This window comes from Stegastes partitus, unplaced genomic scaffold (genome assembly GCF_000690725.1).
Source record: "Stegastes partitus isolate 25-593 unplaced genomic scaffold, Stegastes_partitus-1.0.2 Scaffold3659, whole genome shotgun sequence".
Lineage (NCBI taxonomy): Eukaryota > Metazoa > Chordata > Actinopteri > Pomacentridae > Stegastes > Stegastes partitus.
The window spans coordinates 1-68,551 of record NW_007581390.1 but is presented as its reverse complement, the minus strand read 5'-3'; the positions used below and the strand labels follow the sequence as shown (position 1 = coordinate 68,551).

Below are 68,551 nucleotides of genomic sequence, written 5' to 3'. Positions count from 1 at the left end.
ACGCTCTCTCAATCGCAACATGTGGCGTTCAGGTGTTCCAGCTGATCTAATAGGTGGATATTTACTTTTTATTAAAGCTTTAAACTCTCTGTATATCTTATTTATTATTGAAATTCTTTGAGCTACTTCACAGTTTCCCCCTGTATCCCTGGCAGCTGCGGAAGCACCCCCTGAGGTTCCAATATCCCTCGATGGCACTGCCCCATTTAATCTTTCACTCTCGGTTTGCGTTTACTGATCAAAGCCGTAGATTTTTTCATTAGCGCTGCACAGTGAGAAAGTGAAAAATATTTATTTTCCACTGCTAATGTCTCCCCGCTGGTTGTGGCATGTGCGTTGGCTCGGTGCCTTCGGTTCCCCTCGGCAGACTGGCTCAGATCACCCAATCTGAATCCCACAGGAGTATTTGAAGTAAACAGGTTCATATTGTACTGTTCCATTCTTCTGTGTAGACTTTGGCAGTTGCACCGCAGAGCTTTCATCCCCACATCTATCATTTCACTCGTCCCTTTTTTTTTGCTCAGTTTCCTCATACCATCCCACCGCCTCTTCCTTTTTCCTCTCCTCCTTTTTATTCCACCTTGTCTGCATCGATCTAATCGAGTGTTTTCCTGATATCTGCTCTATCTTTCTAGTATGTGTGTATCTCTGTGTGTGCTGCTGCTGACAACACTGTAAATTTCTCCACCGTGAGATAAATAAAGGCATATCTTATCTTTATATTCGGTTTCACCTACGTAAACATCGTTATCTTCCTCTATCACCGTTTCTTCTTCTTCACTTCTTTTCTGAAGAGCAAAGAAAAACAAATGTCAGGAGTGATTTAAAGGCTGAACAAGTGTCTCCCTCCCTCGCATTAATTAGATCATCACCTGCAGCGGTTCCCATGTAGTGGTTACATGTCTGATCATGAATGCGGGCTCACCTGTTTCAGCGCTAACAGTAAATCACATAACTGTCATTTCTATCTCGCTCACGTCTTGTCATTCCTCTCCGTCTTATCGAAGCAAAAACACTTGTGCGAAATTCAAGAACAAGAGCACAAACAGATGCAGATAGAGTCGTAAACGTAAAAATCCACAAGGCCAGCAAAAGGCCAGGATACATTCCTTATATGAAATAGTTTAATTCCCTTGGTGGAAGCAGGGGCCAGTGGGGTGAAGTTATTTATTGACAAACTCGCTGAGTGATTTAAATTGTTTTACCCTCTGAACCCTAAAACCTGCAGGGAGGTTTGAAAAGCATGTTTTCTCTTTTTAAAAATCTGAAAAAATGACCACATTTATCAGAGCCTAATCCTGTAAAAACAGACAGCATAAGCAAATCACATGTGAGGTAGTGCCACATCTGGAAATGTAATTCTTACAAATCTAAGCTTGCAATTGAGATATTTCATCCCAATCCCATAATTCTACAGGACACATTTAAAATTGCACAAGAAATAAATTGTTTATACGAGGTCTTGCAAACATAAAATAAAGAATTTATAATAATTTTTAGTGAGAAAAACTGAGGCGTCAGGAGTAATTCAGCTCTGACCAAGAGACAAAACTTCTGTATTTCTTCAGGTAATCTGCAGAGAGGACACGATTATAAAAAAAAGAAATGAAAAAGACCGAAAGGGAAAATAAAACAGGCCTATTACAAATTGTTGAATACATTCACTCGAGTTGAGTGTAAACTTTTTTGCTGAGGTTGTAAAATATGATTACTTAAACATGTATGGTATGTAGAGCCACTGCTTTCCCCCCCAGTCGTGGTAACACTTGTGGGTTGTGGGCTGCAGTTTTTGCAGAACAATTAAAGAGAGAAATTCAACTTTTGCATTTCTTTATTTATAATCTGAGGCATTCAACTGTGTCATACTGCACATAGAGGTGCAGGAGTTTATATGGCAGAGAAAAATTACCCCACAGTGAATAGATTTGGGACAAGAGCACAAAAAAACAAACAGACACTAAATCATCACCATCAGCTCCACTGGCTGTGTTCTACTGATGACCTCTGACCTCTCTGGTGACAGGAAAAGATGTAAGCGCCCCACTGTTAATGTAACACCTCTGACTATATCGTCTTTGTTCACAGGCAGGTGTACGGTTTCAGCAGCCGGTGCCAGAGTTTTCGTTACACCTTGTGAAGCGAAAGTCTTAACATAAACACATTAGCGATAGTAGTGTGGCCCAGACAAGTCTGCCTGCGTGGGATCTGCCTGATATTTTGGCAGCAGTTCAGCAGCATTAGTATCAAACAGCTGCTGCTGCTGCTACTTGTTTTCAAAGCTGGTCAGACTCGAGCCTCGCTGACACACAAAGGTAGTCTCCGAAATGATGCAGTCCATCCTAACAGTGGCTGGTACTTATATGGTCATAAAAATCCTTAGCATGCACATACCTCTCTCATTAAACACTGCTTTATCGGTATCCCCCTCTGCTCCCTCCTCTCAGCTCTTTCAAGTTCAGCTATTTTTTTTTTCCCTGTGCCCGATGCGTCGCGGCACCTGATTGGTCCAAAGTGTGCGGCCGATGAAAGCTCGGCTCCTATTGGTCAGAGGGGGCGGATACGCTGCGGCCCGGGACCCGCCTCATCCTGGACCGCGCCCCGGCTCCGGCGGGCTACGCACCGGGTGAAATTACGCGAACCAGTGAGCTGCCAGTGGAAGAGGGAGGGCAGAAGGAAGCGAAAGAGAGCGAGAGAAAAAAAGAGATAGACAGAGTGAAGCAGAGAAAGAGAGGGAGGAAGCGAGCGCTGTAGTTTAGCCCGAACTCTCTGCGAAGCTGCTGTCGACGGGAAAAGAAGTTTGACTCTCGGCGACGCTGACTGAGCCCCCCGGTTTGTTGTTAGCCACCCTCTGAACGGCGTCCTGCACCCGAAAAGCAGGTAAATATGCGAACTTGAACTCTCCCAGTCTGCCATGCTTTCTCCTCCAGTGGGGAGGGGAGGCTCTTTTTATGAACTCATTCAGTCCGGCCGCCGCTGCAGCAAGTGCAGCCAAACCAGGAAGCTCGGCTCGCTTTGCTAGTTGCAACTTCAGCAACCGCGCGGGGTGGAGCGGCACCTCCTCGGGCTGCTTCATCCCCCGAGGTGGCGGTGGTGGTGGTAGTAGTAGTAGGGGGGTTTATTCTTTAACTTTACACCACTTTAAAACCTTTAAAAATCTAAACTTTAACTCGTGTGTGCCGCCGTTCGTCAAAAAAAGCAGCTTTGCGGCAGCTGCGAGGAGCGAAAAAACCGTAACGGCAGGAAGTGATTCGCTTGAATGAGTTGCAGAAAAAAAAGGCCGGACAGGAGGTAGAGAGGAGCCCAGGCGGGGATGGGACTGGAGAGAGACTGGAGAGAGGGGGACACGACACACCGGCCTCCTTCTTGCTTCTTGGGAATAGAGGGTGATTTTAGTTTTGAACTTTTGCCGGCGTGTAGCGGGAGAACTGGCGATGTGTGTGGCCGGTGGATGTGTCTGGTGGCCGGGCGCATGACGTCACTGGATCACCGGTAGACTTAGAAAAAAAATTTTAAAAAAAGGAAAAACTTTGCTTTTCCAGCACTGAACCGTGTCATCTGCATGTCTCTCTCTGTGCTCCCTTTCTTTTTTACACTCCCTGCTGCCAGCATAGCAGGGCCCTTTGGGAGGCTTTCAGTGCCCTCTGGCAGAATGAGGAATTTGACTGTGATTGAGCTCAACCAGCTCACCAGAACATGTGTAGCTGGGCAGCCTTGATGGAACAAAGTCATGGGTGGAACAAAATCATATGAGCTGGACTTGTATAGAAACGTAATTGCAATGTGATTATTTTTTTTATGATCATGTATTTATAAACTCATGCATTGACTCTCTGGATAACAGAGTTCAAGATAGTACAGAGGTTGATTTGAAAATCAGCCTCCTATCTCTACCTGTAGCCACCATTTTTCTTTTTTTTAAAATCTTTTGTCCTACTTTATTTTTTTGCGAGTGGTTACTATGATGCACATGATCAAATCCCTCATATATGAAAACCTATTTGGCAATGACACAGATTCTGATCCTCTGTGGTCTTGAGCAACATCCCACCCACAGCAATGTCTAACTGGTTAGTCACAAGTGGTCACCAGTAATAGACCATCAGCCCTGAAGGGTTCAATGTGACCACGTTTTCTTTAAAGGAAACATACATGTTAAACACAGACGTTTTGGTAAAGTTTGTGTTTGTTTTTTTCACTGCAAATGAACAAGGGTTTATTCGGTAACGGTTATCTGCCTGATTTTAATTGCCTAATATCTGAGAGGTTGACATTTTAAAGTGGTTGAATTCCTCATAAAATCATCTTGGATGTGGCGTCTGGATGTCTGATATGAAGGAGGTGTTTCTAAATAGAATTACTCCAGGCCCAGGGATGCAGTATAAAAAAATGAAGCTGCAAAATTAGAATTTTGCTGTGCTCAAAGCCTGAAGTTTATCCGATAATGTTTTAAAACCAAAGAAAGCTTTGGTTTTAAACACTTCATTTCTTCGTCTGCACTTTGCTAAATTATTGCACCCCCATTTGTTCCATTTGTGCACCAATTAATAGTGGAAATGTTGTTTATTTCAGGGGTTAATTCGAAATATAATGCACCAAGGCTCTCTGGCATTCTGTACTACTTTATAATTTTTATTCTCTTGTAGATCAGGTTTGATCATTGAATCTTATCCCTGCTGAGACACCACACGTATAGGCATGATTTACTCTTTTGTGCATTTTCAACCTCTTAATCCCATCACTTTAATAGCTCATGTGGGTTTCAGCAAGATTTCCCATGTCCAAAACTTGTTTGACATGCTAAAAAGAAAAAAGAAGTTTGCCCCTGTTGGATTACTTTTTACTTACATAAGTAAACGTTATAGTGTTTTTTCAAAATAAAAGACCTTTATTTGATTCATGTTTTTGATTAAGGGGAATGCACATGTTCTGATATTGAGGGGGGCATATCTCCTGTGTCCCCTTTTTAAAAACTAATGCACATGTCTGCTATACACAGGAATGCCAACTGAAAATGAGCAGGTTTGCCATCTAATTACAGTGTGGTCCACTGTGATGAGCATTAGTCTGGCAACACAAGTTTTCCACGGCTTAAGAGAATTTATTGGATTAATAGTGAGCCAAGTGAAGTACATTTTATTCATGCAACCCATGGCACAAATCACACATTTGCCTCAGAGGGCTTCATGAACTGTATAAGATGCCCTGTAATCGTGGAGCCCTGAAACTTTTGAAGGACATATTGAGTTTTATAAGTTAAGGGCTTCGGGCAAAGCGGGTTTGTTTGAAGTGAAATATGTGACTCAGCAAAGGCTTTGGACAATGTCCAGTTATGAAATTGTCCTCTGATAATGTTCACATGAACTAATGGGGGAAAACAACACACACACATTACAGCAACATACTTGATGGAGTCTGGATTCCTCAAACCTGTACAGTGTCTTGCTCCCATCAGGCCGAGTCATGGCGTGTCATGTTGCGTCGACGTAAGTGTCCTGCTTTGTCTGTGCAGTTCGTGTTTGCTCTGTGAGATGGCACATCATTGTGTTTGCACTCTGGTAAGCAAACACACTCTGGTATGCCTGCACCTTGTCATTTTGAATATGGCAGGCAGTGAGTTTCAGTGTTTAACAGAAAAAAAAAAAAGAAAGCATCAGCTCGAGTCAGACGGGGCATCGCAACACTTCCAACTCTGGCACTTGTCCACCTAAACCTGCTTCTCATTGTACAGAGTGAGAGTGCTTTTACAGCGAGCGAGCGCGGCACCTTTTTACTTTTAAAATGCACTAATCAGAACCATACTCTTCACAAATCGGCTATTTTCTGCCAAGAAACTATTAAACCGCAGTGTGAGCTTACTACATTAGTAATGTTTTGATACTCGGGCACAGAAATGATCCTGTGTGTCATGCTGAATTTGTAATTGCAGAGGCTGAAACATGCTAACTTGCGTGTAGTCTAATTGCTTGTGTGTACACCTTTCATCTCTCGTGGTGATGCAGCTGCACTCTTTAATAGGGCAGAGTGGGACAAGGATTAATCTGTAAATGAAAGGGTCACTTTGGGTGAATATGTTGTATTGCGTTAGTCATTTTGCTGAATTAAATCCTGACAATGTGTTGTGCAACAGCTTCTCTGGAGGCCAGTTCTTCTCACTTATTGCCAGTTTCAGCGCTGTTATGGAGGCTCCCCCCCGCAGAGATCGTTACATTCCATCATCCGTGTGTCAGCAATGTCCACACTCGAGGCCCCTGGGAGAGTTATGAACTGTAGGCTAGACGAAATTAAACGCAGACATCTTAAAATGTGGAACGGGGTGCTGGTGTGGGGAGGCCGCTCAGTCCTCTCGGAACGATGCAGTCGGAGGGAACATGCCTGTGGATGTTTAGATTTCATTGAGGGGTTGTTGTCCCGGCTGGGGCAGATTACTTGCAGGCCCTTTGCTTGGGTTGCAAATGAGAGTGCGCCGTGTAGAGGACAGCGTGACACTGTTTGGCACACTGCAGCCCACAATTGTCTTCTGTTTTGAAGTCTCAGTGTTCTTTTAACAAACGTCAGGTATTTGTAATGTTTTCGTCTGCATGCGAACAAACTGCATTCACTGGTCCAATACTCTCCTCAAGTCAAGACTGAGAAGGGATGCAAACGATAAAGTTTAGAGCTGAATTTAGTTGTTCATACACAAGTCATGGATAATGGATCGATTGTTTGTTGTTTTGTTAAAGACAAGGGGGGAGAAAAAAAATCCCTGTTTCCAGCTGTTCAAATGCAAATATGTGCTGGTTTCCAGAGTCTTTTATGATTAAGCTGGAAACCTTTTAGGAGCTTTGATCAGACAGAACAAGCTATTTGGGGGAGAAAAGTCAGCTGGATTTTGAGGCATTGTGATGGAATGTTTTTCAACATTATAGGCATCAAGAAGATGATTAGACTAATGGAGAAAAGAAAGACTATATGCTCAATAGTGGACAATATGTGAAGATTTCTGAAGAACTAACACTGAAACTCTGTTAAACTGTGTCACTTTTCTTTTCTGAGTACACGCTCGTGACTTTCCTCATAAACCTTGATTCTAACAATAGTTTTTGTCAATGATTTATAGGGCAGTACGGTCAAATGTCATGTGTAGGCTAGTCTCCCAGTCAGCTGAGATTCATTCATGCAAACAACATTCCTGCCTGAGCGGAGATTGCTAAGTTTCTTCATTAACCGTGGCAGAGTTTCTCAGTACCGTTGCTCACAGTCAACGCTAGACACAATTCATTCGTACGTTCAGGAATAGACGTTATCCTTGTTTTCATGTCAGACAGTATAAAACCCGACACACATAAAGCGACACTCAGACTGTGTGCTGCTGCATTGTTCTATATATCACTAATGGTGGCCTTTAATTCAAGCCATTCAAACGGTTACTTTTTCCTGAATGTCTCTTCTATTTTGGTTCTGCCCAAACATATTTCTTCTGCTTGACATGAACGGCATAATTAAGTCGGCCCAGCCGGAGTGGTTGTGCTGACTGGGCTCAGGAATACATTTGCAGCAGCGCTGTCTGCTTTGGGATTCCTTCTTCTTTGCACGGCTCTTTCATTGCTTACATTTGCTTGTTTTCTCTGATTTCTTATCAGACCTTTTTCAGCAACTTCTGTTCCCCGTCTGTGTTCTCCTTCATTTTCCTGCCCCTGCCTGTTTTCCTCTGCTTGTGTGTTTTGCCACCACCCCATCCTTTCCTCCGTCCTCCCCCTCACAGCACACACCTGTAAGCATTCAATAGAGCCAAACAATACCAGGAAATGACTGCACTCTGTCTTGGACTACATAAAGAAAGGACTCGTAGAGATTTCTGATCTCCAAGGATGGACCTTGACCATTCCACTTGTGATTATTGCTTGATAGTACTGCTTTCCGTTTCGGGCCAGTAATTATGAGGTAGTGCTCGATTAGAGATTACTGACCTACAGTCTGGCGCGCCAGTTTAACGATCCAGCTTTATGTCAAGACTAAGAGAAAGGCAGCACCTGGCTGTCCACCTCATTAAATAGCTATCTTGTTGAAAAGAGTTGGCGGTCTTAATACAATGCATTTGCCCCATTAGTGTAAATACAAGCTGTTTAATGTAAAGTAGTGTTTGTGTGGAAACCGGGAAATGACATAAATACCCTCACCAGAAAAGACATCTAATCAGTGGTGGTAAAGCCCAGTTGCATTTCTGTACATGGCATAAAATAGACTTTGTCCGTGGTTGGGTGTGTGTGTGAGCTGCACACCTGGTGTGCGTGTGACTGGACAGCGATGTGGAAGATTGCGAAACACATTCGCCACCAACGCTTTCACCTCACTTTTGCACCGTGAACTTTGAAACACGCCGTATAATTTGGCTGTTTTCAATTTGTTAATCCAAGTTGTACTGCATGCCAGATGCCCAGACTGACATGTGGTTATTTGAAGTCTGAGGACACATTGTTTGATGAGATGATTGTTAAAACTTGGCAGCTTTCTGTTGTCTGTGTGACTTCAAGGGAGTGGCCCAGGCAGAGATAACAAGTGATAAGTCTAAAGAACCACATGTTCGTCTACAAAGGTGATGTGGGGGAGGCTGTCTGGAGGTAGAACGAATAGCATGGAAACATAAGATGGATCTTATGATAACATAGGAGTAAAAGTGAAGCAGTAGCAGCAGCAGCACATTTTCTACTTTGAGTCTGTCTTAGCAGCGCTAGTTCAGCATTCCTCTAAAGAGAAATGACTGCTGACAAACAGAAATGTGTATCTTAACTCCCCTCTGCATTCTTTCGCTCTCTGGTAAAAGCCTTACATAACCCTCTGCCTACTATCGCACGGTCAATACTGTTGGAGTGTTTTAAAAGGGCAAACTGGTGCTGTGCAGAATCCGCTTGGTTTTGTCCAATAACCAGTCGGCTGCGGATCCGGCGGTGCGGCGAGACGGCTGTTTGAATGTTATACATGGAATTTGTTGTATGAGCATGAAAATGATGTGGTTGTCGGACCAACGCCCTATTGCAAATTATCTTATCCTCTTTGTTGTTTGTTCGTTCGTGCTGCTGATTGACGAGGAGGGAAAACAGACGTGCATTTAAAGGTGCAATATACACGTTTATGAGTATAAATATAGCAAAAAAACTATTAACTGTGTACATATGGAGTCCATAGGAGAGAAACTTTGGTTGCCAGTCTGACTATGCGTGCATGTTAGTTCCTCCTGTTGAAATTGTTGACCCTTTGTAACAAGAGTGACCTCTAAGATGACTTCATAATAGCTAAAAAGTACCATCCAGGTGCTCTAAAAACCAATTTATGTGCACTTGTTTCACGTTAGTTTAGCGTCTCTCCTGCTGCTCTCTACCTTCATGTGGGTCTGTGTGTCTCTGTTACCATAAACAAATTGATAGCGATTTGTTATGGCCATTTATTGCGTCTTACAACACTTGTGTGGGCTCGTAATTGCAGCTGGATTATTATTTGTTGACACAGCCTTTCTGGTTGTAAATGAAATGTTAAGGTAGAGGGGTGGAGCTGCGGTCGGCACACCTGTGTTTTATTTTTATTTTTTGGGGGCAGAGCTACCTGTGTTCTAGTAACATCTAGACTTAGACCGACTTTATTAATCCCAGAGGGAAATTCTGTTCTACTACAGCATCTAAACACGTTAAAGATTGTTAAGAGAATGCTTGACTTGAGGGCGGACATGGAAAGACTGAGATTGCACAGCGAATTTGGTAAATTGAGGGGGTAGAAACATGTAACCCCCAGCTTAATGCCACCTGTTGTAATTAGGAGTGTGTGAAAACTACTTTAAAAATGATGTTAACGGCTAATCACAGATAAAACTGATAAATGGTTGAAACCTTCTGCTTCTGCCACTAGAAGTAGCATCAATGGTACGAATGCAAACTTAACCAAAACAGCTTAAACTGTTCAGTCATTTAACAAATATTGTAACAGCCCCTAATTTAGGGTTAAATAGCATCCAGTTCAAATGAACAGGTTTGTAACTCGGCTGGTTGTTGATGAATCGGTGTTGAAGTTCATCTGACAGGACTGAGGGGGTCAGACAAAACATTCTGGGAACCTCTGGCTGTAGGTGATGAAGGCTTAGCAAGACCTAGTATGGGCCTCCTCGCCGTAAGTGGTGGATGGCAGTGGCCTGCTACCAGTGCAGTGAAATTGGATCCTGGTTGGGGCAGGAATGTGAAAAGTAATGTGGAAAGTGATGTAGATCTGTCATGCAGCGCGGTTATTTTCCAGCAGGCTTGATTTACGTCTCAGTCCTCAGAACCGTTCAGCATGTGCTCAGGAGAATGCCACCTTTCCTCCTCCTTGAAAGACTCGCATACACCGAGTTCCACAAATGGCAAAATAGTTTTCTCAGTTTGTCATTTCCTTTCCTTCCCCTCTTGTTCCTCCTGCCCCACCCTCCCACTTTCAGAGGAGGAGGGTGAACTGGAGCGAAGAAGTCGACCGGTGAGCCCGTAATGAATTTTGACTGACTCAGTAGCTTAAAATCCATCTAGTATTTGTTTCTATTCATCTTAAGTCGAGAAATTAAATCAGAAGAAATTATTTATGTAGTTTTTCATAATGGCTTGTTTTTGCTCTTTGGATTATTTTTTTCTTGAGTCAAAAATAAAATGAAAAAATGGGCCACAGACACAGATGGACTTTGATATTCAATCTGTCTGATTGTATATTGCATTTTACGATGTTTTAACTTCGGCATCAAATCGAAAGTGGACAAGATAAACACTTATTTCTTTTTATATGAGTGTTGGAATCATAAATGAATAACACAATCAATCATTGTCCAAGTTTGCATTCTCGGTTGAAAAATAGGAATGATGCTCTCATTCCTTACTGTCTGGCACCTACCGTCTTCCATGCAGTCACAGTCAGTAGATCATCCGACTGTGAGGGGGATGAAAGTGGTAATGCCGAGACACGGGAGGGACTGATGCAGTAGAAATAGACTGGAGTATTTGTTGGAATGGGTAAGATAAACGGCTGAAGTCAAACAGTCAAGGGTGCAAAAACAACGTCCACCGCCCGAGGAAGACAGCTGAGGACGAGCAGCTTTGGCTCATCCTGTGCTGGTGGGATGTTCTGATGGGATGAAGTTGGTGGGAGCACAGCGCTATTGACTTTGGCTGTTGTTCTATTAATAATCCTGCCAATGGGCCAGTGAGCACAGCACAGCTGGTTTATGGGTTCCCTTCAGCTGGAGCAGGAGGATTTGACTGTACATGGTCAAGCTGTGGTGGAGGTTGTCACGACCGCTGGTTTTTACAGTAACTCGGGGAGAATCGGCGAGGTGGAAAGGAATGAAAGGGAGTCTGCCTGATGGATGGATGGCCTCTGTTTTATAAAGACTAAGCTTGACCTGCTTTCTAAACGGGACAAACGGGACCGAGCAGGACGCCCTGTAGCTCTTCCCTTTTCCTTTCGTCTCCTCGTTCCTCCTCCACGTCTTCCTCAAAGTCCTGGCTCCCGCATTACTTCCTCTGTTTGCGACCACATTCTGGTCTCTGTGATCCAGTTTTAGAAACCGGCCCTCGGTTCTCTTCCTTGTGTTATTTGTGTTGGTGGTTCCTCTTCCTCTTTCAGGTCGGCTATCCCTCTGAAAGGATAGCACTAACTCTGTTTTCATTTGGGGATTTTTTTTCTAGAATATAATCCTTTTAATGGTATCTCAGTCAGAGTCTATAAAACTCAAAGATTTTTTATTTTTTTTGCGAGGGTTGGTTTCAGGATGACCTACTGCCATGCCTTCAGCTAATAAGTAATCCTTGTTATGATTATCTAGACCGGCTTATCTCATTGTAAATGGGTTTCAACAGAATAGATGGTGGTTTCACAGCCGAACGATCCTCCGAAGCGACAGGAAATCAGGGAAACCTTGATTCTTACAGGATTATGGCTGGTTTTTGGCAGGAAGGCAGCGACAAACCTGAACCTCGACTAAGGGTTGTGTGGGGAGTGTTAACGCGCTCTGTTTAACGTCAATGTCAAGTCAACATCCACTGAAACTGTGTATCTCCAAAAGGAAAGGCCAAGATCTAAAATTGGCTGCTGGGAGTTCTTTATCCCTCCCTCTTCTCTCCACTTTCTATATAGAACAGCGCTCGTCAAACTAGAATAGCTGTTGGAGTAATTTTAGTCCTCGTTTCGCTCTCTGGAGACGCAGTTTGAAGTGTGTCACGGAGTTATCTGTGTCAAGCATGTAAGTCGGACTGTGGCAGACATCAACAATCTGGACTTGTGTCTTATTTCTCGATGGTTCAGCTGATTTATTTTGTCAGTTTGAGGTGGTGGTAAACTAAATGTGCATGTGCTTTGGCCTGTTGATGGGAGGAAATCACATTGGATGGGACTATTCTGAGGAAAGAAAATAATCAACAGATAGTTAAATTGTTTGCTTAGCTGCTGTACTTTCCCAAACAATAAATATCAGAGCTGAAACCTCTTAAAAGCTTCGGTTTACAATTATTAGTATAAACGACCTTGCAATCAGTACATGCTGAAGCCAATCAGGTGCAGCAGTAGATGGTGTCTGTGTAGAAGTGTTCAAGATGTGGCCTACATGTGTCCCCACAGCTTTAAAACATAATCCAAACCAATACCAGAGCACTGACTGTGTTCAGCATGTCCTGTTTCACTTCTTGTTTTAGCAGTGACGATCATCAGTCATGCTCTTATGCAGCCCCGGATGAGCCCAACTGTTTGAAATGTAGCTTAGCAAGTAATGGTCAAGTGAATTGTCAAGGATCCTGAGAACAATGGGACGATCTAATCGACCATGATGCCGGCCGGTGTCTTCCTGAGCGAAACGTCTGAAGAACGCTTGACATGTTAATGTGTTGGGAATAAGGGGGAGCTCAAAAACAGGAAAAAGCAGCAGAAAATAGGTCTGAGAAAGATGTAAGGGTGAGGAGGGAGGGGGGAGGCATAGAGGATAGAAATTTGTGGAATGCCTTTGCTCACTGTCTCTCCCTGATAAAGGGTGAGAATGGGAGGAATGCGACCCTGAAAAGACTGGATAAACAGAAAGGGAGGTGGTGGGGGGCTGCTGTTAGGATTCTGGACCGGGAGACGAGGGTGACTGAAGGCAAAGGAGGAAGCCTGGAGCCAGCTGAGAGTCATAGCGGGACTAATTTGCCCCTCATTCGGGTGCTTGTAAAGGTTGAAGTCGGAGGACCAGAGATGAGGCGGGGTGAGCAGTGATGGACGTCAGCTGTAGCGGCGTGTTGATGGAGGATGGAGAGAGGCAGGGGTCATGAGAAGAATGGCTCTGCCTTTGCTAGCTTTCTCACAGATTAGAGGTTAATGTGCCGGAAAAGACACAACCCTGTTAAATGCCACAACCTCGACTTCAGTCTCCTTTTGAAAGCGTCTCGAGAGCCTGTTGCGTTTTCAGTTCACGCCTGCTTCGGTGTTTTGTCAGCAACGCTACTCTTGTTGATGAGATTCTGCATTGTTTTTGATGGCAACGGGGCTTAGGGGGATTTTGAGAGACATGTGAGCCACGAAGTTACGTCATACTTGACCTACTGTTAAATGAAAATCAATAAAGTCTATCATTAGTCGAGGAAAATGTGGTGCTTGTAAGATCAGCGTGTCTCTGCACTGCTGTGTACAAGCATTGTTTTATAACGTCGAGCATAAGAACTTGGCAGCAGAACCTCGTCCCACTGGACCACATTGCAATGCGAAGTGACTCTCATGGCCATGAAACACTTCCAGCTAAAATAATAACGCAGACATGATAAGTGTACAAGTCGAGACTGATCTCAGCTGCGGTTTCCTTGGTGTTTGCGTACGACGGCGTACGTTGCAAATCTTTGCAAACAACTGTGTTTAGGAAAACTCTCGGTTCCTCCTTTGAACGCTGAGAAAGGCTAACGATCCCTGTGCCGTTGGGAAAACCGTGTCGTGCTCCTGCCGAGTCGGAATGATAATTGAGATAGTGAAGTCTGGGGCACCGGTGTCAGAGAAAGCACACTGTGTTCGGTTAATTGCCCAAAGTGTCAGTGCGCTTTCTGCTGCTGGGTGGTTTGGCTCAGGCACGCTTCTTTCCTTTTAATTCTTAATACTGGTTATACTTGTCTAGTCGCTTTCTATAAGGGTTACTGCAGCACTCCCTGTCAACAAGGTGTTATATACGAGCTTTCACAGGTGTATTAGGGCAGTGGCGTGTTGCAAGATATTGTTCGTGCTGGGTAGTGTGCTTGTGTTTGATATGAAAACTCTGCATGCGGCATTTATGTTTAGCATTTGTTTTCTGTCTGTGAGGAGAAAAAAAAAAAAGTCCAGGAAAGGTTTCATGAAGTTCATAAATTCCCCTCACGCCTCGTTGTTTTTGCAAGACAACACTGACGGTGTGGTTGCCTGTATACAAAACCTTCAGCTTAAAGATCCAAATGACAAATCTCTGATTTTGTTCTCAAAGTTTTGAACAGAAGTAGTGATTCGTATGTCTGCTGCTTTAAAATGTACTTGCACTTCCAAGATGCCTGGTGTGTTCGATGGGTGTCACTGTAGTTGTCACAGCTAATCACGCTTTTGCTTTAGGATTAGGAGAGTTGGGACTGCGCTGTTATTTATTTAATGATGCAGTCTTTTGCGAGTTTGCTAGCTCGTCCTACTTTGGTTTGCAAAAGAAACGGACCACCGCTGTCCCCTTTTTCTGCATTTCGTTTGATCTGAACTTTCACCAGAGAAATGAGAAACTTAACCTGTGTTGTTGCACCTCCTAAAAAGTCACCGTGGTGATACCTCGAGTGTGTGAGGCGCAGATTGTTGTACTGAAAGTCACCACAAACCTCCACTGAACACTCACTGATTGGTATTAATATTATGACGCATGCTTGGTCTGAAAAAAAGGAAGATGTGGTCGGACGGATACCGAGACAAAACATGAAAACTTCCTTCATTTATTGCTTCAGCGTGATTATGTACTTAAAAAATCTCAAACCCTCAGCTGTTCGCTTTTTCAGGCAGACTGGATATGGAAAATTACAAGGAAGAACATGACTCTGTGGTGTTGTTTACCAAAAAAAAAAAACCTGTATCTCAGCCAAGCATGCATTGAGAAAAAATATTTTCATTCTTTATCTTTATAGTTCATGTGAATCATAAAAACACAAACAGGGATGAACAAACGGGACTTTTGTTGCCTGATTTCGCTACAGTGATTTAGTTCCTGGTACTACCTGGTTGATAAGAGCTATTATTCATTAAGAGGTTTACGCTACGCTCCCCCACCGGTCGGCTCCCATCCCACTTCCAAACAGGCACCGTGGCCGGCCAGTAGGAATGTCAACAAACAGATGCTCCCTCGCTTGTGACAGTTGTGTGTTACTGGAGCCCTCGAACCAAACTGGAGGCGTCTCTGCTGAGAGGCGATCCTAAATCTCTCTCCCTCTGATCCTGGTTGCATGTTTCTCCTCGGTCTCCCTGAAGGTCCGGCAGCTGGAAATTTGATTAAGTCTTCCCAGCAGTCAGCCGTGGAGTATCGCAGACTCCGGTTTGACATGGTTGTGTTTTATGTCGACCCAGCCTAACTTGAGCAGATTCTTTCTGTTGTGCATCCCATCAGCGGTGACCTTTGCATTCCTCAGAGATTAAATGTGAAGATGGAAGGATAGCAAAGGTCTGTTTCTGTTAAAAAAAAAAGAAAAGTTTTTATTATGTAACACAGCTTTTTTTTCCTGCCAGACTTCACTGGAGACGTGTAGCAACACACAAATATAATTTTACTTCAACGTGATGATGGATAACGTTTAACGGATACTCTTCTTGTGGTATTCCTGATCTTTCTGTACTAACCACAAACACTGTTTCTCTCTCTCTCTCCGAATCAGCAACCATGACGGACGCAGACAAGTTTCTGTACGTGGACCGCAATCTGGTCAACAACCCGCTGGCACAGGCCGACTGGGCCACCAAGAAGCTGGTATGGGTGCCGTCGGAGCGCCTCGGGTTCGAAGCCGGCTCTGTGAAGGAGGAGCGCGGCGACGAGTGCGTGGTGGAGCTGGCAGACTCTGGCAAGAAGATCAGGGTGAACAAGGATGACATCCAGAAGATGAACCCGCCCAAATTCAGCAAGGTCGAGGACATGGCCGAGCTCACCTGCCTGAACGAGGCCTCTGTGCTGCACAACCTGAAGGAGAGATATTACTCTGGTCTCATATACGTGAGTATGCAGCGGTCTTTTTGACATAAAGTGCACCAAACACAGCAGCTCTTCACATATTCTAAAGCACGCTTTCTGAAATGTGATGTGACAGTGATGCATTGGGGTTGATTTAAAGTTTCTGTTGCTCCAAAATCCCCACTGGCTCATCGAAAATAGTCTGCTAATGGCTAATCTCCAGCCCAGTCCGTCTCTCCCTCCAGCCTCCTAATTATCTCATTAAGCCCCATTGTTTAAGGCGACCCATTGTGTGCATGTTGTCAGTGCAAGGAAAGTGTGCAATCTGTTAACATTCTCATGGTATGGAGTTCTTTTCCTTCACCCTCTCTGTCTTTGTCTTCGGTCTATTCCCTCTAGCACTGTCTTGTTTGCTCTCTTCGTCTTCTCTCCCTCTGTGTTTGGAGATATCTTGTAAACAGGAAGCTGCAGGGAACAATGCCGTCCAGAGCATGAGAGATGTGAAAAACCAGTTAGGGAAGGAGGGGCTTCAGGGTCCACTTTTTTTTTTTTTCGCAAAGATGGACATGGAATGTAAATCGTGTCGTAACTGCCGTTACAGCTCCCATAATTAATGTTATTTACCGCCATTTTCTGGGCTGGGAGTGATTTAGTCTCTTTGACTCTGGTGGTGTGACCCGGTCATATCAACACAGCCTGCTGTCCCCTCCCTCGCTCCCTCCAGAGATCCAGGCTACGGTCGGCTTGAGTGGCTCCAGGCTCTGTAGTCTTGAAAATTGACCGTCTCTCAGGGGAGAGTGGGTGTACAACAGAGGGAGAGACGCCTGGTACAGAGATGTTGGGAGGGCAGCACAGGAATGCAGAACATAGAAGAAAAAAAAAAAGGCTCAGAAGTTATGTCAGGAAGGAGATATGAGTCCACAGCAGAAAAGATTTAATGGACATTATAGAAAGGAATGGAGGCGGTTTTTAAAGTTCTATTGGAGAAAAGATAACTCCAACATGCAGATTTGAGATACGACTTGGCTAACCTGTTAAGTAGCTGTGCTTTTACAATAGCAAGGTCACTCATCAGTTTAAACTTGCAGCAGGGTGGGGTTGATATTACATAATATAGGAGGATAACAAATCAGAGTTCATGAGAAACTTCTAGCACAGCACTGATGGGGGATGGGAGGACTTTTTTTTATTGAATCAGGGCAGAGTGCAGCTTCTCTGTTTTACCAAGAGGCAGATTTTAGGGGAAGCCCTGCATCCCAGTTCATGATCTTTACCATGCATTGCACATTAATGATCCTATATTGGGCCCCTTTTCAGCAAAATAATCTCCTGCAAATAATGCAAAGATGGTTGATTTCACCTTGACTCCTGGTTTTAGGGCTGTTCTAAATGTTTTGTTCTGCTGCTCCCGCCCCCTTCTGGCTGTCAATCACAGTCGGCATTTAGGCTGTATGACGATTGGTTAGTTCGATGTTTCACAGTACCTGCGTCAAGTTCTTACTGGCTCGTAAAGCTGGGAGTCTTAACTTTTTGTAGGGGACTTGAGGAATGACGGAGGTAAATGAGTTCACATCTTACCAGCTTCTATTTTACACCTCCAAGTTTATAACAACCACAAAAAGCAATATATTAGACGTTTATGTGCAAATTTCCTTTATTGCATTCCACATATCCAGTCTCTAGGATTTTGTGTTTATCCATTTTGACACCACAACACTCCTCCTCCACTGATACCTTCATATGCATTGCTTATTATCTAAATCGCCACCATCATCTGTCCTGCAGACGTACTCCGGTCTCTTCTGTGTCGTCATAAACCCCTACAAGAACCTGCCCATCTACTCAGAGGAGATTGTGGAAATGTACAAGGGCAAGAAGAGGCACGAAATGCCGCCTCACATCTACGCCATCACCGACACATCCTACAGAAGCATGATGCAGGGTAAGCCGCCGTCGTCCCCGCCGTCCGAGAATCAGACATTAGAAGTGGAGTTTGTCTGCAGCCGTACGTGATGTAATGTTTGCCAGAATTATTTTAGGATCTCCAAACTTGTAAAATATTTCTTTTTGTAAAGACGCTATTGTGTGCAGAGCGATACCACACAGAGCTGTAAACTTTAAGACTCTTAAGAGAATCGTTTTTTTTGCCTGGATTCTGTAACACTGGCAGGACATTTGTATCATTAACTTCTCTTAAAACTGAAATGCAGCGAGAGAGGTGGTGCATATCGAGTTAGGAGTTTGAAATAGAAGACACTGGAGACCAATGGCTGCAGACTTTTGGAGTGAGTGGAAGATATTCCATATGATTTATTTGCCCCACTGGCGTCGGCAAACACCAGATGCTCTCAACTCAAGCTGAGGAAGGTTATGTTTGACTTATGAGGTGCGTCTCCTTACACCTACTTAGCTGCTTTGGGAGGGAGGATATACAGAGAATGTACTCGATCAGATTTTTGTTTAGCTAACAACATTTCCTTTTTGTTTTTGACACTGCCACAGCTCAACTTTGATGTTTAAGGCCACACAGGAGTTCACAGCGATTATGTTGAGCAGATATCCTGCCTGAACGTTGCTAACACATTTCCTGTGTTTGGCATGTTTTTCAGGCTTTTTTTTTTTGCCACATTACATCATTTTTTTCCCCCCAGTGTTTAGTGAAGTAACACCATGAGTCCCTGCTTGGCGTTTCCTGCAGGGCTATTGTGTCGTAATGTGTTTGTCTTGTCCACCTCTTGCATGGACTCTGTTAGCTTAGCATTACAGCCTTTGTATGTCTGTTTACCTGATGTGCTGAGCGCCAAAGCTGCACCCTCCGTCCCATCGGTGCTCTTTTTTTTTTCTTTTTCTGCACGTTAGGCTCCGGCAAAATGTTCGGACCGCATTTGGAAGCAGCGCCGGGGTAATTAGCCTGTTAGCTAGAACCCCGGCAGCACGTCTTTACGGTCACAGGAAACAGGATATTGATTTCCTGCCTGTGGTCTATGTACCTCCTGTTGTACAGACAAAGGCGCTTTGCACTGTGGCGATAACGTACGCTCATTTACAATGAGACATAAAGATGACATAATCCACATTTGCACGTCTTTTCCTTTTTGCAGATCGTGAAGACCAGTCCATCCTTTGCACGTGAGTTACAAACACACACAGATATCAGCAGTCCTTCTGGTATGAACACAATTTTTATCCACTAGTTCGCTTGACTGTGAGTAATTTGTATTTTCTCTGTGTTGTACAGAGGCGAGTCTGGTGCTGGTAAGACAGAGAACACCAAGAAGGTCATCCAGTATCTGGCTCATGTGGCCTCCTCTCATAAGACAAAGAAAGATCAGGTTAGTCCGACCTCTCGTTCAGTCCTAGCTCTGAGCTCATGTCCTCATCTCACCCCTACTCCCTGCTGTGACGTTTTATTTGATTCATTTTCTAGCGAGACACTAATTGCTTTTTATTTTTACAGGGGTATAATTTTCCGTTTCCTCTCTGTACCCTTGATTAACCACTTTTTTTTTTTAGACATGTTTACCAGGGGTTTGTATGTGCACACATTAGCTGACTGTCAATCCGTCATCACATTCTTGTATTCAAGCGACGTGTTCCCTGCAGTAGGAAAACTCCTCTGTGGTACAGAAAAAAAAAAAGAAAAAGAACCGCCATCAAAAGAATGGATGCGTGGCAATCAAGATAATGGCCCTGCAGGCACAGTAAAACAGTAGTGTAGATTTAAAGGCTCCTGGCACTCTGACAGCTTACAAAGACCAGAGACCTTTCTTTATCAGAGAAGTGTTTGGTTTTGCTGATTTTTACTACGTCTTCTCATCAGAAATAAAAAGTCAGCTCGCCATTAAGCAGGCATACATTACATCAGGCCTGCGCTGGAAAACCCTGCACTGCTTTTATCTGACCTGTCAGCGCTGTGATAGATGCTGCTGAAAGCGACCCAGTGGGGTTTTTAATAAAAACCACATCTATCATCCCTTTTTGAGGTTGTTGTATTTCTCTCTTCCCATCAACAGAACAGCTCGATCCTGTCACATGTGAGTTAACTCTCCCCCTTCATTCACTCTTCCTCCCCACCTGCTTCTGTCATCACCTTCCCTCTCCGCCCTCACCCCCTCCTCCGAATCCACCCCACCCTCCGTCTTCTTCCCCCCCTACCTCGCTGGAGCGCACTGTTGTGGGAGTCACTTTGTACAAAGGGCAGAGGTGACGTGTCTTGCCAGCCAATAGGAAGTAGGGAGGAAGTTTGTTTGCAGCTCCGTGGCAGCCGTATGTGTTCCTGTGAAAAATTCAGCCAGACAATAGTAGGATAAGAGGGGAGGGGTCTTTGCTGGATAAAAAAAAAATGACAGCAGTTTTTTGCTCTGACACATGTATTTATATTTGTCTGGTTTAATTTTTCACACATTTTTTTTTCTCGCTACTTTCGTGCGTGCACCTGAGTCCAAAATTGCTTTTCTCTTTTTGCTTGTGCAGTGTGTGTGTTCATACAGTAGTTTTCAGTACTCTTATGAACAGACACACTGACGTCCCATGGAGCGTACATGTTGTGTAACGGCCTGTTTTTTATTTATCAAGAGATTTCAAGTCATGTTGGGGGGCAAACAATACAGCCTTATTGTATTGGATGTACTGTGTCCGCAAGGATTGTTTAGAAGGTAGAAAGTAGTGTGCAAGAGTTTTGTGTTAACTCTCTGAACCCCAAAACCTGCAAGCATGTTTGAAAAGATAACACCAGAATTAGATCGTTTAACAGGAAGAACTGTCAGATTTTCAACTTTCTTTCCTTTAATTAATAATGTGCAACATGCAGTTTTGTTAGGGGAATTAAGCAATTGAATCGGCAACCAGATTCTGTTGAAAAACACTCAATTCTGTGCTGCTCTGAGCCGTGACTGACTCAGCTGCAACCAGCAGTCATTAGACAAAAATTTAGGGATTTTCAAATGAACAGAGAGGAGACGAGCATGGAAACAAATAAGGAAGATTGAGAGGAAAATAAAACATATTTTGGCAATACAATTAATATAAAATGGCTCAATCACAGTATACAGAGGAACAGGTTGTCAAAAGGTACAGTCTAAAATATATATATGTAGAGTTAATGTATGGAATAATGTGAAAAATGATTGTAGAGGAAAGTTAAACATCTGTATTATGTAAGACAACATTTTCCAGTATTGGTGACACTGAGGGACACTGGGGAAAATGTTGATTCTATTTTTTAAAAATTTTTGTGGAATTTAACTTTTGGTTTTAGAAAAAAAAGAGAGAGAGAAAAGATTTATGGCTGTGTCATTCTGCACAGAAGACATTTGTGAGTTCCCTCTGCTTCTAGTTTCCACTGAGGCGCAGGACTTTATACTGCAGTAAAACATGAGCGCAGAGTTAGAAAGAATAAAATGGGAGCAAGTTTAGAGGGTTAGACACACTAAATAGGAACTTTACTTAAAGCCTAAAGGAAGGAAGGAAACTTTAGAATACTGAGGCTGAAAGAACAGTTTATTTCGTGCTTGGGGTTCACCGAACTCTTCTGCTCTGGGCAACGGGTGACGGCTTATCAATGACAGTATCAGGGTTTGTGGGTGTTTGCTGATTTGGGCACTAACATGACGTCATGTGTTGGGATTAAATGCTTGGGTTGTGACGTGTGTTTGTTTGTTTGTGTGTGTTGCTGGTGTGTGTATCTGGTATCCCTCCTCTTTTTTTTTTTTTAAAACTTTTTGTTTGATTGTTTTGTTGTTCCCTCTCAAATGTAAGTACATCGTGGGTAAATTAACAAACACAACTGTGTCAGCATGGTTATTTATAATGAAGCAGGCTAATCAGTTTTTGTTTTTATGTTGAAGTCCTTTCCAAGTAAATTAATGTCAGATTGTCAGATCAGGTTTTCACAACACATCAGTTGTTAGATCTGAAGCCATGGCTGAGTAATATTCAGATGGATTCCTCATGCACAAGCGAAGAGTTTATTTTATATTTCGCTTTGCTTTGCTGTTTATTTCCACCAGGGGGAGCTGGAGAAGCAGCTGCTGCAGGCTAACCCCATCTTGGAAGCCTTTGGAAACGCCAAGACGGTCAAAAACGACAACTCCTCCAGATTCGTAAGGCCCACTGCTACTTCTTGTGTTTTTGCAGTTTCTGATAAATTTTCTTACCAGCCTGTTCACCTTGTCTTTTGTAAATGTTTTTTGTTGTTCTTCTCTCCAGGGAAAGTTCATCAGGATCAACTTTGATGTCAACGGTTACATCGTTGGTGCCAATATTGAAACTTGTATCCTTAATACTGTCACGTCTTTGCTTCTGTGTTGGCAATTTTTAGGGTCAGGATTACTTAAGGAATTAAGAAATATCTCACTAGTTGGAAAGTGTAGTGAGCTGAGCTACCGGTTACTACATTATTGATGCTTTACTGCACTGAAAGAGAACTCTGCCATCTTTTTCTAGTGTCTTTCTTTCTCTTTTTATGTTTAATGATCAGAAAACAGAGCTATTGCAATGCTGCTGCCCAACACGGTGCGTCGACTTGTTCAGAAGGCTTTTTCATGCTAGTATCGGAGCACTTGTCCTTGACAGATCAACCTCTAGACCTGTTGGAGAAATCTCGTGCCATCCGCCAGGCCAAAGATGAGAGGACCTTCCACATCTTCTACTACTTGCTCACAGGAGCTGGAGACAAACTGCGTGGTAAGCAGCACAGTATGAGTCTGTTCAAAGACCCCGAGGAGCTCTCAAGGATCTGCAGCAATCGTTGAGCCTCACTGAAGCCCTTACTGTAAAGATTAACTCCTCCTTTTGCCGTTTATCTCAGCTGATCTCCTCCTGGAAAATTACAACAACTACCGCTTCCTTTCCAACGGGAACGTTACGATTCCTGGGCAGCAAGACAAGGATCTGTTTACAGAGACCTTGGAGGCCATGAGGATCATGAGCATTCCAGAGGACGAGCAGATAGGTACAGCGACAACTGTTCTGGTTTCTTTTTTTAGCTGCACTTTGCCTCTGTGTGTCTGTGTACACATGTTGTCATCTCAACATTAAGCTGTCGCCATATTTATGCTCCTGTTTGTTCTTTGTGTGCAGGCATGTTGAAGGTGGTGGCCTCTGTTCTGCAGCTTGGAAACATGAACTTCAAGAAGGAGCGCCACACAGACCAGGCGTCCATGCCTGACAACACAGGTGAGTCACACCTTTACCCTCCGCACCGTTCAGTTGCATCTTAAATGTCATCGTCGTCGCCATTTTCCCTGTGAGACTCAGTGTCCTCCTCTCGTTGTCTCTGCAACAGCTGCCCAGAAGGTGTGCCACCTCATGGGCATGAACGTCACAGACTTCACCAGGGCCATTCTGTCGCCCAGGATCAAGGTGGGCCGAGACTACGTCCAGAAGGCTCAGACCCAGGAGCAGGCCGAGTTTGCGGTGGAAGCCCTGGCCAAGGCTACGTATGAAAGGATGTTCCGCTGGCTCGTCATGAGGATCAACAAAGCCCTCGACAAGACCAAGAGACAGGGAGCCTCCTTCATCGGCATCCTGGACATCGCCGGCTTTGAGATCTTTGAGGTAAACTTCAAATGATTTCACCATCAAGCAAGAACATGCATAAACAAATACATACACTAAGACTCATTTGTGCTGCTGAACAGTGTTCTCAAACATTTCTTCTTTTGTGTCCCTGCAGCTGAACTCCTTTGAGCAGCTGTGCATCAACTACACCAACGAGAAGCTGCAGCAGCTCTTCAACCACACCATGTTCATCCTGGAGCAGGAGGAGTACCAGAGGGAGGGCATCGAGTGGAGCTTCATCGACTTCGGCCTCGACCTGCAGCCCTGCATCGACCTCATCGAGAAACCCGTCAGTTTGAATTCTGATCTGACAGTGCTGTTATAGTGTAGAGATATTTTTCTTCTTCCTGTCGTATTATTTCCAGTATCAACTTGTGCTCTCTCTCTTGTGTGTCCAGGCCAGTCCCCCTGGCATCCTCGCTCTGCTGGATGAGGAGTGCTGGTTTCCCAAAGCCACAGACAAGAGCTTTGTGGAGAAGGTGCTCCAGGAGCAGGGCACTCACCCCAAGTTCCACAAGCCCAAGAAACTGAAGGACGAAGCAGATTTCTGCATCATGCATTATGCCGGCAAGGTAAAGTTTATTAAGATGCATTTGTTGGGCCTATTTTGTCATAAAGTTTCACCTGTTCTATACTTGAGCACGTGTCCAGTTTTCATACCAATGTGATCCAAGTCAAAAACCACATCTTGTGCCCATTGTGACTCCTCAGGTGGACTACAAGGCCGACGAGTGGCTGATGAAGAACATGGACCCCTTGAACGACAACGTGGCGTCACTGCTCAACCAGTCCACCGACAAGTTTGTGTCTGAGCTCTGGAAGGACGGTGAGTTGATGGTTGTGTTAATCCAGGAATCACTTGATGTGGGATAATATTTTCTTGTTGACTTCTTGCTTTCTTTCTCTTTTACTGTCTGGTGTGTGCACCTTTGTTTTTACCTTTTTTTTTTCCAAATCCCGTTGGTTGTTTTTCATCCATTCGCTCCTTCGTACGATCCCGTTTTGTCTGTCGTCTTTTCTTTTACCGGGTCTTAGAGGTACAGAATTGTCAAAGAGCCTATTTTTATCAGCGTTTTCCTATTCTGCACTCAGATTCAGGTGAAAAGTATCTTTTCTTTCATTTATTTTGTATTTCGTTCCTTCTTTTTCCTGCAGTTTGTCACACGTTTAACCATGCTTACTTGAATCCTCTGCCGTCCGTTGTGTCTTCATCCTTTGCTCCTAACTTTATCTTTCCAAAGTGAATTTTGTGAGTTGTTTCTGTCTTAAACCAGCTCTGTGTGTCATAGAAAAAAACAAAAAACTTCTGGTTGTCTTACCACTTGTTCTGTCATTGAACTCTCCTTTTCTCCCTTCTGTGTAATAGCATTGTTTGGTGACTCCTGGTGTTGGTCATGGGTACTGCAGCAATGGGTATATACTGCATGGGTTTGGTTTGTTTTTGTCACCACAAGAATACATGCCCACTGCAACCGCCAAAGTTTGTCACCTTCCTGATGCAAATACATATTTAAGTTAATAATCACATATAGTTTCCACTCAGAGAGCAACAAACTGGCCGTGTTAAGAATTGACAAAATCCTTCCCACTCACTGCACTGGTGGATTTTTTTATTTGTTTTTGTCATTATGGTGTGTTATCTTTCCACACTTCACTGGCTTGTAGTGACTCTCCTATCATCCTGAATTCTGTTTCCCTCCACGTTCACCTGTTGTTTGTGTGGTGTGTCACTGGTCCTGGTTTTACGAGGCTACGTCCACACGAATTCTCCCGTTATCTCCATCCAGACACCATTTCAGATACAACCTCCATACATGCCTGATTGTTCTTGCATGTGCCTGGTGTCAACAAGTAGATGGCAAAGGGTTGGTTGCTTAATTGTAGAAAATGCTCTTTAGGAAGAACGGCAAAACTAGAACGAGAAGTTTCCTTTAAAGGCACAACAGCTGCAAGAAGGTAACCAACGCCTGTGATTTGTGATCCATGATGAATTATCCACGCTAGTCTTTGTTTTCCTCTGCAAAAGGGTCATGTGAAAGAAGTGCAACGAATCGAGACCCAAGCGAACGTGGGTTTCGTCGTTCCCGACCGTCTCAGTTTCGGCCTGTCCAAACCGAAATGCAGAGCTTTCCAACTGAAAGCGTTTTCAGAAGCCTCTGTTTTAGGGATCCCAAAACACAGAAGTGGTGTGGACACCAGTAGCGTAGCAGAAGTCATGCATCCCGAAACAAAGCCGTATCAGTGTGGACGTAGCCCAAACCACCTCTTCTCTCTTCTGGTGTGTGTTTACCAGGAGGAAGTGGAGAGACAATGGTCATATTCATTCTTCCTTGTGACATGCATTTGGTTTGAATTTGCCTGGTTAAATATTCATATTACTAAAGGAGACCACACTGACTTCGTTCATAATGAGTCTTTTCTTCCCGTCTTCCTTTTCTCTCCTCTTTCAGTGGACCGCATTGTGGGTCTGGACAAGGTGTCCATGTCCGAGATGCCCGGTGCCTTCAAAACCCGCAAAGGCATGTTCCGCACAGTGGGCCAGCTGTACAAGGAGCAGCTGTCCAAGCTCATGGCCACGCTGAGGAACACAAACCCCAACTTTGTCCGTTGCATCATCCCCAACCACGAGAAAAAGGTATCAGAGAAATACGGGATGCAGGAACCTTTTGAAATACTAAGGAAGTAAAGCAGTGTTCCACTCAGACAAACCAGGGACTACGTTTAGGTTCTGTGGGGTGGTTTCGTATTTTAAAAGGTCTCTACGGCAGGGATTGTACTCTCAAAAAGGTCAAGAATTTTAGGACAGGATTGGAGTGCTGCCTTGTCGCACAGAACCAGTGATGACTATAAATGTTTTACTACTTTGGTCACTGAACAATAAAGTTCTAGGGAGAGACAGAATGCAAACAAGCTTAAAGAGAGTGAGGGAGAGTGATTTGAGTATGATAGAGAGAGGATGAGTGTAGAATTACTAAAACAAGTGAATGAGAGAAATAAAACATATTTTTTATGGCCTCATTTGCTTAAATTTGAAAGCAAAATAAAATCTGCTTTTTATGAGTACGATGATAGTAAAAGCAGAATCTTGGTTTTTTTCTGATCTGTTAAAATTGTGTCAGATCCTGTCATCACTTTAAATCTGTCACTAAGTTTCATTGATATTTAGATTTGATGCCAGTTATAATAGAAATGTACAAAATAGGTATTTTATTCATTTAGTTCCTGAGTTTAGTTCCACTAGTGCAGTAGTTTCTGTCATTAGTTATAGTGTTTTAGTTGGAAAAGTGCAGATTAGCGGTGCGTCTGTGTTTGCCACAGTGCTGATCAGTAAACGTTCCTCATCCTCAGGCCGGCAAACTGGACCCCCACCTGGTTCTGGACCAGCTGAGGTGTAACGGTGTGCTGGAGGGGATCCGTATCTGCAGACAGGGCTTCCCCAACCGCATCGTCTTCCAGGAGTTCAGACAGAGGTAACGGACGGTAACATACGATATACCCGCACGGCATCTTTTTCTTAAGCGGCTTGTGTGTTGAATAAAATCCCGTCACCTGCCTTTTTCTCAGGTATGAGATCCTCACTCCCAACGCCATCCCCAAGGGCTTCATGGATGGAAAGCAGGCCTGCGTGCTCATGGTAAGGGGGCCGTCAAATTCTAGTCCATCATTCCTCCTCCCTCTGCAGTGTGACTGATCATCCTCTCTTTCCAATTCAGATCAAGGGTCTGGAGCTGGATCCCAACCTGTACCGCATCGGCCAGAGCAAAGTTTTCTTCAGAGCGGGAGTCCTGGCCCAGCTGGAGGAGGAGAGGGACATGAAGATCACAGACATCATCATCAGTTTCCAGGCCTGGTGCAGAGGCTACGTGGCCCGCAAGTAAGAAGAGCTAACCACCGCTTATTCTACAACTCCACTGTTATCAAGATGCTGTTTCGTAGCTGCCGACAAAATATTTTTTATTGTCATTGGAGCATTTGAGTGACGACATTTACACTCGACACTCTTGGATTTAAATTGGACTTTAGCTGCATTTCAGCCTTTTATTTTGCTCAGTGTCAGAAGGAACTGATGCTGGTGGATTCTTTTTTTTGTCAGCTTGGAAAAATATCACATTAATCAAAGGAAATTAGTTGCTCATATGCACAGCCTTTAAGTGTGCAATACTAAGCATGTGTGGTTGTCTGATTCTGCGTCTGATATTTCTCTTTAGGGCTTTTGCCAAGAGACAACAGCAGCTGACTGCAATGAAGGTGATCCAGAGGAACTGTGCTGCTTATCTTAAACTCAGGAACTGGCAGTGGTGGAGGCTCTTCACCAAGGTGAACCTCAGACTCCTACGACATCTCAGCCAACATCTAGGACTTCTCATAACCTTGCCTTCCCGGCCTTTTGTCTTTTCTAACTCCGTGTTTGTACAACTTTATCTTCAGGTGAAGCCTCTGCTTCAAGTCAGCAGGCAGGAAGAGGAGATGCAAGCTAAGGATGAAGAGCTGGTTAAAGTGAAGGAGAAGCATCTTTATGCTGAGCAGCAGCTCCGGGACATGGAAGAGAAACAGCAGCAGGTAGACTTTTAGAAACCAAAAAACCCTCTGCCGTTCAATTCATTGAAGAAGGAGGATGTTTTGTTTGAATACGATAAGTGCCGTTTATTCATTGATTTAACGATTTCTTTTGCTTTGCTGATAGCTGAGTGCTGAGAAGATGGCCCTGCAGGAGCAGCTTCAGGCCGAAACAGAACTCTGTGCTGAGGCTGAGGAAATGAGAGCCCGTCTATCTGCCAGGAAGCAAGAGCTGGAGGACATCCTGCACGACCTGGAGGCCCGTGTGGAGGAGGAGGAAGAGCGCGCCTCTCACCTGACTTCAGAGAAGAAGAAGATGCAGCAAAATATCACTGTAAAAAAAACTTAAGCACGCAATAGTTTAAATATGCATGTAGAATTAATACTCTGACTTTCTGTTTTTGCGTTGCTAAACCTCCTGTCATTTATCTGCATGCAGGACTTGGAGCAGCAGCTGGATGAGGAGGAGGCAGCCAGACAGAAACTCCAGCTGGAGAAGGTCACACTGGAGGCCAAGATGAAGAAGGTTGAAGACGATGTTATGGTTTTAGATGACCAGAACAACAAGCTAGTGAAGGTGAGGATGAAAGAATTATAAAGTGGTGATAGATATGGTGGTGGGTTAATTAGACATGTTCTTTTTGCTGTAAGACTAAACTAAAAGGGAACAAGAGACATTACTTTGCTCTGAAAGTGCACCAAAGTGTGACTTGCTGTTTGTGTTTTTTTAATGAATTCAGGAGAAAAAGTTGATGGAGGAGAGGATCGCTGAGTTCACCACCAACCTGGCAGAAGAGGAAGAGAAATCCAAGAGCTTGCAGAAACTCAAGACCAAACACGAGGCCATGATCACAGATCTGGAGGGTAAGAAGGGAAACACCTCAGTGGCTTACATGGCAGCTCCTATAGATCACACTGGGCTGAAATGGATCAAGGTTTTTGTTTGTTTTCTTGTTTTCATCCCAGCAATTTAACATTTGCTTTCTTTCTCTGTCAGACCGCCTACGCAGGGAGGAGAAGGGCCGTCAGGAGCTGGAGAAGAACCGTCGTAAGCTGGAGGGCGACTTCACTGAGATACACGATCAGATTGCCGAGCTGCAGGCCCAGATCGCTGAGCTCCGTGCCCAGCTGGCGAAGAAGGAGGAAGAGCTCCAGGCTGCTCTGGCCAGGTCTGTGTAAACTCCAACAATCATAGTTTAAAGGTTAAAAAAATAGTGATCAGACCAGTATGTATGTACATGTACTCAGTTCATCAGTTAGTAGTTGTATTGTTTGTCATTTAAAGCAAATAAATGAAGTTACTTATCCAACTTCTCCTCCCTGAAGGATGGAAGAGGAGGCTGCACAGAAGAACATGGCCCAGAAAAAGATCCGTGAGTTGGAGGCTCAGCTCTCTGAACTGCAGGAGGATTTGGAGCTAGAGAGGCAGGCCCGCACCAAGGCAGAGAAACATCGCAGGGACCTTGGAGAGGAACTGGAGGCCCTCAAGACCGAGCTAGAGGACACTCTGGACTCCACCGCCGCTCAGCAGGAACTCAGGTAGAGATATTGGTGTAGGGAACGGGACAACAGCTAAACCTCTGCGCGTCATGTTGCAAGGCGTTTGGGTCCATTGTTCATTTTCACAGCTGGATTAATGTCTGCTCTTCCTGTGTAGGACCAAACGTGAGACGGAGGTGGCACACCTTAAAAAGACCCTCGACGATGAGGCCAAAGTCCACGAACAGCAGATGGTTGAGATGAGGCAGAAGCATGGTCAGGCCTTCGATGAGCTCAATGAGCAGTTGGAGCAGGCTAAGAGGGTAAATTGAGCATTTTTATCCAGTTGTTTTTTTGGGTGTGTGTGTCATTTATTGTTAATAAACGTTACTGACTGATTGCGTCGTTCGCTGCAGAACAAAGTGTCGATGGAGAAGGCCAAGCAGGCCCTGGAGTCGGAGAGGAACGAGCTGTCCATTGAGATGCAGACGCTGATGCAGGGCAAAACGGATTCAGAGCATCGCAGGAAGAAGGCCGAATCTCAGGTCCAGGAGCTGCAGCTCAAACACTCAGAGAGCGAGCGCCAGAGGATGGAGCTGGCTGAGAAACTCGCAAAAGTGCAGGTACAAGTCTTTGAAAGAATGTTTGTGTTGTAACTTAGCAGGATTCTGGTTCTTTGTCGGCGCTGTTGTATTTCCAACGATTACATTTATGCTTTCTGGTTGTGTTTCTGGTCAGTTTAATTAGCTTTTCTTTGCAAATGCATCCATCTACACAAATTGAACACTGTCCTTTTGTCCACAGGCTGAACTGGAAAATGTTACCGGCGTGCTCAATGAGGTGGAGGGCAAGTCCATTAAGGCAACCAAAGACTGCTCCGCTGTAGAATCCCAACTGCAGGACGTTCAGGTACGCTGCCGCAGAGCCAAGCCATGAACACTGTTTATACTCTGCTGTGAGTTCAGAGCTAACACTTGGCATATACAGGGCACGTCCGTCTGAACCAGATGTGTCACAGATTATTCAGTCATGGTTCTGTGATTTGTATCAGTCAAAGTTTTTATGTCATTATCTCTGGTTTTACCCGTCCAATAAATTCCCTCTGTGTACTCACCGTTTGGTACTTTGAGAGCGGGACAGTGAGCCTCAGCCGCCAGGAATAGCTTTTGATTTCATACCCTGATCCATCAAATCGTTTCCAAAATCTCTTCATCAAATCACATTTGGTCTAATTTTCATTGAGCCCTTTGTGGCACAGCGACAGGCAGAGGGTTCATATTAGTTCATGCCAGAGTGTTTAATCAGTTGTTTAGTCTTTTCAGGTGTCCGGCCTCAGCAGAGAACTGTGAAAAGAGCTTTTTAGTTTCAAAATCTGCATCATTCAGCACAGAGAGGCTCAAACATCCAAGTTCAAAAACGTAAGCTGTTGTCCTGTTTGCTCCTTGTAACTCTACGTGTCCGTCTTCACAACAGGAAGTGCTCCAGGAGGAGACCCGCCAGAAATTGTCACTTGGCACACGTCTGCGCCAGCTTGAAGATGAACAGAACAACCTGAGGGAACAGCTGGAGGAAGAAGAAGAAGCCAAGAGGAATGTAGAGAAGCAGCTTCAAACAGTGCAGGCTCAGGTAAGACACATGAACCGTCTCCAAGGCGTTTTATGAACCACACCATCCACCTCTCAACATTAAACGTCCGGCCGGATTTCGTTTTTTTCCCGCACAGCTTGCTGAAATGAAGAAGAGGGTAGAGCAGGACGCTGGGTGTCTGGAAACAGCTGAGGAGGGAAAGAAGAAGCTCCAAAGGGACCTGGAGTCATCAAGCCAGCGTCTGGAGGAGAAATGTGCCGCCTTCGAGAAGTTGGACAAAACAAAGACCCGTCTCCAGCAAGAGTTGGACGACATGGTGTTGGACCAGGACCACCTCCGGCAGACCGTCGCCAACCTGGAGAAGAAGCAGAAGAAGTTCGACCAGGTTGGCCAATGAGTCCCTACAGATGTTTTAGTTCATTAGAGTTTCAGGGAGTTTGTGTCATCTCTTAATTTCATCTTCACAAACGTTGTTTCTCTGACTTTCTGTAGATGCTGGCCGAGGAGAAGAACATCTCTGCCCGCTATGCTGAGGAGCGTGACCGAGCCGAAGCTGAGGCCCGTGAGAAGGAGACCCGGGCTTTGGCTCTGACCCGGGAGCTGGAATCTCTGATGGACATCAAGGAAGAACTGGACCGCAACAACAAGCTGCTCCGTGCTGAAATGGAAGACCTGGTATCCTCTAAAGATGATGCCGGCAAGAACGTAAGTCGAGGAACATGCGTTTTCAGAAGCATGTTTGCCCCTTTGCTGTCCACACACTGTTCTCATCCTCTTCCTTCGTCTGCAGGTCCACGAGTTGGAGAAGGCTAAACGTTCCATGGAGCAGCAGCTGGAGGAGATGAAGACTCAGCTGGAGGAGCTGGAGGACGAGCTGCAGGCCACAGAGGATGCCAAGCTGCGCCTGGAGGTCAACATGCAGGCCATGAAGGCTCAGTACGAGAGAGACCTGGCAGGACGCGATGAGATGGGCGAGGAGAAGAAGAGGGCTCTGGTTAAACAGGTACAAACATAAACTGATCCCAGTCTTACTTTGACTAAATTTTTTTTCAGGTGCAGTTTTGGATATGAAAGTAATGCATGTGCGTCCTTAAGGTGCGGGAGATGGAGCTCGAGCTGGAGGACGAAAGGAAGCAGCGTTCTGCCGCCGTGGCCTCGCGCAAGAAGCTGGAGCTGGACCTGAAGGAGCTGGAGGCGGGCATCGACATGGCCAACAAGAACCGTGACGAGGCTCTGAAACAGCTCAAGAAAGTCCAAGTGAGTACAACAACAAGTGATCGAATACTAAATGCTGAGTTTGCCCGCAGTTTCCTCATGTTTCCCATTTTTTTGTCCGCAGGCCCAGATGAAGGATCTTATCCGGGAGCTGGAAGACACCCGCATGTCCCGAGAAGAGATCCTCGCCCAGAGCAAGGAGACCGAGAAGAAGCTGAAGAGCATGGAGGCCGAAATGATCCAGATGCAGGAGGTTGGCATGAGCACCACTTCTGTTGTTACCGTTCTATTCTGTCGCCCTACTTCTGTCACTCGCCTACAAACATTCGTCTTTTCTCGTTCTTCGCTGTGCAGGAGCTGGCAGCTGCCGAGCGAGTAAAGAGACAGGCCCAGCAGGAGCGAGACGAACTGCAGGATGAGATAAACAACCAGGCTGCCAAGAAGTAAGACGGCTCTCGGCTTCCAGTACAATGACCAAACCGTCAGTTGTGTGCGTCATGGGTTTGTGGTCGACATCCTTCCCTGCATCCTTTAATCTCTGCCCTCCCTCCCACCTTCCCTCTGTTCTCAGCGCTCAGGTTGCCGAGGAGAGGAGACGGCTGGAGGCTCGCATCGCTCAGCTGGAGGAAGAGCTGGAGGAGGAGCAGTGCAACACTGAGCTGACCAATGACAGGCTGAAGAAAGCAATGCTGCAGGTTTGTCAACGGTTTCTAAATGATTGAAGGCTTTCCTCATCACCCAGCGGAGGAATGACAAAAACACAAAGCTTTCTAATATTCTCAACTAATCCTTCCGTGTTACACTTTTGCTCAGAGCGACCAGATGAACGTGGAGCTGACTGCAGAGCGCAGCACCTGCCAGCGCGTCGAGGGCGCTCGCTCTCAGCTGGAGCGTCAGAACAAGGAGCTGAAACTGAAGCTGCAGGAGCTCGAGGGAACGATCAAGTCCAAGTACAAGGCCAACATGGCCGCCCTGGAGGCAAAGATCGCTCAGCTGGAGGAGCAGGTGGACATGGAGACCAGGTAAAAAAACAACAACATGAAAATGAGAGATGTCTTATTTACTGCGCTTTGTATTCACTTCAGAGGTGTTGTTTATTATTTGTTATTGAATGCATGGAAGTGTTGCATCTATATCAGTTCTTCAAATGTACAAATCTGCTTTAATAACTTTCCTAAAGCTATCACCTAAACTCTCGTGGTGCACACGTTAGCAAGAGCAGAAATGCTCCACTTTATACTCCTGTACTACATTTCCGTTCAAAATGTTTTTAATTGCACTACTTGTCCGTTTTTGTCACTCGTTAACTTCCAGGTGAACCTTTTATCAAACACAATGAGCGATTATATAATTCTGTAAATGATGGACACAGAACCATGTTGGTAGTAGCTGAAACCGGCTTCACCTGGAAGGCTGCAGCAGCTACTCGCTCTTTAAAGCCCTTCCACATAAAATATGATTCACCAAATCGTTTTGTAGCCAACTGTTGGTTGCATAAAATGTTTTTTTGACAGTGTAGCGTCCTGGGTGACGTACAAAACCATAACGCCCACCGTGGACAGTTCTGTACATTACATATACTTTAACTTTCAGTATGTATTTTAGGTACATTTTCTAATGGCACTTTAACTTGGATGATATTTTATTTGCGCTATTGCTGCTTTCGATGGGTTTTTTTAACGAGTTATTTCTGTGACTCAGGGAGAGGCAGGCCGCCACCAAGCTGGTGAGACGCACCGAGAAGAAGCTGAAGGAGTTCATCCTGCAGGTGGATGACGAGAGGCGCAACACGGAGCAGTACAAGGACCAGGTCAGGAGCTTTCCTTCTCCGTTGTTTATCTCATATCTGTCTCTCTTTATTTTGGTTTCCCTGTTCTGGCTTTCCTCTGTGTTACCAGTGTGATATTCATGAGCTTTCTAGAACTAATCATACAGTATAAGTAAAATATAAATATCACAAAGCCAGAAGAAGATGGGGATTTCTAAACAACATGAGTTAATATCAGGTGGTTTCTCAGCAGTACGTCATACGACGGCGTATTAGGGCCACGTTAAGAAAAATGTTTTTCCACAGACTTTGAGGATAAAGTCGTAATATTTGAACCAGTTGTTTTAGGAGAGGAAAGTTGTTGAAATGAGGGCCGTGGAGAATTTCGTGAAGATGCACTTGAGCATTGGTTTCACAAACCAGGAGATACTTCATTTTTTTGGCGCATCAGCACCACATTACATTAGTATCAGGACTTTGAAAAGAATCTGCAAGAAAATGAATCTATTCTGAAGCTTCATCGGAATAGATTCATTTTCTTGCAGATTCTTTAATGTAATGACTTCATTCTTGTAAAATTATGACTTTTTTCTCGAAGTCTGTGGAAAAATCTTGTTCTTAATGTGGCCCTAATACTCCGTTGTAACATCATGAAGCTCAGCTTTGCATTACGGCTCGCTACATCTAACTTTATCTCCATTCGTTTGTGTTTTTTCACAGGTGGACAAGTTGAACTCCCGTTTGAAGCAGCTGAAGCGTCAGCTGGAGGAGGCTGAGGAGGAGGCTCAGAGGGCCAACGCCAACCGAAGAAAACTGCAAAGGGAGCTGGAGGACGCCACAGAGTCAGCAGACGTCATGAACCGTGAAGTCACCACCCTCAAGAACAAGCTCAGGTGGGAAACTGTAATGTAACGAAGGCTTTCTATTGTCTAGTTTCATACACGGATGGATGTAGAAGATCACTGGGAAATGCAGGCGATGACCTTAAATTAAACACAAGACTAAATGCAAGACTCTTCATGAAGTGGCATCACATTATTCTAAGAAGAGCACGCTAACTGTTCCTTTCTGTTCCAGGCGTGGCGATTTCCCCTTCACTGTGCGCCGCACTGTCACCCGCACCGGCATCGAGAGCGACGAGGAGAGCGAGCCCAAAACCGAGACCCCCGAGCCGAAGCCCGAGTGAACGGTGCCGCTCGACTCCTTAGAACTGCATCATAAACAGACAGACCCAAATACACATACGAGCACACATTACTGTAACTCCAGCGGAGAGGAACACAAACATGAGGATGTTGTCCAGACTAGAGACAGGGATTCAGCTCTTTCCTCCAAGTTTAGTCCTGCGACAGTCTGATCTCTTGAACAGTGACAATCTATGCATTCTTAACACACTTTCACACACACAGAAGCCAGTAAACTCGGACAATCGTCGTGCTGACAAACACACACACACACACACAATATTTTTTTGGGCCAAATTTTTCTTTTGCTTCATTTTTCATTCTCTGGGAAAAGTTCAGAAAAAAAAAAAAAGAAAGGAAAAAAAAAACGAAAATATTTTTTATAAAGCAACATTCCACTTATAATAGTCCTAATTTAGGATCTATTTTTCTAATTGAAGAAAAAGAAAGAAGTAAACGTAAATGAAGACAGATTACTGGAAGGGGACCAAAGTAATATCTCAATCTATAGACTTGTATTTTATGCAGACGTTTTTATAATGGTTAAGAATGGAAGTGCTTCATGTTTATTATTCTCGCGCTCTCGCCTCAGTTTATAAAGACGGTTTATATGCTGAAATGTATTCTATCACTTTAGCTGCAGTTAGCACTTGTGACTATGCTTTTGGGCTTAAATATTTGTTACACACATTTCATGTGGAAACTAAATCGGAGGCAGATGTCAAGTAACAATTTGGAGACTCATTGACAAACTGAAGGCATTTGATTGTGACTGTGCTGAAATTTCTTAATTTTGCACTGAGATGAAAAAAAAACACTTTAGCCTAGATATTATAAACCACTGCATTTGTGTGTTTTATTAAAACGGTGACAGAACGACGGTGCACGTGCTCCTATAGCAGGTGTACACACACTGCCAACACACGGTAAAGACCTTTAAATGCAGCTGACATCATCTACAGGGCAGGGTTGTTGGCTTTTTTCTGGACATGCATTGATTTTTATGTTTATCACTATCAGTGTTTTTGTTAATGTTCAGGGTTTAAAGTTTAAATGGGGGTGGTGGGGTAGTTTTTTACTCACAGCACACACACTGTATTCTCAAGGCACAGCTTGCTGAGAGGAGAGCAGCTGAGGTTGTCACGAACCGAAGGCGGATTCATCGCCGTCACCTGCGCACACTCGACTCCGAGCGGCCTGTAGGGCTTCGTACATACACACACGAGGAGTTAATGTGCAGCCAGGTTGTGAGTCGATGCGTTAGATCAACAGTTCTATAGAGATACAAGCTGTTTGTGTCTGTGTGGTGTGAACCCCTCGCAGGCTGTGCCCAGGGTCGGCTTTTGGCTCACACTGCTGGAAAGTGAGAGGAATGTGTTGTTACTTAAGAATAACAGCTCACGGTTAAAAGGATCACATCTTTCGCACTTAACAGAGGAAAATCCAAAAACAGAAGAAGAAGAAGAAAAAAAAAACTGCATCTCGATTATTTTGTAATGTTTGTCTGTCTGCACCTCTGGAATGGAAACCATGTTGTGAAATATTGGTATTATTGCAATTAAAGATGCTTTCTAAACTGCTACCCGTCGACCCGCTTGTGTCTTTGTAATGATTCCACACTGATGTTTGTTTGTTAAGCGCTGGAGGACAGGGGTGGGTCCAGTCCGGTTTGAAGGTCAAAATGAGACGCCTCAGAGAGCAAAGTTGTTGTTGATGAACTGGTGTTGAGTCCCCAGCAGAGGGCAGTCAGAGTTCCCCATAGGGACGAGCAAGTTAGAACCGGTTCTACCACGGAGTAAGTTAAAGTAAACAAGGATGGACACACTGGGGTGAGAGCTTTGTTTTTGTAGTAGATCATCTTCTTTTACATTCTTCAACTGGACACTTTAATTCCTGACATTAAGATCAACAACAACCTTAAATAAAAAAGTACTAGATACAGAAATACTGCATTGAATATTTCTATTACTGTGTTTTTTCCATTTAGTGCTACTTTATTTTACTTCATTACAGCACAAATAATGATGTTGTGGTTTTCACTCCACTATGTTTTGCACATGTAGTTTCTAGTTACATTCCATTCATTTTTGTATTATTTCTATAATTTTCTTTTTTTTTTGTTTTGGAAAAAAAAATAGAACAATAACAGATTTTCTACATTAATTACATGTAGTGCTTTTATTTATTGTAGTACAACTCTGCAAGGGCCCTTTTTACATACATATATTGTATATTTTTCTGTACCTTTGGCTACACTAATGCCCCAAATTTTAATTTTGAGTGAATTGTTATTTGACTATTAAGGGTTTTCTGGCTGAAAGTCACATGAACAAGTGACAAAAGACTAAGATGTTAACGTTTTTGATGATGTTAGGGGGTTTTTGTTGTTTATTTACATTTTTCCTGGAACTGCTATGACAGGATGGTCCATACACATTCTCAGTAGTTAATGGCAAACAGTTATTATAACTGCTAACAACGTTTCTACACGCCTCCACTGGGATTTTGTTCCTCTTTGTGATGATGTCCACGTCTTTGAGGTTGAAGGATTTACCGGATTTATCAGGATGGTCTTGGTGGCGATCCTTGGGTTCATCTTGACCTCTCATAGTTTAATTTTTAGCCCTTGATGATGATTCACACTGACTGCTGGATTTGAAAAAGGTTGATTATTGGTGTCTTGTGAGCAACCCCACTGCACAGCTCTCTCTGTGATGGACTAATGCTAAGCTCACCAAGCTGTTTGGTTTTAGTCACGACTTGTTATAGACTGATAACTATCAGCTTCATCAGCTTTTCTAAATTGATGGTGTAGCAAAATGATCTAGAAGACTGTAGAAATGACCAGGATCCGTTAGAAAAGGATGGAAAAAAATTTAAAAATAAGACTAATGTTGGACATGCATTTTATTTAAAAACAATTGTGTAAAAAAATAAAATAAAATTAAAACTACCATTTCTAGCATAATGTCTTATCTTTTGTGTCATTTCCATCCAGGAATAAAAAAAAGCTAAAATAAAAATTCACCGTGTGTCAAAATGAGGCATGGGTATGAATAATTTTGGCCTCAACCGTGAAGGTTGATGCGGACGATTTCCTGGATCAACCTTCTTGAACCAATCACAATCCAGCATCACCCAGTGGGCGGGGCTTATACGCCGTAACGACACGGGTGCGTCGTCAAACAGGAACCGGCCGGTTTTATCTTATCAATGGGAGGCAGTCGGCCGGTTTTATTTCACGGTGCCGAGCTTTTCTGTCGACTCGGGCTCAGCTCTGTCTGTCCTCTGGTTGTTTCAGGCGGTAAGAAGGATTTTTTACTGACGCTTTACTCGGCTGCTGGTGTTTCTCGGCCCTGGACGGACAGAAAACTTGACTGCGGCAAAACAGCAAGGTGCGTCAGAGGAACACTTCAAACCTGCCTCGTTTATACAACTTTTTTTTTTCTTTTTTCTTTTTTCTTTTTTTAATATCACACCAGAGCCTCTCTACATAACTTTTTTCTTCCCTTCACTGTTTCCTTCATGTGTTTTTAATTTTTTTTTTTTATTAAAAAAAAAAAAATCAACAATTAAGCTAGCAGCTAATTACTGGCTTCAAACTTTTTTTTTCAACATTTATATCAATCGCCCCTCAATTTTTAAAGAGGCTATAAGCACAAAAACACAAGTATTTTTATGTTTCTATATAAATTAATACTTTTGGCAGCAAAAGTGTAGATCAAAATCAATTTTTATGTTTATTTTTGTGTAACACTACTTGTGCTGCAAAGACATAAAACAGGATAAAAACTTTTAAAATCAATTTGTTCACCAAATTAAATAACTATAGAGTACTTAAAACTAGACAAAACAACATGACAACTTGTAAAATTAGAATCCAAAATACAATAAATGTAGAATATTGAAATATTAAAACTACTAAGAGCCTCTGAAAACATTCAGATTTTTCTTAAAAGTGCATCTTTCATGAACTTCTAAAGTGAATGCAGAGAAGTTCTGAAATAACTCCAGGTCCTGACCCACGCATGGCTTTAAAAACAAATAAGAAAATCATTTTAATATCTGTCAGATAGGCAGTGCAGGGATGCTCGTATAGCACCAATGCACTCCAGTTTATTGGTACCAGTTAGGAGTTTAGCAACAGATGAGACAGAAAGGACAAATCAATACCAGAGTTACAGTAATCCAGCAATTAGGAGATAAACAGAGTGGTGGCTGTTGTTATGTCATTCAGAAAGAGGATGGATTTTAATCTGGAAATGGTCCACAGTTGATAGTGGCACCCTTTCCCCACACAGCTTATCTGTTTGGCAAATTTCACTGGTGAGTCAAAGACTCCTGCCATGAAGGTTTACTGTCAGTGCCAGAGTGGGTGGTAGACCCTGTTGGAGAAGCCAAATAGCCCAGTAGGTCAGCAAGAACACTCATATAATTACTGTGATCATCAACATTAGGATGTACATTTAAAAAAAAAGTTCCATGTGTGGATGAAGATAAATTGTTAATGTATTTACTTTGATGCACTTTTTTCTGGGGAGCGATAACAGACCTGTATGTAATTCAAAACTATTTTTACCCCGACTGTGCTGAATCCATCCCCTGCATTATACGTTCAACACACACACACGGTGCACTAGTTTAGTCACAGTCATGTGAGACACATGCAGCACAGCAGCATGCACCAGATCCATCCTAATGTGCAGCACGGCGATCTTCACTTAGTTAATGAGTAGCTGTGTGTTGGGTGGTCGCAATTAGGAAACACAGCGTCGGTCAGGTGATCTGTACGTTCAGTCTGCGGTGGGCCGTGCACATGCAAACCTCATCATCTGCGAGGAAAAATCAATAAGCAAAGACTATTCTATGTGACCTCAGGACTCACAGGCCAGTTTGTGACTTCTTGTTTTCCTCCACAGAGGGGGCGGCAGGAGCCTGAAGGATTCAGAAGCAGAGGAAAAGCAAAACCTAGTTATCATCCCGAAGAACAATGGAGCTGGTGAGTTTTACGGTCGTAACAGTTCAGTGCTACCTTGAGGTCAGGCCGTCCTGTCTGGCTGATTATATCACTCTGGAATACTGATTACTATTTTGTGACTGTAGTCCAGAGGCAGCTGCAGATTGAAGCAAAACAGAAGAAGTGCAGGATCATTAAGTTTCGGGAGCAAACTCTGCTGTTACATCACAAGTGAATGAGTCAAAGAGATTAAACATTGCAGACATTTACAGATTTTGACGGTCATGTTGTCTTGGCCTACAGAACTATAAAAAGTAAAGTGAAACTGTTAAGTGAATGTTTTCCTTATTGAGATAATGTGTTTGTATCCAAGTTGGAGCTCTTGTGTTTGATCTAAAAATTGTTTTATTGTGAGAAAAAACAACAAAATAATGTGTTAACATGCTGGAACAGCAGTAATCTAGGAATGATTGTACTTTGAGGACACTGAAACACGTCACAAATACGTCTAATGGCTTACCAACAGCTTTAAACCCTGGGTAGAGTAAAGTTTATAAGAACACAATAACCCTTAACAAAACATTTTAGAAAGAATTTAATTATGAAATGGCAACTACAGATTTTGTCTGCGTTGTCTCACCAATAAAGCTTCATTGTCTGATAAAGAGATGTTTGCATGCAACTCTAATGCAGTAAATCAGGTGGAATCTGGTTGTGTGACGTAAAATCACTGCTGCTGTAACGTGGTATTTATTACAGAAAGATGAGCACAGAGATCTCAGATGAGAACGTTGTAGAAATGTAACTGAACTCTACCATTGTCGTCCTCTCCTCAGACTCACCCGGCCATCAAAGCCTTCATGTGTGGCTCCTTCAGCGGGACCTGCTCCACGCTGCTGTTCCAGCCCCTCGACCTGATCAAGACCCGCCTGCAGACGCTGCAGAGCGGCATGCAGCCTGGGTGAGCTGAACACTTACACACAGTTATCAGTATTACTAGTTTGCATCATCACCTCCAAAAGCTGCTTCACTGACGGGAAAAGTTTTACCTGCACATGTGCAACACACGGATTCCACATGAAAGCACATTTACTACCCATCACCTGAATGTCGGCTCATCTGAACGCTCCTCTTTCAGTTCGGGCAGAGTGGGGATGGTGTCGGTGCTGCTCAGCGTAGTGCGGACAGAGAAGCTGCTGGGATTGTGGAAAGGGGTTTCACCGGTGAGAACATCTTCATATTCCTCGTAACCAAACGTTTTGTCTTTCACTTGTACATGAAAAGGGATGCAACTTTCTAAAATGCATCTTTAAAAAAACCTTCTCTCTCCTCCGTCTGCTCCTTTTAGTCCTTCGCTCGGACCATCCCAGGAGTCGGGATCTACTTCAGCACATACTACTCCATAAAGCAGCACTTCTTCCCGGACGGCAGCCCGGGCGCCGTGGAGGCCGTGATGCTGGGAGGAGGAGCCCGGATGGTGGCGGGAGTTGTGATGCTGCCGGTCACCGTCATCAAGACACGTTTTGAAGTGAGCAGTGTTCTGTTTTAGATGAGTCTGGATACAGTTCTTCTATCAGACTGTCGTGGTGTTTTATTTATTTATTTCCAAATTACTTCAGTCTTTCGTCATCACTGAGGCAATACAGTTAATTTTTAACAAAGCAAAATACGTCATGTCAGCAGTTTCACAGAATCATGCCCGTTACACTTTTCATTACGTCTCATGTGGAAATGCTCCATCACACACTTTAAATCTGACACACGGTGAATGTTGAGCTAAAGCTTGAACACAATTACACATGTTTTTCAAATCTTGTAGCCCTGTTCTTAACCAGAGGCGACTACAGAAGTAGCCCTGGCTCAGAAACACAGACTTAAACCAATCAGTCACTATTAAACTGCTGCTTATCGGGACACTGTGATCGTCTCATTACTGGTTGGAGCAAATTACCGACTAGAAAACAAACCCTGAAGCTTCTGTGTGCAGTTAAATGAAGTTCAGGAATAGACAAATTAGCTTATAGCAATAATTATTTCCTCTTTCTTCTTATAAATATACGTTTTACATGGTTGAAATACGTAGAATTAGATTTGGTTTAAAGTTCGGTATGATCGTGCTTTTGTAGTATTGTGTTTTTTTTATTTATTGATTTAAAAAATATCAGTATTGTTGATACGTCTAACTGTTTAAGTCAATAAAAACACTGATCTGTATTTGTAGAAACTTAAAGCTGTGCTAACTTTCACTGATACCCATTGAACGGATGTTTTGAAGACATCTGCACAAGCAAAATGCTGTTTAAAAAATAGATTTTGTGCTTTTTTAAAAAATATAAAATGTGTTTATAGTTTGTTTTTTATGTGACCCGGTGTTTTCTGTGCTGACCTGACCTCCATGTGTTTGTGCTCCAGTGTGGCCGCTACAGCTACGCCAGTGTAGTCGGGGCTCTGCGCAGCGTCTGTCAGACTGAAGGTCCAGCTGCTCTGTTCTCCGGCCTGATGGCGACGCTCCTCAGAGACGTTCCCTTCTCCGGGATCTATGTCATGTTCTACAGCCAGGCCAAGGCCTCGCTGCCCAAAGGTGAGTACAGACTCGGCGAGAGATGCATGAAGACTTTTTAAAAATTCTTCCTGACGTCGATTTAAACTGAATCCATTCTATCGACATTCCTTCCAGAGATCAGCTCCTCTCCTTCGGCCCCCCTGGCTAACTTCTCCTGTGGGATCCTGGCCGGTATTCTGGCCTCGCTCATCACTCAGCCGGCCGACGTGGTCAAAACACACGTCCAAGTGAAGCCACAGCTGAGGACAGCAGAGGCTGTCAGATACATCTACATGGTAACTTCCTCCTTTACTTTTTTGTTTTGGCAGGTCTGAACCGTTTCACGCTTTATGATCTTGTGTTTCCGTGTTTTCATTCATAAATCCTTTGATCAGACTGTTTGTATTTGCGCAACACTTGGCTGCGTGATACCTGTAGTGATTATATCTGACGCCTGTCCTTCCCTCTCTCAGGAACAAGGACTCCAAGGCTTCTTCAGAGGGGCAGTTCCTCGGTCTCTGAGGAGGACCCTGATGGCGTCCATGGCGTGGACGGTGTACGAGCAGATGATGGCACACATGGGACTGAAATCCTGAACGAACATTGTTGAGAAAGAAAGAAGAAATTAAGTCAGATTAAAGACTGCACCGGAAGGAACTGCTCCAGTGCTCATAAGAGTGCCGAAGACTTTAAATGTTTCACCAGAGACGCAGTCCGGTGAGCAAAGGACGCGCACACTAGTTGTCTAAATGCATTAGAAGAGAGACGTTCTGTATAAAATGTGTCTTTATAGCTGAAGTCTGGGGACAGATTTTCAGCCTGTGCCATGTACCAGGTATGCTCTGATGTTTTCTCTTGCACTACAAGCTCTACAAACATTTCTGCAAGTATTTGGAATTGAGATTTTTCCGGGTTTAGAAATGCCTCAGCGGGAATTCCAGTGCGTCTGCGTCCTGGCTTCTGGGAGTCACATTCGGTCAAACGACTGCAGTGACACAGTCCACGATTACTTAAGACAGCGTCCCAGATAAAGCTCAGATTTCTGTCATGCACTTTAATCTCAGCAGCCGTACATTAACGCCCTCAGTGCTGTAGATTATGAGTCTCTGTGCCTTGTAAATAACACATTTCTATTTATATTCTAAAAGATTATTATTTTTTAAGTAACATATGTGCTCTAAAATGCTGCCTTAAAATGTCCTGATTTCCTTTTTGTATTCCATGCAAGTGTATTTACAATTGTTGAAGTATTTGACCTTTTTAAACATGTTTAAAGAATTAAAACTGTGTTAAATGTGTGTGTGTGTGACATACATCTTGGTGTCAGTGTCGAGTGCACTTGAAGTAAATGATTCAACAGAAAGCGACGGCTTCACGTTGGTGCCTGGAGCGCTCTGGGTGGGAGTCGCCGTGACACAGCAGCACACTTAATAATCAGTTGTTATCTGTGTCCCACTTCTTTGAATCTTTTACATACAACAAATGAAATGTTTTTTCATTCCACAAATTACAGTCGCTGATCCGTGCGACTACGTGCAGTTTTATCACTCCTGATTACTTTGCTCTCATTAATCACAGAGGACAGATATATGCACAGGTCACAATAACAGGACAATAGCAGGACTTGCTGATTCAGCTATCAAACTATCGGAAGGTTGCAACGACATGTTGCGGAGCATGTTGTAAGGGAGTCAGAGAACATGAGGGCCAAAGACTTATCACAGAGATAAGCAGCGCGGTGGGAGGGGTGCCGTGGCATCAAATAGGAAATAAGGACAAGGAGTGTAAGACTTACGCTGAAGTGAGAAAGAGTCACTTATCTGCTGAAATAGAGCAGTGATGCATGAAAAACAAGCAGTGCTTGAATGAAACAAAGTGCTGCACTTAACTACAAATTCAAGCTACTTTTACTTGAGTCTTTTCTTTTCATGCTACTTTCTGCTTCTACTCATGTCAGAGGGAAATATTGCACATTTTTACTTCACCACATTTATTTAACAGCTTATCTAGTTTACTAATAAATATTTTTGCACACAAAACATGAAGAAGAAACCGACAGTTTGTACAAAGAATTACTCAATTAATGGATTACTGAGTTAACAGAAGAATCAGTCGATTAATAAAGAAAATAGTCAGCTGATTAATCCATAATGGAAATAATCAAATGTTGCAGTCTCATACAAAATAGTTCAAAACAGTAAAATCGTACTTTTATATGAATGCATGAGTAACAATAAAATAGTGATAGAACATATAGTCGTGTAGCTGAGAATCTACTTGTACTGCAGTACTTTTACAGTGCCATATTAGTACTTTTACTTGCTGATGTGAATGCTTCCTCCACCACTGAAGTGCAGCTACTCACAGAAAACATATGCTGGCAAAACTTTCTAATTTCGAGGAGCTCATTTCATTTTTCTTACATTTAGAATCCAAATTGTGGGTTCACATATGTAAACCTCCATATTAGGTAGAGAATACATTAAATACAGGCTTCATTAATGGCTTATCCGCATGTTTTAGAAAGTTTTGGATGAATAATCTTAAGTGTTTAAATCTTCATGGTGGGAGACTTCTTCCTCTATGCTCTCAGTGACCACTTTATTAGATACAGCTGTTAAATCTAATGCATATCCAAAGCTCCGCCATAATATTCTGATCCAGTGAAGCTTTTACATTTTCAGTTTTTGTTTTGACTTGGTAAAAAGTTAAAAAGGTGGCAGTTCTACTTTATGTTAATGAGTGAAGTCACAGGACTGCATCATGAGGGGGAACACATTTCCTACAACATCATGAAACAACTGAAAATGTATATAACAGCTTTGTGACAGTAGAATTTACAGCAGAGCTAGATTGCATTACGGTGCCACCATGTCTCATCCAAACTGGGAATTAATTGATTTCTTTTGAATGAATCTGTGTCATAATTATCTGAATTTACAGAATTATGTAACTTGTTTTTGCCCAAACAACAAGCTCCAAATAAGTGTTGGTAGACTTTGCGTTTACTTTTTGCACCCTACTTTTTCCCAGAAATCAATGTCAAAACATCTCTTCCCCTCTTGTGACACGTCCCCCATGTTTCTTTAGCCTTATTTGTAAGATGTGTCATGTCCTTGACGTTTATCCAAACACAGATTTCGAATCAACACATCACTGCCAATTAACCTACTTATTTGGTCCTGTGTCTGTTCGGTCTCCGCAGCTCTGCACCATAAAGGCTTAGCTTACTGTAACCCTGTCTGTACAGAATTACAATATTCTGTACAACTTTCTGAACATAAGACACGTATGATTGAAATAATTTCACAACTCACTGTATCATTGTGTACATATTGTGATGCCTTTTGCCTGGAACTCTTTATCTATTGCAAATATCGTTGCGACACAGGTCAGTCTTTCACCGAGAAGTCAGCGTCTCAGCATTGTCTTAATATGGTCTTTCCATCCCCATTGTCTTAATATGGGATATCGATCCGGCAGCGACAGAGCTGACCTGCGTTTACCCCTGTGAGAGCACCAGGAAATACAGCACCACCCAGCGGCCAATCACAAGCAGTACAGCCTGCTTTAATTCCGCCCCTTTTCACTGTAACCAGCCAATCACAGGCTTAGAGACTTCCTATAAATACTACGTCATTTCCTCCCAGCTCCCTCTTTTTCACCGTGTGGACAGACTTCCATACGGCGTTGTTTCGTGGTGAGTTTAAGCCGGCATTTTTCAGTTAAAATAAGCATAAAGCGAGGCTAAATACACAACGTAGTGTTAGACAAGCCAATAAGTACGCAGAAGGGCACTTAAAGTGCTGCTTTTGAAGCCTTTATCGTCTTAAATTTCCGAGATTTGATGATGCTAACGCCAGCAGCTAACTTGCTAGCCACGGACACGCGTTCGTCTCGCGGTGCCTCCGTCGCGCCGAACGCCGCATTCTGACTAATGTCACAATTTACCAGATTAAATACCGTTAAACTAGTACTAGACATGTCAAAATAAAGTGGAAAAAAGGTACATTTGACTTACAGTGTGGTTAAAATCTCTTAAAGGCCTTCTGTCACCCGGATGGAGTTTCGTTTTCCCGGCTGTCGTTACAGCAAAACGCCAAATCCTCACTGCCTGATGGGATTGTAGCTCACAGTGGTGCCTGCCCTCACAGATCAGAATATATTTATTTAGATTTTGGGGCAATCAATCGCCAAGAATATTTGAGTTAGATGCATGAGTGCGGCTGCCTTCATCGTTAAGTATGGTGGGATGCTGTAGGGCACACGTGGGTCACTTAAATCAATTTTCCTCACAGCATCATTAAGACACACCACAGTGAAGGACATATATGCAGGACTGAACAGTACATCAAATAATAGATACATAACACTGCATCAATCAACCAAAACAGTAGATCCAAGTCAAAAATTGTAATGAATGTAAAAGGGGTTTTACAAGTTTTCGCTGCAGTCTGCCTTCTGCATCACTTGGGTACCGTTTGGCCTGCATTTAGTTGGCTTATATAGTGCTGAAAGCAATACTGAAGTCAGATATAGAAAATTTAGTCAGTTTCACCAGGAGTGCTTGTCTGACCAACTGTTTGCATGTACATGTTGATGTTTGCAGTGCAGACATGCTCCCGATTGACTGAATTCTGTCTCGTCCTTTTCCAGTTTTCCCACTAACTCGTAACGCAGGGAAAGCGGTCACGATGTCCGGAGGTCTGGATGTCCTTCAAATGAAGGAGGAGGATGTGCTGAAGTTCCTGGCTGCAGGAACCCATCTGGGAGGTACCAACTTGGACTTCCAGATGGAGCAGTACGTCTACAAGAGAAAAAGCGACGGTGAGTTGTGGGATATTGTTGAGCCCGATGATGTATGAGTCCTTGTTCATGGTTCTCCTATGGTATGACTGAAACTGAAGTACAAATTTCTGACTGTTGGTTCTCCTTTGCTCCACAGGTGTGTACATCATTAACCTTAAGAAGACCTGGGAGAAGCTGCTGCTGGCAGCCAGGGCCATCGTTGCCATTGAGAACCCAGCTGATGTGTGCGTCATCTCTTCCAGGAACACTGGACAGGTAAAGAGCCTCTTTAAGCTGTGGTTTCTGTTTTTGCATTGGGCCGCAAGTCCATGAAGTGTAACATGCACACTGTTAAAGCCGGGCACCGACGTCGGTGTTCAGGTGTCGGAAGTGTGCGAGAGAAATTGGGCCGGGTTTTCGCTAACACCATGAGGACAGCTGTCCCATGACTGGGGTTTGATAGTGACCTGAGCCACAGTGCATTGTATTAAATAAAACTAGTCACAAGACTTTGACTGAGACCTTACGTATAACTTGGTGTTTTTATGTCCACTTCAGAGAGCAGTGCTGAAATTCGCCTCTGCCACCGGCGCCACCACCTTCCACGGTCGTTTCACCCCTGGTACATTCACCAATCAGATCCAGGCTGCTTTCAGGGAGCCCCGCCTCCTGATTGTGACTGACCCTCGTGCTGACCATCAGCCACTGACTGAGGCTTCCTACGTCAACATCCCCACCATTGCTCTGTGCAACACCGACTCCCCACTGAGATACGTGGACATCGCCATCCCCTGTAACAACAAGGTGAGACAAGCTGAATGTAAATATGGCTGAATTATGAGTCTTTGCTTCATGCACACTGTTAGAGCCCGGTGCTGTCCTGGCTGTGCAGTGCGGGGTGTAGGATGTGTGCTAAATAAAAATGCTTGATCTTTTACCTCCTTTCTCTGAACCACACAGGGGCTGGGGGTAGAGGTCTCGCCACAAAATGCAAACTGTTGTGTAGATATAGTAAATATTCTGAAACAGTTGGAACAGATGTGGATCCTAACGTTTATACATGACGACTTTGTGACTGTTTCAGGGTCACCACTCTGTGGGTCTGATGTGGTGGATGCTGGCCAGGGAGGTTCTCAGGATGAGGGGTACCATCTCCAGGGAGCACCCATGGGAGGTCATGCCAGATCTGTACTTCTACAGGGACCCTGAGGAGGTAAGAATATTGCAGTACTTTACTTTAAATGTACAGAGGGTTGAGGCGACTGTTTAAATGATGTATGATCGTTGTACATCCTGCTTACAAACTGTTTTTCTTTGCAGATCGAGAAGGAGGAACAGGCTGCAGCTGAGAAGGCTGTTGGAAAGGAGGAGTTCCAGGGTGAATGGAGCGCTCCTGCAGCTGAGTTTGCCCAGACTGAAGTGGCTGACTGGTCTGAGGGTGTTGCAGTTCCATCTGTGCCCATCCAGCAGTTCCCTGCAGGTAAGACTAGTGTCCACTGATGCAAACGTTTATTCAGTGTTAATAAGTTTTTAATGAAGTGTTTGCCACTGAACTGCTGTTTAACGTACTTTTATTTTTCTTGTTACAGCTGCTGCAACTGTTAAACCAGGTGAAGTATTTTCTGGTGAGTTTTTTTTGCCAAAAATCATTGTATGCATGTCTGACATGTGTACAGTGGTTTCAGCCACTGTCTGAGGCTCAATGTTGTGTCTTTGTCTTGTTTTTTCTTCCACAGCGGAGGACTGGAGCACTCAGCCCCCCACCGAGGACTGGTCCACTGCCCCCACTGCTCAGGCTTCTGACTGGGGTGGCACCACTTCCGACTGGTCTTAAATCAGTGACCATGGCAACAATAAAAGTTTTTTTTTTTCCACTTTGACATCGTGTTCATTCACTTCTGTGCTGAAGGTCACTGCTGTTCTTCTGTAGACCACAGCAGTCAGGCCAGTGTGCCTTTATGAAACACTCAATGAATATTATTTCTAAGAATACACCACTGTAATGGAAAACACTTTTATACCAGTATGGTTACTGGGCATTTTGTTAGAAATTGCTCCTTGGATTAAAGCGTCATAGGAATGAAATGTGGGAACACTTGTGCCAGTGAGGGTCATCAGGGTCACATAATCCTGCATGACTGTAGGGTTTCTGACTTGCTCTGAACATTATAGAAGAAAATGTAGCTGCACTTTGGTGCCTCCTGTATTGATTATAGATCCAGAAATTGTGGACTGTTTAACTTGACATATTTGACCCCTGATGTTGCATAAACTTTGAAAATGTCAGGCCTTTTGCAGTCTTTGAGAAAGGACATTTAAGTAGTTATTTGACTGAACATGTAACGTTTGTTCATTCATACATGTACACATGGATAAGTTAAGACAACCTGAGCCCTTGACCCCTACACTGAAGGGATCCAGTCACTCTGTTGGGGGGTTTGGGTCTGGTTTATCCCCTTACTGATGAGGCTCCCTTTAAATCAATATGAAATTGATCTTTCTCTTATGGAACATTTCTATCCTGGTGATCATTTCCACAAGGGTAATGTTTTTGGCTTTAGAAAAATGTCAGTCAAATATTTTTACCTTTATGATCACAAGATCTCAACCCAATTGAAATAATAATGACCAACATGTTCCACTGCCATCAAAACGTCAAATGAGGTAATCTCTGTCTGGTGAGTGGTGTTCATCTCTGGTAGAGTTCCAGACGCTTTAAAAATATGAGATATGAAAGCTTGATTATCGAAGTTGTTCTGACAAAAGTGCCTCTCCGGAGCAAGCTGGGTCATTGTAGAGGATACTGTATTTTGATATGAATGTCAAAGTATGACTGCAACAATAAGAGACTTCAGTTGTGTAAACATCAGCATTTTGAGGGTTGTTTTATGTGAAGATATTTGTTTGGCCTTATTAGACAGGACAGAAACAGGAAAGTGGGGGAAGAAGAATCTGCAGCAAAGAACCATGAGCAGGATTCAAACCCATGACTGCTGCATCAGGGACTGTAGCCCCTACACATGGAATACAAGCTCAACCAGGTGAGCTATAGCGGCGCCCTTGAGTTGTTTTTTTTTTTTTTTTAAAGATGTTTGAAGAAAAAAAATCATTATTTCTGCATGGTTCCAGTAACAACATTATTTTATATCAGTTGTTTTTGTGTCATGCATTTACAAAAGCCCACCCGGTATCACTGGTAAACACTTTATTCAGGTTTTACAAACTACAACTTGAAAACATTCAAATGAAAATCCGTCTTTACTGCACAAGTGACCAAACATATTCCTCAATTTTGATCACATGTTCCAGCATTTGGAGCATTTTTTTTGGATCATACAATCTACAGGCCAGCTGTGCTTTTATGTTTATGAACTGAATTATCACCTTATTGTCATTATTGGAGAATAAATATGTTTTTCCAGAGAGAAAACTCAGCTCCAAAGAACACTTTTACGTACTGCACAGTGCATTAATGTTTCACAACAAAGCAAGTTTTATTATGCCAGTACGTTATTACAACATTAAAACTGTCAGTCAGCAAAAAAAACGATTTCAGAAAGTCTCTTTCCAGCAATGAGTCACATCTCACCCAAGCTTAGAAACAGGAGGAGTAAAGGGGCGACCAAAACTGTAACTGAGCTGTCATTAGTCATTCACTAACCAACACTGAGACTTGAAATAAAAGTCTGACTTGTATTGTTTTCACATTTTGAAATTAAGGGGTTAGTCAACACATTTTAACACCGGTTCTGGATGGCGACTTCTGACAGCCACTGGAGTTAAAAGATGCAATTAGTTCCCTGCTTGCTTTCTGTAACCACAAGCGTACTTTGAAAAGTTTTCGGCCTCACCTGGAAACAAGAGGTGTTACGTCCATAACTGTAAACTACAACGCCTTGTAGCAATGTCCACAAAAACTCTTATGCATGAAGCAATCAAAGAATAAAGCAGAGAAAGGCTTTGAGCTGGTGGGCTGTTGCTCAAAGCTTTCCTTCTTCTTTAATTGCTTCAAACATTTGATGGGCGTTACGTCCCTTGTCCTCGAGGAGGCTGATAACATTCTGAATTACTCTTGTAAACTGATATATTAAACTTTGCATGGGAGCACGGAGGTAAACAAGTGTAAATGGTGTTGGTGAATAACACATTTATAGATGCACCATGAACGTCTGTGGATAAACCAAACTACTGGCTGACAAGATGACCCTCAGACTGCAGAAGTTTGGCAGAAGAGGACTATTCTAGTATGATAATGACTCAGAGCAAACTGACAAAATCACCCAAGAGTTTCAAAAGAAGAAGAAGAAGGTGGTCTGACCTGAATCTAACAGAACACATTTGGGCCATTTTAAATAAAAAGGTAGAGCGACACAACTCCACCGATAAAGAGCAGGTGAAAGAAACAGTCTGAAGAATGACAGAAATGTGTCCAACACCTATATCCTCTATGAGTTTGTCATCAAGAATAAAGGTGATGCGTTATGACAGATGTACCGACCTTCCCACTGTGAGTCCGGTATTTTTAACATAGTAGGTTTAAACTGTAAGTTTTTAATTGCATACAAGAGCAAACACACTGGAGCGTTGGGACGTTTGACATTTAAGTGATGTTGTGTTTGGTGTACTCACTTCTGCTGGATGTTGTGTACAACAGTAACATGACACACTGATGCTTCACTATTATTAATGTAGATGTCATATATAGTAATATATCAGTCAGAGGGACTAAACCTGGATTTGTACTCCACTAAGATATTTCATGCAGGATTAGATTTATTAAACTTTATTGCCATTGCACATGTCACAAGAACAAAACAACCAGAGGTGCATAAGCAGTAATAATATGGATAATGTGTACTATAGTGTGTAGTGGTGCAAACTGAGCTTATTAAAGGGAAAAGGTTATACAGTGTGTATAACAGTGCAATGAGGATGATTTATGTGACTTGTAAACTTGCTGTGTTGTACTTCTACTTAAGTGAAGGTTGTGATGACCTCTTTCACAACTGCTCTTTACATGTGCATAACAAACTGTACCATCTGTGGAGAGTGAGCCCACATGTCATCCTCAACTTTAATCACTTCCGCTTTAACTACTGAGGAGTTTAATGTGTATTTTACAGATTTTATTTTTTAAAACTAGAAATCAGGGCAGAAAAGCTCCTAAAATAGCCTTTCTCCTTGCAGTAAACAGAGGAGATGCTCCGAGGTCCGGACATCCCGCCCGTGCAGAACCGTCGCCTCCCGCACATTCGCGCTCGTCAGTCAGGTGGGCGTGTTTCCGCGCCGCCATTGGTCGGACGCGGTTCCTCTTCCTCCCCGGGTTCCGCTTTCTTTTCATACGCACGCCCAGCCTCTGAATAATGATAATAATGATCAAGATGGCTACTTCACAATCCTCCTTGCGGTAGCTAACCACCAATTTCATGGAAGCACTCAAAACTGCGATTTTCTTCTGTTTAAGTCCCTCGTAGGCGCGGGGGGCCGTGCCGCGGATCGCACTATATGGATTAAACCGGGCGGAGCGGAGATAAAAGTCATTGTGTTGCCGGCAGCACTCGCTCCGAGGAGGCTAACTAGCAGAGCAACTAGCTAGCTGCACTCGTCGACCATCTCCGGTTGTAGCTCCCCAGCCAGCGGCGGCTCAGAGGAGCGTGGCGCTCCGCGTTTTGTGTGCCCGGTCGTCGGACGGAGAGCGTCAAATGGCAGAGCCGCGGAAAGTGCCGTTCGTCACCATCTCATCCTTCAACGCCTCGCCGCCGACGCCGGAGTCCAGCAAGAAGCGCCGCCGCGAAGATGAGGTCGTCGACATCACTTTCGGGAAAGATGGAGGTGGAAGTGTCGCGGCGGTCGGGTCAGGAGGTGGCGGCGGCGGCGGCGGCGGAGGTCTGTTCGGCAGCGCGAAGGGAGGCGACGCGGAGAGCGAGGAGAAGAAACCGACCGTCCGACTCAACCTGCCGCTGTCCGAGCCCAACGACCGGGGATCCTCCGAGTTCAACTACGGCGAGCTGGTCCACTCAACTGTTTCTCAGGTCAGGACAGGCGGCGGCGGGGCCCGACCTGGCCGGGCTCCGGGGCTCTGTGGGGGGAACAGATGTCAGACTTGGAGCTGCTGCTTAATGTGGACATGTTGGGTTAAAAAGGCTCCCAGCAGGGGCTCAGGGAACAATTACACCTCTTATGCTTTACATTTAATCAGAGTTTGTGGTGTTTTTTATACTGATTTCCACAAAATGAGTAAACTGACACATCCTGGATCTGCCTGTTTGTCAGATGCACCAGTGAAGCTCCAGAAACACTGATCCCTGGTTAATCCTGTGTTCACATAATATGGGATGGATGTCAGGGAGGGGAGAAATACCAGTGTTTACAACTTGCAGGCATTCATGTCACAGCACAGCTCGAAGCAGTTGCACGGTTGGTTCAGTTCAGACACAGTGCATTGGCTGTAAAGACAAGTTTTGAGACCGATTTGTGTAACTTGAAATGCCAGGTTGGATATTTAAGCCCTTTCAGAAAGTCATAAATATAACTTGGACGCGAGTGCTATTCACACGTCATGAATATTGTAACTGTGGTATGACATGAATGCGACGTTTGAAACCTGTGGTCTCCTATAACTCTGATTACATCATCCGCAAGTTTTGTCAGATCTTAATTAGACCCGTTTGCAGCCACAGCAGAGGACATTATGTCACTTAAAATAAGCATCCTGGGTTGAATGTGCAGAATCAGTGGAGGAAAGCATGACTAATGAGGTTCATGGCCAATTTTCATTTTATTTATTTTTTGCTTCTCAGGTAAAGCTTGCAAGTTCCACAGCACCTAAAGGACTCACTCCTCCGCTGGACCCCACCGACCCGTTTGCTGATGATGAGAAGGAGAGACGGGAGGTAGAGGAGCTGGCCAGGAAATTCGAGAACAAATATGTAAGTCGTATAATCTCTACATTCTTAAAAGGAGTGGCGCTCTGACAGAGATTTGGTCGTATGATTCTTGAAACCAAATCTGGCACCAAAAGAAATTAACTCTTATTATTAAAAACGAAAGTTGTGCGAGAGGAACTGCAACCACAGATGCAGCTGTCACAGTTTAAAACTGTAACCTTCCAGGATTTGAACGTTTTGACAACACTTTTAAATTCTGTGTACACATCTGGACGTCTGTTTTGGAGAAATCTGATGTGTTTAAAATGCTCTGTTTTGTCTTTCTACATGTTGTTTATTACCCAGAACCCACAGCAGCTCTGCTACCTTTTGGTAACTTTAGTAAAATTAAAAAATAAGTCTTTCAGGATTTTTGCCTCCACTTGTCCTTGAAATATTTGTTTTTGTGACACCTCATGTACTCTCTGATCAGCCACTGACGTTAATCAGTTCTTGGGTTTCATGGTTCCCGGCCAGAAGACGAGGAATGTCTTGTCATTTCTGTGGAAATTGGGATTAATAAAGACATGTAGGAATGAAATCAATACCACAGTTAGACAGTCTGACTATCAGTAAACAAAGCCCAGCGTGGTTAATGAGGACCTTCCTGAATGTATTAACCAGTTGTTGGGTCCATTTATTCTTTAGTTTCTTTCTCTGATTGGGTCCAGTGTTTGAGTCTCAACTCTGGGCTGCAAAAATGAAAGCTTTGTGAGTGCTGTTTCTGAACACGTTGTCCCACGATGCACTCGACAAAGTACATTTAGTGAAGCTGCTGAAGTCAATGATGTGGGATAAATCAGACAGCCAGTAAAAAGTGAGTTCTTGTCGCTGACGTATTGGGCAATGTACGAATCAGAGAGACTTTTATAAGGGCCAGGTTGTGATGGCTAGACGACTGGATGTCTCTAAAACAGCGGGTCTTGTGGTTGTTCTCCACATGCGGTGGTAACAAAAGGAAGAACAACTAGTGAAGCAGAGGAGCTGCTGTAGTAAAAACTGCTGAAAAATGTTAATACTGTTAAGTGTCAGAGTACACGGAGCGTCACAGTTTGCTGCGTGTGGAGCTGCAAAGAGGTCGTATCCATGCTGGTATCTGTCATGATGAGGTATCACTGTGTACCAGGATGGCAGCTGGATGCACTGTGGGAGGAAGGCAAGCCAGTGGTGGCAGCGTAGTGCTCTGGGGAATGTTCTGCTGGGAGTCATGTGGACATGCACCCCTCCACGGCACCAGTATCACCTGGTAGCCTCTTTCAGCAGGACGGTGCTCGCTGCCACATTGCAAATGTAGTTAAGGATCAGTTGTCCTGCAAACACAGGACACCTGCAGAGGTCTGTGAAGGCCAGGCCTCGACTTGTCAAAGCTGTTTTGATGGCACAGGAGGGACCTGATTGGAGTCTAATGTTAAGGCTGTTTGCGTATGTGTAATATAACTTAAATGTTTTCTGATAGTTGTGTCTTCGTTTGCAGGGCGGCACCACAAAGAAGAAGAAAAAAGACAGGATGCAGGATCTCATCGACATCGGCTACGGCTACGACGAGACCGACCCGTTCATAGACAATTCAGAGGCTGTGAGTCGACTTGTTTTTGTTTTGATTGTTGTTGTTTGTTTGGAGGATGTTATTGTTCCACGATGGAAACTGGATTGTCACAGCTGGAAAAACAGAAAGAGCCACCTGTGCGCACACACACAGAGAAAAAAATGAATCTTTGAAAACAGTGAGTTTAATTGTAGCGTTAGTTTTCTTAAAGGACCAGTGCGTAGGATTTATTAACAGATTATAACTACATGAATAGGCCTCTCTCACCCCGGTGTAGAAGGACATATGGTGGCTGCCACTTCTCTGTAGAAACTCAAAAAGCCCCCACTAGAGCCAGCATTTAGTTTGTCTCCTCTGGGCTACTGTAGAAACACAGCACGCTTTGTGGAAGAGGATCTGAATCATTCTAAACTAATGAAAACACAACCTACACACCTAAATCCTGCACACTGGTTCGTTAAGTTGCATGCATCTTGTATCATTTTTGGTGTTATCGCTCCTCAAGTGCGTCAGTTTCTCATTCATCCATCCTTTTTCTCATTCACTTACTGAAAAAAAAGCACATATAACAGTATTTAGTACACAGTCAATACAGTTCAGTATTAGTGTGTGTCATAAATCTGGGAGCAACAATGCTAGAAATGCTTTTGCAGCAAACAGCAGTGGAAGAACACTGACCGTGATTGTAAATTTCTCCCGACCTCAGTATGACGAGCTGGTACCAGCCTCCCTCACCACAAAACACGGAGGCTTCTACATCAACACAGGCACTCTGCAGTTCAGAGCTGCGTCTGACTCAGAGGGAGAAAACGCAGGCACGGACGATAATCACTTCAAGGTAGGTGCTCGCCTCTCTGTGCTCGTGAGAACACTTTGTAAATAAACGCACTCGTGTGAGTATGTCAGCATTAAACCTGTTGAAATCTGATGTTGTTATGCCAAAGTAATAAAGCAGATTGTTCTTTATTTTTGTCTGTTTGCAGAAGATGAAAGATGGTGAAGAGCGAGTGATTAAAAAACGACGGAAAAAGCAAGATGGTGGAATTCTGGAGGACAAGAAACCCAGAAAAAACAAAGTTCCAAAGCCAGGGTGAGGTTTTAGTATCCAGGATTTTAAGCACTGATTGCCCTTTTTTTCAGAGTGTGTGTGGTCAACATGAATCTGTAGGAAACCCTGCATTTAAATATCTTTGTGCGTCTTCTCTTTTGGCAGAGTTTCAGCTTTGAATGTCCACCGGCCAGAGAAGAAGAAGAGGAAGAAGCTGATGAAGGACTCCCTCCACCTGGCCAACATGCTCCGCCGCTTCACCCGGGAGAAGGAGGAGATGCGCAAGAAGAACCTGGCCACCACCGCCGGTCTGCCGCGACCCACCGCCAAAGTGCCCAACACCAACAGTGCACTCCTCAACGCCCACCCCAAGGCCGCCGGCGGCAACGACTGCAACATGGCCGACCTGACCGCCGACCCGGCCGTGATGTCGCTGCTCGGCTCGGCCAACAACGACGTGCTGCAGGACATGATGGGCGACCTGGACTTCGGGATGCTGGACTCGCCTCAGCCCTCCAGCCCGGCGCAGGGGGAGAACGGCTCCTTCGGGATGGGGCATAAAGCGGGCGGCAACAGGGTGGCGCAGGGTGCCGTGATGACCCCTCCTCCTCTGCCCAGCGGACTCCCAGGACCGCTCACAAAGCGCATTGAAGACCTGAGAGCGGTAGGAGCTTTAGTGTTCTGCTGAATCGCATGTTTAAGAGTGTAACCCAAATGTGATCTTGATGGTGTTTGGCTCAAAGGGAGTTTCAAGAGTGTACTGACGAGATAAGCAACGAGTAACAAACAACATAGAGCAGATAAGCAAGTGCAACGCAGAAATGGCATTAACAACCAGGAGTAACGTTTTCATTACAGTCATAAAAGATGCAAAAAGCCAACAAGCTAATTAACACCATCTAATAGTCCAAACAATAACTGAACGACACTAAAACACATCATAGCTCCACGCCGTCGCCAACCAGGAAGGAGAGCACCCAGTTTTTGGAATAATAAGTTCACAAATGATTTAATATCTATTAATGTTTTAGACACATCTGCAGAAGGTCTCTGACAGAGGGAGCAGCATACAGTCTTCTCCAGCTTAATGTGGACTCTAGGAACTGTCGGTTAAGCTTAGCTGTTGCCAAATAATTTTGGATAACGACGGTGTTATGCTTTCCACACGTGTGAGTGCGCTCTAATGTGTAAATGCTGATCTACTACACATGCATGCAAAGCTGCTTCCAAGCGGGCTGAAAACTAAGGTTAAGGTGCCTTTATTGGTCTCTCTTGGAAGAAGTTTGTTTTAGACAGAGGGGTCTGCTGCACAGACAACAATACAACTAGTAGAATAACAGCAGCTACAACTCTGTCGTGTGTGCACATCTGCAAGTGTCTAGAATCAGATGCTTAGTGAGTGGCTGTTTGGATTTTTAGGATTTTAATGATCTCCTCTCTTGACAACCGTGTCTTTCAAGATGGTGATTCTCTGAGAGACAGTCTGTCTGATGTGTGTTTCTTCTTCACAGGCGTCCCGTCTGTTCGATGAGGAGGGCAGGAAGAAATTCTTCACACTGGACATGAACAACATCCTGCTGGAGTTAGTACCATTTACATTTCCTGTTATGTTTCCTTTTCGGTATAAAAATCAAACAAATGTAAATCTGTGTGTGTGTCTGTGTGGCAGCATTGAGCTGCAGGTTCAGGAGCAGCCTGCAGAGGTGCGTTCAGCCGTCTACTCTCACCTGGAGGCCTTTGTGCCCTGCAATAAAGAAGCTCTGCTCAAACGCCTTAAGAAGCTCAGCCTCAACATACAGGTGAGTAGCAGTGAAGGACAAAGATAGAGTCACTTTCAGTCAGACTGCAGTGCATTCTGCCAGTTTTGTAAGGATATCTGATGTGCTTTATAAACAGTCATTTGCAGAACTGAACTGCTAGAAGTTGAGTAACGCAGGAGCTTCATTTCATTATTTAAATGACGCCTAGAGGTTTATATTATCCTGCTTTCCACAAGACCTAAGCCTATGAGCTGTCAGGTGTGTCTAAATGTGTGCGAAAGCCATTGTTTCTGTGTCTCCTGGCCGCGTGCCCATTATCTGAGTCTATATTTAGCTGGTGAGTGTGCTGTCCTGCATGTGTGTGTGTGTGATTCTCCGACTGTGCTCATCCCCCGTTGCCTAGGATGATCGACTTCGACCGCCCCTGCTGAAGCTGAAGCTGGCAGTGTGCAGCGTGATGCCGGAGCAGATCGCTCGATACAACATGGACTGCATCGCCAAAGTGGCAAAGTAAGGAGTCAGCCGCGGCTCTTATTTTGAACATAGCTTCCAGCTACGCGGCTACTTTGACATGTGATGTTCGATTCTGTGCTCACAGGCAGCAGTCTGAGGAGGGAGAGAAAAATGGGTCAGAGGACGATGATGAGGAGAAACCAGGGAAGAGGGTGATGGGGCCTCGAAAGAAGTTTGTCTGGGACGACAAGCTCAGGTCGGTTTGACCGAGGGAGGGAGGTTCATATCTCACACTGTTAAATACACATAATAAGCATGAGATGTGTAAAGACTTGATCCTGCTCACTTCTCTTTGGGTAATAATAGAGTCTTTGAATGTGTGTGTGCTCTCCAGGACGTTGCTGTGTAACTTGGTGCGGGTGAAGCTCACCTGCTACGAGCTGGAAGGCAAGAACTCGCTGTCTCTGGAAGACTACCTCAAAGCCTTCATGGAGACGGAAGTGAAACCTCTCTGGCCCAAAGGATGGATGCAAGCCAGGTGTGTGGGTCCTGCTAAGAATAATTGCAGTAACTACTTGCTGTATTGTGTATTTTTTTTTCAAAACTAGAAGCAAAGCAGCCCACATCATCAGCACTTGCTATCTGAATAACAAATCCCTCAACATGACTGTATGGTGTGTTCATGTTTCTGTCGACAGGATGCTGTTCAAAGAGAGCACCATGGCTCACGGTCATCTCACAGGCTACACGTGAGTCATCTGACTTGCTTCTAATCTGTTCCTTCGCGGCTGACTTGTTTGCAAACTCGAATTCACTCGCTTTTTTTTTTTTCTTATTTTGCCTCAGAGCAAAGAAGAAGATGGTTCCTACTCCCAAGGCCAAGCCAAAGGTCAGTTGTAGCGCCGTCGGTCACACTGTGTGGTTCCATGAATGTGTTTTCTGATGAATGGGCTGTTTGTGAACCTTTAAAAGTTCAAGCTTAGATAAAGATGTAGCTGCATGTAGTTGTACTTGCATCCAAAACTGATCTGAGATTTTACAAACCTTACAAAGGAAAGGTTCAAAAATAAATCTGTCTTCAAACAATAGTTGTAAACCCATACCTTTATCTGAGTATAAATTCATACATTATTCCTTTAAGTAGGTAGTAAGCAAGGAAAACAAAATAGATTCATTTAGTACTTTAGGATATATATTATTTTACATACAATATGAAGGGGCTCTTCCAACAGAATGTGTCGGCGTCACTCCTGCGCCGTGAAACCATTTATTTCCAGTCGCTTGCTTCGTCCCATGACAGTTTGTTTCTGCGTCGAGTCAAGCCAGCAGACTTTATTAGCTGTGACAAACGCCCATGCGGCCAGTAGAAAGGAGGCATCCAGCCAGGCGTGGACGGCAATATGGAGGAAAAGCCGATGAATTCCTTCAATTATACAATTCAAGTTAGTGTCAAGTCTTAAGGAGGAAAGTCCTATTTTGGATACAGATACAGGTATTTTTAAAAAAATGTGTTTTCCCCATCAATGTGAAGATGCAAACTCAAAGTGCTGCCACGAACATGCCTCAACAACAGATGGCTAAACAACCATCAACCCTAAAGCCATGTCGGCTAATCGAAGCCTGAGAAAAGCTGTTGTGGATTCTGGTGGGTTACTAACGATGTCGCTTTTAGGAACCGGGGAATCACATGTGTAGACCGATTCTGAAGCCGCTGTTCCTCAATATGGTGGACGAGTAGGTGAACAGTAATGTGTAAACGTTTGATTATAACGTTGCACAAAAACTCTTTTTTTTCTCCTGTCTACATTTCAACACTGTGGATGTAGTTTCTGAACGTCTTTACCCTGGAAGTTTTTCAAAAGCTCAGTTTTCAGTGAGTTAGAAGTGTTTGGGTGTTAAGGTATCACTATGTAGCTATAGCTCACCTGGTTGAGCTGGTGGCCCAGGTACAGTCCATGATACGGAGGTCATGAGTTCAAATCCCGCTCGTGGCCTTTTTCCACAGGATCTCCCACTTTCCTGTTTCTCTCTACTGCACTATCAACTAAAGGCCAAACAAAATATATTTTTTTTAAAAAGGCCAAAATGCACAGAAATACAGCTGTTTTAAAGAATACCTGTGGATGTGTGCGACCCAGTAGTGAGCACAGTGCATGTCGCATAGTATCTAAAAGGACAATCTACATTGAAATGGATGTAGAGACGAATCTCTTAATAGCCATAAAAGAAGGTAGAAATAGTGACTAAAACATCTGTATGTGTACATATGGATGTGTCATATGATGTTTTCGGATTAGCTTGTAAAAATTAAACAAAACTGTGAACTTATCCTTTATCATCACTACAATACAGATGGCTTGTTCAGTAGTTTGTGTAACCGTTGTGTTTTGTGTCATGTGTGCTTGCAGGAGACTGTGTGGGTTCAGCGGTCCACGCCGTCAGCGGGAGCCACTCCCTCCCCTGCTGCCCAGGTTGCCAAGCGACCGCCTCAGTCACCGGCGGAGCCCATATGCCTCGATTCCCTCGACGAGGCTCCCTCCTTGGACTCGATCTCTCAGGCCCTGGCCATCCTCGGCAACGCAGCCAAGGGCCTGGCTCAGGGGGACAGCCCCCCGTCCCCCGACGGACCCAAGACTGTCGCCAACCCCTCCGCCCTCCACCCCTCGCCGCTCATCCAGCATCAGAAAAAGAACTCTGTCAGCACTCCCAGCTCCAATGCACCTCACTACATCTCTACCTCTTCGTCTTCCTCCACCTCCGTGTCTCGGCCTTCCTCCATCACGCCCTCTCCTCTGCCCTCAGTGAGGGTGGATGCGATGGGGGTTGTTAAGGGCACTGCGCAGGCGCACAGACACTCAGTGTTGAACACTCAGAGACCTTTGGGTGTGGGTGTGACTAAAGCCAACATGCCTGCCTCAGTGTCCCCTCCTAAGCCACGTCCACCACCCACTGCGTCTCCGCTAGTGGCCCCAGGATCAAAGACGGGGGTCTCCACTCCCCCTTCTGGCCTCCTCAAAGGCAGCAATAATAATAAAGCCAACAGCGGTGACACTCTCATCATCACATCGCCTCAGTCCAGGCCACACGCCCTCTCATCATCCTCCTTCATGACTCCCAAAACCTTCCTGACGCCCCGCCTGCCCCAGACCCCTCAGAGTAAATCCTCCCCCTCCCTGTCCCAGACGCTCCCCACCGTTCAGCCACAGCCGCAGTCCAACTTCATCACCCCTATGCACGCCACCCTCACCAAGTCCACCCACAGCAGCATCCCGCCCATCGTCAAGCTCACCCCGCGCACCCCCAACCCCGTCGTCACCACCGCCACTTCAGCCTCACCTTCAATCTCTCCCAGGTCTCAGGCAGCCCCCTCCATACACCAGTACCCTCCCAAAAACCCAGCAGGGTTCCGCCCGCAGTTCTCAGGTGCCCAAGGAGGAGCAACCAAGCCGGGGCAAGGCAGCTACACTCCTCCAGGCAGCCAGAAGCCCCCCAACAACAACAGTACCACCAACACCAGCCTTATTAACACCTCATCCATAAGCAAGCATTCAGGATCCAGTGCCTCCCCCACAACGGCCTCTGTTACCCCAGGCCAGCGTCAGAGGCCCGGGGGCGGGACACCTCAGGGGGCCAAGACAGTCGCGTCTGTCCCGTCGTCATCTGTCTCTTCTCAGTTGCCACAGGTTTGTGCTGCCTGCAGCGTCTCCTTCAATCATTATTCAGCACATGTTGGGCATCGGGAACCGGCTCTACAAGTTCTGATTCTACTCATTAGCAGCTAAACAAATGTCACTCACAGCAGTAAATATATCTACGACTATCCTTCTGCGCCGTCAGCTGAATGAGTCGAACGCCTCTGTGGCTTCTTTATCTCCTTTGTCTCAGTAAGTCGCGTGTGGGGCATTATTCTCCGTTAATCCACTCAACTGTTGCTGAGCTGTTAGATTAGCAGGCGGACAGCACAAACAAATCGTCTTGCAACAGTCAGTAAAATTTAACAACCGCTGCTGCAAATTGTTGCACAAGAAACGGGACTGGACTGAAGTAAACATGAAAAGAGCCCAGAAATCATTGCTGCTATCGTTAATTACTTTATCTAGCTTCTGGTTTCTGCTGATAACTTTTATCCAGTGTTTTACACCACTCTGCTGTGAAGAAGGCAGGAGGACGCTTTCTTTTTTACAAACACAAATCACACTGTCAGTAAGTAATGTGCTTATGGAGGCTTACTACAGCTGACTAAAGTGACTTTAGTGCCCATTTAGCAACACTTTGCTGTCACTGCAACAACTTGCTACTGCGTTTCTCACACTACAAACCTACTAGTCTACCACCTTCGTGAAGTGGATGTGCTGTCAGGTTGTGTAACATCACTGGTTTGAAGAAAACAGCAACTATATTAATTGATTGAAATGTTTGTTTACGGGCTGCAAGGCGGCTGCTCGGTGGTTAGCACCGCTGCCAGTCAGGACACTCGGGTTCTTTCTGCGTTGAGTCTCCATGTTCTCCCCGTGCAGCGTGGGTTCTCTCCGGGTTCTCCGGCTTCCTCCCACAAGGTCTAGAAACATGTTGAGGTTAATTGGTGATTCTAAATTGTCCGTATGTGTGAATGCCTTCCTTCACCCTGAGTCAGCTGGGATAGACTCCAGCCCCCCGCGACCCTAGTGAGGATTAAACAGTGTATAGATGACGGATGGATGTTTGTTTACTCTGATGGGCAACAGTGGAGGAAGGACTCACTTTATATGACTAAACACGCCGAAGAACTTCTTGTGTGACTGTTCTAGTCAGTAAATCAGGACGTTATTACTCATACGTTCATGTAAAAGCAGGATTTTATGGTAACCCAAACCACACTGCCCTCAAGGAATCAGAACTGAGAGCTACTAAAATACAACTAATATCCAACCCTAACGGTGTCATGAAGCTCTTTCCCGTTAAGAGTTACTGCAGGAGGTTCAGTAGATCATTATGGCGAGACACTCTGCTGAGTCATGAAATATTTTTGGATTTGGGTAACCTGTAAAAAACAACATAAATAGTTTTGTATGAGAGTAAGACATCATCAAGATGTGATCCTGGATCTGTGTTTCAAGAGTAACTGCTGCTTCCTTCACCTTCAATATTCCTCCTGACATGTAATTAGATAACACACGTTGTCTCCTCAGGTCTCCACGGCGGGAAGCGGCGGTCTGCTCAGCTCGGCCTCGTCGCTTCCCCTGGGCTTCGGGATGCTGGGGGGCCTGGTGCCTGTGTCCCTGCCCTTCCAGTACCCCACGCTGCTAAACCTGCCTTCACTGGGCACCGGCGGCTCCAGCACGGCAGCCAGCAGCTCCGCAGCCAGTAGCAATGCACCGTTCTCCACCCTGACGCAGAGTGAGTGACGCACACAGGCCACAGATGTATTTAAATAAGGCACCGTGCAGGTACACAAATAATAATATGATGTGGACAAAAAAAGAGCTTTAGTTGGATTTAGTTTTAACATTTGAACACGTTGGACACCGTGTGTGTTGCTCTGCTGTTGTCTGAGTGTTCCTGTGTTAGGCCTCGTTTTGTGTTCTATGTTAGAGCCTCATTTGTTTTATCACCATATCGTGTGTAAGCTTACTGTAATTAATGTACGACATTATTCCATTTTGTTTGCTTCATTTCCCAAAATCTCCCCTTTTTCTTCCACCGATCCTGTATCGGTCACTTCCCCACCTGCCACTCACCTGGCCTTCTCTTTACCCCTCCTGTCTGGCTGTCTTCTGCCTCCATGCCCTCCTCTTGCTCCTCCCTTTTCTCCTCTTTCTCCCCCCCCCTCACCTCCCCCGTTCTGTTGGTATTTGTTCCTCCCGCCCTCCTTGTTTCTTGTTGCCCTGTCCTGTCTCCTCAGATCTGTATAAGAGTCTCCAGTCAGGGTCTCAGGTTGCTCTGCCTCCTCACTTGCAGCTCGCTTTCTCAGGTAAAATCTGACCCTCCCTCCACCTCAAACGCCTGCTCCATTCCTCCTCCTCCTCTTCTCCCGGCTTTCTTTTCTCCTTTGGAGTGTCTGGTGTTCTCCGTCTCGGGTTGTCCTTTTTTCCATCTGGTCCTGTTCTGTTCTCTGCTCATCTGTTGGTGGCAGCATGCCCTTTGTGTAGTTATTTTAGCAGCCGTCCCATCTCAAGACGCATTTTGTCGAGCAATGCTCTCAAGTGCTGTCCTTGTTCCCGTCCAGATGTCAGTCAAAGCCAGGGAGGGGACGCTAAGAGGAAGACTCTATGATCCAGCCGGACTTCATCGCCCGGCGGACAAATCAGGACGGATCGCGGCTTTCGAGCGACAAGACAGACCGGACACAAGAGGAAACACACACTGAGCATCGCTTCATCGTGAGAACTTTTCAGCTCAACTTTCATGAATACCACAGCTCAATATAACTTTTTTTAAACAACAATTTGATAACTTTTCAGTACTATTCTTCATAGAACTGTTAAATGAAAAGACAACTGTCAATGTTTACAAGATAGACCTATATCACTGTGGACAGGGAGGACGAATGAGTGGGATTTATAGCTGTGTGTGTGTGTGTGTGAGTGTGTGTGTGTGAGGGTCTGAACCTGATTGGTTGGCGGGACTGTGTGCCTTTAGTATGATGTCTCCCTCTCTGATGCATGGTCAGTGTGTCTATTCGGTGCTGTTTTTATCATCATGTAATTATCACTGATACCTGTAAGAAATGTAAACTGCAAATTGTTGAATTTGAGCTTCTTTTTTTTTTTTTTTTTAATGAGAGCTGTACACATTTTCATTGTACTTGAATTCTTGGAGGAATTCTTTTCTGTATAGAACTCAAGCTGACTTTTAATTAAAATCTTTCCCTTGAGCGGAGGAATTTGATGCAAGTTGGAAATCCTTCAGGAGTTTTTTTTTTTGTTAAAGAAAGTCAAGTGAGACTGATGCTTCAAGTATGAAGAACCATGTTTACCTGCAACACACACATCTCACGTTAACCAACACTGAGGTACAACACGTTACTGGGCAGTGTCGATTTAATTAAAACCTGGATTTGACTTTTAAATCAGTTTAAATTATCAATGAACCCAAACATGAACCAGACAAGACAAATTTGAAGATACTTAACAATCAATGCCAAGTTTATGAAACACCTTTTGAAACCAGATCAAATTACCAGAGTCCAACGAATGACAAGCAAGACAAAAACAATTTAAAAAAAAAAAAAAAAGAGGAAGAAGGGTGAGTCAATCTAAGCAGTTTGTGAGAGACTTAAAAGTGAAGGATAACTTGAGCTGGCAGTATGAGAAGGACAGGACTGGCCGGAGCTTCTCCCAGGTGGGTTTCCCCTCATAGCACTGTCGCCTCATGTCCCCCCTTTCGGAGCCTACTTGACCAGAGGCCTGGTTTTATCGTCGTCACCACACTGGTGGGCTTTGTACTTTTTCACCTCAGCCATGTACTTTGACCAAGCATCGCTCCGGCCTGGCTCAGCCTGCGGGGGAGAGGAAGCAAAGGTTAGTCAGAGAGTCAGGAGCACACAGAACCGGGTCGACGTCACCGATCCCACTTACTTCTGTGTCCTGTTTCTGCTTCTTGGCAACAATGCCGGTCTTTAGGAACACACCGCCTCTGCGCTTCCCCACCTGGGTTAGGGGATAGAAGACTGAAACCGTTACAGGAGCCCTTGTAGGTGGATTGCCAATGAAGGAGACTACACCAGAGCAGAAGGTCTACATTTAGACTCCTGTCGCACCACCAGCGAAACCATCATGAGTGAGGAGCATCCCTAGTCTGTTCTCAGCTGATTTGTTACACATGTGTGTTCACAACATAACTCAATGACAACACGATAACTGTGTGAAATGCTACTGGCAATCAAAAGGCACACGTTGGTCATTATTTCACAAAGCAATAACTCAAGTGCCAGTCAGAGTAAGACTGTGCATGGTGCTTCATGTGGACTCAACTACTGCTAGCTCATCTTACAACTGCCAAACCCCTTACAAAGCTCGTCACGGGAGGGGCCTTCTTTTCCACTGGGCTCTGTCCTTGCTCGGTGGCTCTGGCATCTCCACCTGTTTGCCGCGACTCCTTTTTCCTCCTCTCCTCCTCCTCCATCTTCTTCTTGAACATCTCCATGAAGCTGCCGTCGTTGGCGAACACGTTGCCCGCCGGCAGCGGGGCGGCGCTCGAAGGCTGCGCGGGGCTGCCGGAGGGGGACGCGGGGCTGGAGTCGCCGCTGTTGCCGCCGCTCGAATGAGGTTTATCGTGTGCGCGTCTAGAATCCATAGTTCCCGGTGGTGTTATTATTCAAAACACAGTCCGGCGGCTCAAAGCGAGTACGTGTCGGCTTCGTAGGAAGTATGGCTTTGTTGAGGAGTTGGCCGACTCAGTCCAGCTGAACCCCACCCGCGGTACAATACGAAAAGCTCCGGAGTTAATCTGTTAGCTACACAAACCACTTTACAAATAAATGCTCTTCAGAATTAAGGCGAAGTTAACAAAAAAAACAAGCAAAAAGGCTTCACAGGTTGAGCCCTCTGGCGCAGAAACGTCTCCTCCTGACAAAAACAAAAGCAGGCGCTGGTTGGGCTGCTAACGTGGCTAACGCTGCGGGCTAACGCCCGGTTTAAGGCCTTTGGAGACGAACAAACTCAACTTTAGCCTCCAGCTCATGTGTGGCACGTTTCAGGATGTAAAAATACAGTCACGGCGCACGTCAAAGTCCAAATTTCTACATCAAACACGAGCAGGAATGCAGGTTTTATACCAACGCTCATCGCTAACTTTCGCCGTCCATCAGCTTCTGTCGGCCATGTTGGATCGTGTCTACGGCTGCAGCGCCTCCTGCTGAGCCGGAAGTGAAACTGAGATTAAAACATAAAACGTAAAAAAGAGGCGGATAAATCCCTGCAACTGTTGCTGTGCTCGAGTTAAAACACCGAAACATGTTGCTCTTTAAAAAAAAAATTCAGTCCACACCTTGTGTCAGTTTAATTAAAAAAATAAAAATTAAAGCCGCAAGCGGCGATGGACG

General features: G+C 44.4%; 5 protein-coding genes across 8 annotated transcripts; 4 read left to right on the top strand and 1 right to left on the bottom strand.

The window, feature by feature from the left end:
- The first annotated feature begins 2,655 nt into the window (after positions 1-2,655).
- LOC103376082 (myosin-9-like) lies at positions 2,656-37,091 on the top strand. 2 transcript variants are annotated; one of them, XM_008306443.1, is made up of 41 exons: positions 2,656-2,877; positions 15,870-16,201; positions 17,945-18,101; positions 19,261-19,288; positions 19,398-19,491; positions 20,173-20,193; positions 22,168-22,260; positions 22,367-22,430; positions 22,745-22,843; positions 22,968-23,111; positions 23,240-23,335; positions 23,445-23,716; positions 23,835-24,008; positions 24,118-24,291; positions 24,431-24,545; positions 26,170-26,354; positions 27,068-27,189; positions 27,284-27,353; positions 27,433-27,593; positions 27,928-28,036; positions 28,148-28,279; positions 28,404-28,610; positions 28,716-28,853; positions 29,017-29,140; positions 29,274-29,445; positions 29,603-29,815; positions 29,934-30,078; positions 30,172-30,378; positions 30,560-30,664; positions 31,229-31,381; positions 31,479-31,727; positions 31,835-32,047; positions 32,133-32,345; positions 32,438-32,599; positions 32,682-32,810; positions 32,912-33,000; positions 33,129-33,252; positions 33,371-33,579; positions 34,259-34,367; positions 35,046-35,218; positions 35,403-37,091. In XM_008306443.1, exons 2-41 carry the CDS (start codon positions 15,875-15,877, stop codon positions 35,509-35,511), a joined length of 5,880 nt encoding a protein of 1,959 aa, XP_008304665.1. In that variant the 5' UTR covers positions 2,656-2,877; positions 15,870-15,874; the 3' UTR covers positions 35,512-37,091. The 2 variants fall into 2 exon arrangements, with proteins under 2 accessions (XP_008304665.1, XP_008304666.1); XM_008306444.1 differs by lacking the exon at positions 20,173-20,193.
- Positions 37,092-38,789: 1,698 nt separating this feature from the next.
- On the top strand, positions 38,790-47,185 carry LOC103376080 (solute carrier family 25 member 38-A). Its single transcript, XM_008306439.1, has 9 exons — positions 38,790-38,904; positions 40,429-40,508; positions 41,303-41,427; positions 41,605-41,689; positions 41,815-41,994; positions 42,879-43,047; positions 43,144-43,304; positions 43,482-43,613; positions 47,032-47,185. The coding sequence occupies exons 2-8, from the start codon at positions 40,500-40,502 to the stop codon at positions 43,602-43,604; spliced, it is 852 nt and encodes a 283-aa protein (XP_008304661.1). The 5' UTR covers positions 38,790-38,904; positions 40,429-40,499; the 3' UTR covers positions 43,605-43,613; positions 47,032-47,185.
- Positions 46,621-49,676, top strand: rpsa (ribosomal protein SA). 2 transcript variants are annotated; one of them, XM_008306442.1, is made up of 8 exons: positions 46,621-46,708; positions 47,665-47,835; positions 47,954-48,072; positions 48,355-48,600; positions 48,881-49,009; positions 49,117-49,276; positions 49,386-49,421; positions 49,533-49,676. In XM_008306442.1, exons 2-8 carry the CDS (start codon positions 47,703-47,705, stop codon positions 49,628-49,630), a joined length of 921 nt encoding a protein of 306 aa, XP_008304664.1. In that variant the 5' UTR covers positions 46,621-46,708; positions 47,665-47,702; the 3' UTR covers positions 49,631-49,676. The 2 variants fall into 2 exon arrangements, with proteins under 2 accessions (XP_008304664.1, XP_008304662.1); XM_008306440.1 differs by having other exon boundaries at positions 46,641-46,708; positions 49,386-49,406.
- Positions 49,677-53,168: 3,492 nt separating this feature from the next.
- Positions 53,169-66,401, top strand: ubn2b (ubinuclein 2b). Of its 2 annotated transcripts, XM_008306437.1 has the most exons (17): positions 53,169-53,828; positions 54,597-54,725; positions 56,197-56,298; positions 56,975-57,106; positions 57,252-57,358; positions 57,482-57,980; positions 58,828-58,898; positions 58,986-59,115; positions 59,480-59,586; positions 59,675-59,785; positions 59,924-60,067; positions 60,228-60,278; positions 60,376-60,418; positions 61,938-63,212; positions 64,698-64,905; positions 65,411-65,479; positions 65,735-66,401. In XM_008306437.1, exons 1-17 carry the CDS (start codon positions 53,499-53,501, stop codon positions 65,779-65,781), a joined length of 3,555 nt encoding a protein of 1,184 aa, XP_008304659.1. In that variant the 5' UTR covers positions 53,169-53,498; the 3' UTR covers positions 65,782-66,401. The 2 variants fall into 2 exon arrangements, with proteins under 2 accessions (XP_008304659.1, XP_008304660.1); XM_008306438.1 differs by lacking the exon at positions 65,411-65,479.
- A 223-nt stretch (positions 66,402-66,624) lies between these two features.
- trir (telomerase RNA component interacting RNase) lies at positions 66,625-68,357 on the bottom strand. The gene is made up of 3 exons (XM_008306436.1): positions 67,519-68,357; positions 67,086-67,157; positions 66,625-67,006 (listed from the first exon to the last, which is right to left on the bottom strand). The coding sequence occupies exons 1-3, from the start codon at positions 67,801-67,803 to the stop codon at positions 66,899-66,901; spliced, it is 465 nt and encodes a 154-aa protein (XP_008304658.1). The 5' UTR covers positions 67,804-68,357; the 3' UTR covers positions 66,625-66,898.
- Positions 68,358-68,551: the final 194 nt, after the last annotated feature.

Coding starts and splice junctions, on each gene's coding strand:
- LOC103376082 (XM_008306443.1), top strand. CDS start 15,875: ATGACGGACGCAGACAAGTTTCTGTACGTGGACCGCAATCTGGTCAAC. Junction 16,202..17,944: donor ATTACTCTGGTCTCATATAC/GTGAGTATGCAG, acceptor TCTGTCCTGCAG/ACGTACTCCGGTCTCTTCTG. Junction 23,717..23,834: donor CCGGCTTTGAGATCTTTGAG/GTAAACTTCAAA, acceptor GTGTCCCTGCAG/CTGAACTCCTTTGAGCAGCT.
- rpsa (XM_008306442.1), top strand. CDS start 47,703: ATGTCCGGAGGTCTGGATGTCCTTCAAATGAAGGAGGAGGATGTGCTG. Junction 49,277..49,385: donor CATCCAGCAGTTCCCTGCAG/GTAAGACTAGTG, acceptor TTCTTGTTACAG/CTGCTGCAACTGTTAAACCA. Junction 49,422..49,532: donor ACCAGGTGAAGTATTTTCTG/GTGAGTTTTTTT, acceptor TTTCTTCCACAG/CGGAGGACTGGAGCACTCAG.
- LOC103376080 (XM_008306439.1), top strand. Junction 41,428..41,604: donor CAGAGCGGCATGCAGCCTGG/GTGAGCTGAACA, acceptor CTCCTCTTTCAG/TTCGGGCAGAGTGGGGATGG. Junction 41,690..41,814: donor TGTGGAAAGGGGTTTCACCG/GTGAGAACATCT, acceptor TGCTCCTTTTAG/TCCTTCGCTCGGACCATCCC.
- ubn2b (XM_008306437.1), top strand. CDS start 53,499: ATGGCAGAGCCGCGGAAAGTGCCGTTCGTCACCATCTCATCCTTCAAC. Junction 53,829..54,596: donor TCCACTCAACTGTTTCTCAG/GTCAGGACAGGC, acceptor TTTGCTTCTCAG/GTAAAGCTTGCAAGTTCCAC. Junction 56,299..56,974: donor TCATAGACAATTCAGAGGCT/GTGAGTCGACTT, acceptor TCCCGACCTCAG/TATGACGAGCTGGTACCAGC.
- trir (XM_008306436.1), bottom strand. CDS start 67,803: ATGGATTCTAGACGCGCACACGATAAACCTCATTCGAGCGGCGGCAAC. Junction 67,158..67,518: donor CCCCTCCCGTGACGAGCTTT/GTAAGGGGTTTG, acceptor CCCCTAACCCAG/GTGGGGAAGCGCAGAGGCGG. Junction 67,007..67,085: donor AGCAGAAACAGGACACAGAA/GTAAGTGGGATC, acceptor TCTCCCCCGCAG/GCTGAGCCAGGCCGGAGCGA.